Source organism: Centropristis striata, chromosome 2, assembly GCF_030273125.1.
Source record: "Centropristis striata isolate RG_2023a ecotype Rhode Island chromosome 2, C.striata_1.0, whole genome shotgun sequence".
Lineage (NCBI taxonomy): Eukaryota > Metazoa > Chordata > Actinopteri > Perciformes > Serranidae > Centropristis > Centropristis striata.
The window spans coordinates 11,838,153-11,910,241 of NC_081518.1; positions in this window are offsets into that span (position 1 = coordinate 11,838,153).

The following is a 72,089-nucleotide window of genomic DNA, read 5'->3' on the forward strand; positions in this document are numbered from 1 at the left end:
TCCTTGGCTATCCTGTGATGACGAGGTAAGAAAAGTGTTGAAACTGATCACCCCAAGGTATTCATATCGGGTACTGGTAGATCTCCAGAGCAAAAGGTTGTTCGGTAAATTTATCAATATAAACTCTGGTGGAAAAACGGTGAGAGCATAAATTTCGAACTGTAAAATGTTTTTAGCCACCATTGGAAATTCCTCTGAAGCTTTATTTTTAAGTCTTAAATAGCAGAGTGACTGCTTTGCAGTTATGTACTAATGTCCAAAATTAAAAATTGGACTTTAACTGTTTACAGTGCTGCTACAGTAAAGGAAGGATCTGCATTGAGTGTTGAAATATTCTCTCTCTTCAAGACAATCTGATGCCTGATGCATTCAGTTTGCAAAACGTGCCTCAATTTTGACATGTGGAAAACAGCCTTAAAGATGGCAGTTCTATGAATAATGAAGCAAAATGAAATGCTAATTCACTATGAGTGTCAGGAAAACTTATAATTGCCTAAATTGCTTATTTCTTGGAGCACATGACCCACACAGCGTAGACTCTTCTTATTCTGAAGTTTAGACTGTGTCACTGAGTTTGAGTTGCCGTGGGGCACCCTGGAAATATTTTATGATGAACTTTAAGAAAGTCATTCCAACTTCCAAAAGTAAACTGGAATACGTTTCCATTTGTTGTCACTTTTGATTTTTAGATTAATTGGAGACCACTCCATCAAACATTAACTGGTATACTTCATCACTAAATCATGTCCGTGCTTACTTAGTCTGTATAAGCAATATACTGTGATTTCCAGCACACATATTGACATTGTGGTTGACATTTTGAGTATGATTATTTAAAGCATATTTGCCAAAAGTTATGTTTTTTTATTGCCAATGTAAAAAAAAAATACAAGATAGGTTATTAGAGGAAGTGAAAATAGTGAAAAGCTTTTTTTTCCTGCATTTTTTTTATTTCTTTTTATTGACTCTTAGAAAATGTTGCTCCTCATTTCCCAAAGAGTCCTGCGGTATCTTGCAGCAAAACCTCCCCATTACCTTCTGCAAATGGCCAATGCAGAAAAGGGGATTAACTAAGCATACATTTAGGGCTATGGAGAAATGGACATGCCCACAGATTTATTGGCATTTATTATGGTTGTTCTTGTTTTAAGTGTAAAACCCCCTCTAAACTGCATCATTGAATAGGGTGTTGCTCTGCCTCACACAAACCATTAGTGAGAGAATTTATGCATTTAATACATTAGAATAGAAAATGAATTTAAAAAGAAAATGCCATGAGGGAACACATTATCTTTGCTGTCGGCAGTTTTCTGGTTCAACATTTGGCAGCCTCGTCAGTAAATGAAAGAATTATTTCAATTATTGTACAGCATTAAATTATAGTTTGTGGAGAAAGTAGTGACAGGTCTGCAGAGCTATAACACTTCCCCTGCCTCTGGCTTCTCTGTCAGTTTTAATGAAGAAACCTCTCCACACGACATAGAGTGAGAGAGACAGAGGGAGGGGAGGTTTTGTTAACCGATTCTCAAATTTGTTACAATGACTGTGAATCGTTTTATAATATACCTTTTAAAATATATACATATATGCGTACACTGTATAATGTATACATACTACTCAAGGTCAGTGGGAACCGCAGCGGCTTCAATTATCCAAAAATGCAGAGACTATAATTAGAAAAGGGTAAAATATACTCTCAACAGCTAAACATTTATTGAATTGGTTTCCCACTGCTGAACTTACTTACAGCATGTCATCCCATTAATAGCGCCAATGTCTTACTGTGCGGTGGTTTGCCACAGGGTTCGAAGCTCAAACCCGCCTTGCTCTTACAGATATTCCCTCAACAAACATTAGGGAATGTCATGTGTGGAAATATATTGCTATTATACCTGCTAAGAAAAACACCTAGGGGCAGGTGTATCCTCCTTATGCCCGCATTAGCTCCCTGCTAGCTGCCCTGTCCTTCTGCACATAATGCCCTCTATAAATAAAGAATAAAAGACTTGGCCTCGCTAAGCCAACAGTTCCTATATTCCGTTGTAATGCTCTCCCATCCATACAGATATCAAATGCCCGATCCCTGCAGCATTTAACCAAATTAAATACCACCTTCATTAGCAAGCCAACACCTATTGGAGGCATACAAAATACCCCCAGCCCCAAGGACACGCCGCTAAATGGGCTGGCAGAGCTTAAAATAAGTCCACACACCACAAAGACTAGCCTTCATTTGTATGTTCCTAATGTGCCAGCTTCTCTCACTGTACATGGCCCGCTGCTCCGAACACATGGTGAGTAATTGCCAACACTCGACCTCCATACTGCACTTAATCAACATGGTAACACCATGGGGATAAATTCACGAACAATACAGCCAGAATAATTCATATATTGGTCAACAGAAGTAATGTGCAAAGTGGTGCGTACCGTCAAGGTGTCATATGATTCAAAGCCAAGGTTACTGTATGCTATCTGAGAAAAATACCAATGGAGGCATGGTGGAAGAAAAAAGACGCCTTTGACCTAGAGTCTAAGGCTAATGATTTGCTTTGCTTTTATTTTATCTGATGTTGTGGTCAAACAATTTCCGCAACCTTTGTTGTTTTTATTTAAACACTGTCCTTACAAAGACAATGTAGCCTTTTACACTGTGGGTTTTCAGTGGAATTTGTATTAATCCAAAGACTCCATTTGCCATAATCTATTTGCCATTTTAAATATTAGCCTTCCATGATTTTCTCCAGTGACAAAGAATGGACTGTTGGGATCCATGAACCGGATGCATGTTTCCAGGTTCACAACGTCCAGTTCATCATTGTACAGTTGGTCCATTTGTCTCCATTCTCACCTTTGACCTGCAGGCAAATGGTGATAAAAGCACCCTTCATTGCATTCGACAATAAAAGCAATAGGCAGTTCTTGAGTCAAGCAGCACAGTAAACAAACATAAATAAAAGAGAGTGGGAATCAATGAAAGAGGAAGCATAGAAAAGCAGCACACAGACCTAGAAGCCAATACACTAACACTCAGCTATTACCGCCAGTACAACAAAGAAATATAAACAGCTTTGGAGAAAATTGTGAAAAACTCTGCCTATGCACATTTATTTGTTATACTGTATTGTGTTATCTAATGCAGCTATCATTGAGATAAGTGATCACTTCCACAAGCCTGTAATTTTATGACAGCAGCAGAGTATGACACAATATTTTTCTTTGACATCATAAAAGCTTTATGTTTATGTTGATGCAAATAACAATATTATACTGCTTGGCCCTTTGTCATTATTTGTACATAACATCTTTTTTTGGGATAACATATTCAAGGTGGTGTACTTGAATACAAAAAAAAACTATTGTCTGGGCTGTGTTTGCCTCTATTCGGTTATCACAAGATTTTGATTGACATTCAGAGTCTGGGCCAGTGATGTCTGCACATTTACCTCTGACGTGACAAGAAAACCTGGAAGTGGCTTAGCCAGGGTTCTGGTGTGGCAGGTGATGTGATGAAAGGGGGTGGAAACAGAGAGGCGGTCAGCAGGTGGACAGAGACAGCAGTCTCGACCAGATAAACCAAAGCACCTGCATAAAATATAGTTCTCCCTATTGATATGTCTGTCATTGGTGTAAGATAATTACTCAGTTTTCTATATTCAAGGAAGAATACCTTCATACAAGACTTGACATGGGAGAAATCTGTGTTTCTGTGTTTTCTTTGGTTTATAGGTATGGACTGAAAAGAAATACACTGTTGATTCTTAATCTCTATTAATCTGGTACCAAAAATGGTTGTGTTGATTGTCAAGGTTCCTGGTAATACACCTTCATAATTAGGAACCTTAAAGCTACCAAATGCTCAGTTAGCTTGAACATCTCCCCTGAACTCTGCACTGGTGCATCATTCACATTTTCAAGGCATTTGGTTTGTATTAGATGTCTTTACAGTTTCTGACATGGAAAATAAAAACAGTCAGGCTTGACCTTCCTCTTCTATCATCCTCTCTTTCCTCTGCTCCAAGTATCCACCCTATAACAGATTAGCTCTGAGGAAGACCCATTTCCTCCCTGAGGCTGCTAAAATATTAATCAAAACACAGAGGAGTGTGCAGCGGCTCCCAAGATGCATGTCTTCTAATGGTAATACATGGGGAAGGCAGAGAGGGAGGAGTGCTGCCTGTAATAGCCTCACAGAGGGGGAGGAGAGGAGGAGGGCCAGAGGTGACAGGGGCTTTCACAAGGGACAAAGAGAATGAGAGAGAGGGATGGATGGGTAGGAAGAGAGGTGGAGGGAAGACATGAGGTGTGTGGAGAATCGACGAAGAGACTGTGCTGTTACAGAGCGCTTCAGAGAGATCCAGCACAGGGAAGATCAAAGAAGCATCATTGCCTCTCACCACCCATTTTGTGCGCTTACAAGGGTTGAAGATAGCCTTATGTGAAACTTTCAAGTATGAATAATAGATAACAAACAATACAAATAGCCAATTTAGCTTAATATTTTCTTTGCTTATCAGCAGTGCCAAATATGTGTCTGGGTCTGTGTGTGTGTGTGTGCGCGACTGTGTGTGTGTGTGTGTGTGTGTGTGTGTGTGTGTAAGAGAAATAGAAAAGACAGAGATGTTACGGTTTTAACAAGGACTTTTCTACCCTCCTAAAGACAGAACGTATGATGCCAGGTGGTCTGTATGAGCAGTGAAAGGCGTTTCTCTCATGGGCCAAATCTAAGTCTGCCTTTGGCACTGAGCCACTGGCAGTGGGGAAAAAAATGATTGGAGTATCCATGTTGGCGACACGGTAATCATGTAACTAAGCTTTGTTGCGGTGAGGGGAAACTAAAAGGGTTATTTTGGCTAATTATGCATGCTTGCCTACTAGTCTTTCTCTTAGTAGGTGATTCAGGCACATTGGCAGTTGTCCTGCCACATAGGAGAATATGGGATGTGTTGGCTCGCTGAAAACTGTGAAATTAAAGCACACATGTATGAGGCAGGCAGCATCCACAAAAGAAACACTCTGACAGTTTAAAGCTGACAACTGTAGCTAGTCTGTAAAGAACAACAAGCTGATTTTATGGGGAATGCAAAACTGTATATCCTCATGGGTCATCTTCAACTAACCTGCAGACAGCTGTGACTGTGTTCCACTACCTGGTAATTAGGGAGATGTGGAGCCCCCATGGGTTACACACTTACAGCGTGCTGCCACACTCCTCCCTCTTCATCCAACAGGCTCCCGAGAGAGATGGCCGTTTTGTGAAAGGTGACACAAATCAGTGACCTCTGTCTACCTGGCCATGTCGATAATGAGATGCAACTGGAGCTTCATTGTATTCAAATGAGGCTGCGCGTGACAATAATGTTGAAGAGATACAAGTGGAGAAAGACCAACATTAACTTCTCTGAGAATAATAAATACAGAAGTGTAAAAAAGGCAATGAGGAGCTAACTGACTGTGAAGGAGAAACAGAAAGCATGGTAATACCTTTACCCACCCGTGTTCTTTGTGTCTCTGAAAGACGGATGGTTAGGGGTTAAACTGGCCTGTCCCAGTCACGGGCCTTTGTCTATTGTGTTGCTTTGCTTAATGTAAACCGATAAAGCTGGCTAACCTTGTGGGCCCAATCAATGCTTATTTAGAATACCATTGATTAACAGTTCTGATTATTGATTATGTCATCCCACTCAAGATATGCCAATGGCTCTGATAAGAGGTTAGCTTAGAGCAGAACGGCCTGTCCACCAGGCTGCTGGACACACACACACATACACACAATGTGGGCCCTGCTGCGACAATAGATTTGCACGAGTCCTAGCCTTTCTCTTTCTCTGTCAAACACACAGCACACATATTATGTACACACTTATGTATTCACTCATTAACACACACACAGACTGAAGACAGTACTACTCTCTGTTGACACAGGGTAATGTCTGCTCATCTGAGACCTAAACATTGAAATTAACACACCATCTGTTCGTGCAGTGTGCCCAGTGGCCATTTTGAAATTCCATCACTATGAACATATAGCTACATACAGCTTCTCTTAAACTTAATTAGAACTTTGTCTTGTGGGCAACAAAGGAGCTGGGATACCCCTCAGTTTGACCTACTGGCTAAAAGTAACAAATGTGCCCAAAAAAAATTCCATCTAATGAGTTTTAAAAGTTCTAATGCAGAGCTATGGAGAATTCCAATTTTACACTCCTGTTTTGTTTTTCATTTTTGTGTCTCACCATGTACCTCTGAGAGTTGAGAGGCAGGGCTGTGACGCTAACTGCATCACAGTCACACAGCGGTTATGTGACACTACTTGGATGATGAGGTAATCACCTTTATTACCGCAATATATCTGTAGGGTCAATCTCCTGTCATTTCAGTTCGCAAAAAAATTGAAATCAAAGCTTTTAACACACAGGTTGGACAAGTACGGTCTGCTCCCCAAGAATGGAGCTGAGAGCTCCAGCGGCCAAGTCGCACACAAAAGCAGCACAAGGTGGAATCCATTGTAAGCACAGAAGCACAGTGTTAAAACTTAGTGTGGAGATCATAGACTGTGTAAAGTACAGTCTGTAGTGGAGATATGCTATATGCTATATGAGACTACTCAACAACAGATTTTAATTCAACTAAGTAATAGCACAAAGAGGAAAGCAATGACAGAGAAAGACAATGGGGAAATCAAATGTCAGTCCGTAAGTTACAGATTTATATTGTTTTATATCAGCGTTATTGGTTGTTGAAATAGTGGAAAGAATAACTGATCAAGATGGTTTTGGTGATTTTTTGAGTTAATAGGTCAATTAAGCTGGTCTTAGCTTGGTAGAAGAGAGAAACTTGAATTCAGAAGTTATATGGCTGTATTTTTAATGTAACAATATTTACAATATTGATATTTTCTGAGTTTATTTTGTTTATTTATTAGCTTTAAAATGCTAAGAGAGCTTGTCGAACGTAGCAAAGTCACGTAGCAAAGAGGGGTAGCATCATTTTAGGCACTGGGTAGCCGTAGGTATCAAACTATGGTCGCAGTTATAAACTGGTGGAGCATGTGGTTAATGATGTCGATTTAAATTAAACTTAGTTATGTTTTGGTTACAAAATGTACTGTTTAGCTTCTGGAAATGATCATGGTTTGGGTTTAAAAAAAATATGTTACTTACATAAGTTTCATATGGGACACAAACACTTTATAGACTTTACAGACATGTCGTACTGCCTCACCTGATATCTAGGGGTGTAACGATTCATCCATCTATATCAATATATCGATTCCATGATCAATGAACCAATATCATCAGTGCAGAGTGAACATTTAGATACATATCGTTATTCTTATCATTAAAAAGAAAAGACAAATATTAATTTAAATGTTGGGAAGAGCTCAGTAATAGTCTCCAGTCATATTTTAGTTATTTTTTGTGAATTGGTAGCCTGGGTATACCCATACTGCCTTGCACGCTCGATTTCATTTTGAACCTGCAAACAGTCTGGAAACTTTGGCCGTTTCTTAGCCCTGTTTTAGGGATCCAATCACAGAACGGGGAGGGATGGCAAGGCGATGATGCATACTACTCGACGGATGGAAGCTTGTAGTTTTGTAGTTTTCTTACAGATCCAACATGGCTGCAGCAGAGGCGAAACTCTCTTTGGATCTAGCTGTAGACAGTGTTCTAGATAGTTTAGAGCCAAAGTTGATTTTAAAAGAAGAACAACGTTTGACTTTGCACTCCTGTTTCACCACGAAAAAAGATGTTTTAGCCTTGCTTCCGACAGGATTTGGCAAAAGCCTAATCTACCAACTAGCCCCGCTACCGCTCGCTGCTGTAACGCCGCTGATCTCGCAACGAGCTGGGGGACAGTGGAGCCACCCAGAGACCCGCAGCAGCTCGTCTATTGCCCATAAAATCAGTGGATGTGTGTGGCTGAATGACATGAGGGGGAAATAAGGCGTAAAAATAAATAATCTTGCAGAAGGCGAGAACTGGAGGAGCAAAGCAGCAAGCAACACTGTGAGCAGCCAGAGCCAGACCATGCTGCAGAAAAACATTGCAGAAGCAGAATTGAGCATTTTAGTCCCAAAGTAGAGATGGGCTAGTCTGGCTCAATTTCTGTCGCTCTACATACGTCATCTGGTATAACTGATACGATTGGCTAAGAGCTACCTACAGATGATTATGATAGACATTCGTAGCACCCAATAAACTGCTCTGGACGATCGTAAACCATGCCTCCTCTACGGAAAAATGAATAGCTCGTTGCCAGACTAGATCTCATTTGTGATTTGGTCTGGCGTTTGCCAGGCTAGTGAATTGGTATAAATGTGGCTGATAGTGTTAAATGGGAAGATGATATCGTCTCATATCGATCACAGATCACAAATTAAAATCATATCTCAGACTGTGCAATAACAGCAAATATCCTATTGTTGCCCAAAGAATCAACAATATTGTATCGTGATGAAACTTGCTTTGAGTATCTAATATTTCCGCGGATGGGTTTACATTGAAAAGCCTGGCACGTCTCATACAGATGCTAAATCGTGGCTTGTATCTCCACATCAGACATCAAAGGTCATGACAAAGCATCGATATTTGACGACCTGGGAATGAGAACAGTCTAAAATTCAAGTATTGTATTTATGGTTACACAACTTTTCTAGGGTGTGAACTCTCAAGTTAGGTTTGCTCGAGTTTGATAAATGTTGTCTTCTCGCTGCTTCTTTTAAACATAAAATTGTTAATATACAGTACAACTTCTCAGGTGTGACTCTCGTCCCGTATTTGAAAGTGAACTGCTGAGTTTTTAAGCGGTTACACTTACTTAATGTTGTACTCTGACAGTTCAGTCTTAGTGATGGACAAGTGTGTTCACTTTTCTTTGCACTTGACAGCATAGACAGTGTTGCTGTTGTTTTTCTGTTTGATGTACAGTGACAGTATACTTGATCACAATAATTCACCATTATGTGACCTCCATGCAATTAACCTACAGAGGTTGATTACTGTACTAATGAGATCCCCATCATTCACTTTAACCAATAACGGCCTCTTGGATAAATGTTAAAATATGTTTGTCTTTAACAGAATGTGTTTTCATTTTTTGCTAATATTCAACATCATCAGGAATATCCTATAAACAATCTTCCTTCACACTCTCAATGAACAAGGGACATAAAACCAAATATCCTCAACTGTGTGTATATTTTTTTAATTGAATTGGATAAATGGAACATGTTGTGAGTAAAAAAGAAAAAGAAAGAACGAAAGAAGCCATACAGGATATTTTTATCCCTAGGAAATGCTCTCCAGCCTGTGCGGTCATTGTCCGGTGTTGTAAAGCCTGATGATAAAAACGTTTACAGCGGGGCCGTTATTAAAGAGAGAGTGAGTCAATCAAAACTGTCAATAACACAGTATCCATGACATACAATTACCAGAACTACCACTTACACATTGAAGGAAGCCATTTGCTTTTATAGTCAAAGTGGAAAGATTTAAACACATAAACACATTGAAAATGAAATAATAAATAGATATGTCGCTACAGTGTGTAGAACTGTTGCCAGGAACACTTAGACATTTTGGGATATACGCCTACTTGCTTTCTTGCAAAGACTGGAAAAACAGTGAAACAAGTAATCTGGCTCTGCAACAGAATCTGCCTACAAGCACCTCTAAAGCACTACTACTTAACATACTGTACCTAGAGTGTTTAATAGTAAGCGTGTTTATTATTAAGCTGTATTAAGCTGCTGGTAGACTTTGTATCCTTAGTGCAGAGTCAGGTGAGCCGTTTTCCCATTTTGAGTCTGTATGCTAAGCTAAACTAGCTTGCTTCTGATGGTGGCTTTAAATTTAGCATACACATATGAATGAGTGGTGTCAATCTTCTCATCTTAGTTTTGGCAAGTTAGGTTAGCATATTTCCCAAAATTAGTGAATTTTCCCCTTAAAACTTTCTGAAAGATTAGAAAGATTATTTTTTAATTAGCCTGGTGCAGATACTGTTATTAGGGAGTAAAAAACACATTTTTGACACCAGCTACATCTTACCACATGAATTGAAGTTATTGTCCCATGTTGAATGACACTATAAGGTTGACAACATTGAGAGCTGCCACAATATTGTCAGAAGCTCTGCTGGACAAACTATGATATAACACCACTTTTACATTACCAAGTATCATTTACGTGCATTATATTCTATCAAAAACATAAACGCTGATACTGCTTTTTCTGCTGATTTATCTCTGATAGGCTAATATCGGCTGACCGATTTATCAGCCCAGCTCTAGTTCTTGGGTCCAGAAAGATGTGGTCCTGAACACATTTTGTATACAGTCCTGGTGATCTTAACTTGTAAAGAAGCTGCTGCTGCTGGCCCATGCTGATGAAGGAATCAGGACAGTGCTGGGGCAGTGTTTTTGGGAGGTGGGGACGGCCCTGTTGTCTTATTGTTAGGTCAGCAGTGCTAGGCTAGCCCCTGTCAGCCAGCCAGTGTTGAGCTCTGCACTTTGCATAAGGGGGCTCTTCCGTAATGAGCCGCTATGTATGGGTATCATGTGAGATATCTGAGCTAGCGCTTACTGTTCCATGGCCAAGGTCAAAGCCTGCCCACCCCACCACCGACTCCTCTTCGCTATCCATCACCTGAGAACACAGACCGCAGCTAAGCTCACATTCCAACCCCTCTGGACATCCTCACACCAATTTGGAAGGACTGTCTTTTTTACGGTGATCTCCGTTTATTGTATTTGTCAATATTCTTTCAAGGTATTATACAAAGAAACACCCTAAAATTCTTGTTTCAGTACAATTTGAAGATGAAGCTTGATGAAATAAAAATAATGACTTTTTTTTGTTTACGCACTGAGGAAAAAAGGGCCTATGAGTGTCAACAGTGTCCAGTCTAAATATATGCCTTTAAAAAGACTGTTCAGGCTAATTGTTTGCGGTGTAACATAATAGCCTATTTATCTTGTCTTGCCTATGTGCATGTTTGATGTTTGTTCTTTTCCAATGAGCACTTGCTATCAACATGTCAAAAGAGGATACCTTATGTGGCTTCATATGAGTAAGACAGGGGCTTAAGTGTACAGGACCATGGTACAATCTGTCCACACACCACCATACTACCGCTTAAGTCCCCACAATAATCAATAAACTGCCCTCTCCCAGATCACATATCAATTGCTTGCTGAACTCAGGGGTAGAATAAAAAATGTGTGCCTAAAGAATGAATGACCTCTGTGCTGCTGCCGTGTACATGTAAGGCACATCAACATGCTGTAACTGCATCCTCTAATTTCATAACAAGAAAAAAATTGATATTTCTAATGTAATTTATATCTAAATATAATGATACATGTACGAACTTTCATGCATTTCAAGCACAGTGTAATGATAAGCATTTTGTTGGTTTCCCAACATTCTCATATTTTTTCTCTGTTTATGATTATTGATTTTTATTGTTTTGCATATATGTGAACATAAATGAACAGTAAAAAGTAAAGTTTTCTATTTATTAAAGGACGGTGATTGACATGGTCTAAAGAAAACGTTGGTTGTATTTCGTTGTATTTGTAATTCTGATTCCACCTTCGATCCTCCGTATAGTCAAATTATTAACACTTTTGGGTGAACTGTTTGGAGGCAGATTTCATGATGAATCTGAAATCAATTTAGACTCAACTTATTTATGTTGGTCATGACAGGAGCATATTAATTACCCCTCCTCCCCAATCTTCCAACATCCTCCCCCAAAGACAGACAACCCAATGTACTGCCACTTAGTCCTGCACAATAAACTTTATTGACAGCTCTTTTGCCTTATACCTAGCAAGCTGCATGATGAAGAGCAAGTAGAGGGATTTCTTCAGACAGTTTAGGGAAAGAAACACAAGGTAGGAGGGTGAATTTGACTATGACTGGACAATATGATAAGCTAGGGTGAAAAATCTCAGAGTGGGAGCATGGACAAATAAAAAGGAGAAATGAGCAAGAAGAGATGGATTTCCTGCCATTAGTGATCTATGACCAATCGCCTGTCTATCTTTAGATTTGCTGTTAACGGCTATTGGCCAAGATTTAAATCCTCTCTTTTGTGCATTCGCCTAAATCAATAAATTGGCATCCATTTGATTGAATGCACATCCATTGTGTTAAAATGAGGCTGAGTGTGTTTTGTTCTTTTGACCAATGAGTTTGACTTCAGTATTCCAGCTTTTCAGATGTTTTCCAAGCACATCCATTTATGAAAAATATGCTTCTGGTTAATCAGCAAATACTGAATTTGAACAGAACAAACTTAAAATCAACTTTTATCTCTGAGCATTCCAGTTTGATCATGACCGGTGCCCTTTTCCCAACTTTCCATAGAATCTTAAATGATCAATATATATTAAGCAATATGAATGATTATGTACCCAAACTGCAGTGATATAGTGAAGACAGAATGTCCTCTTAAAAGGGCAAACAGAAGAGTCATATAAAATAATTATTTTACAAGAAAGGAGCGAAGAAAAATACATTTTAGTCAGGGAACCTCAAAAACCTTATTAACCTGCTAAATACCACAAAAAGCACCATTAATTCTATGGAAAAAGCAAATTCTGTGTTTGACTAACAATCATTTTGATTCTATATGATGGCCCTTTTGTTTGTTTTGCCAAGGTGTGTGTGTCTATGGGCAAATGATAGAGAGTCATAGTGTACAGTTCAGAGTCCTGCAGATACTTTTTCTGTTTGCTTCAAACACACAGCTCAAGTGTGTGCACATTAGGAGACACACACCATTTATTTAACTATACTGCAAGAATACCTCTCCCACTACAATATCTTTAGAAATTGAGGTAATATTTAACACTAGACTGATTACTTTAACTGACCTGAGATCAAATCCGTACCGTCCTGTGGAATCTGTTTTGACATCCCTCACCTGACACAAGCAGGCACAATTAAAAAGAACAACTTTTCTGAACTGATCCAAGCTTTAGCCGGATATCTGCACTGCCAGTTATTTTTCCCCATTTCAGTTTTTCAGTCAAATTGCAATAAAATAAACTGCATACTTACATCTACAGTAAAAATCTGTGCCAAAAAGAATAAAGTTAATTTTATTTACATATTTTAGCAAAAAATCTCTCTGGGAATATGTGAAAGAAAAAAAAACTATTTCAGTTATTCCCTTTAGAGGTGGATTGGCTGCAGCTTGATGAAATGAATCCTTTTAATTTGCATCTCATATAAAACATAATATGAAGTAATTTCAATTGGTGGAGAAAAACAAAAGATTGAGTGTGTTTAGCCATTGCATTTGCTGACAGAATGTGAAAAAATATGACATTGATACATTGATGCTCAAATTAGGATTAAAAAAAAAAGCCCATCAAATTCAGTCAGCCTAAATGGAGAAAAGAGGGAAGAGTGAAAGAAAAACAACGGCGCCCATGGACACCTACATAAACAAAGGATGTGCTCTCCATGCCTGCAGTTAAACAACAATGCCCTCTATTGGTGTGACACTGCATCTGTTTCCCCAACAAAGGCCATCGCACTAAAAGCAGACTGATGTGTTTTCCAGCACACTCAGCAGAAATATCACATTGAAGTGCAATCACCTCGAACCTCAAAGACTGTCCTTATTAACCTACTAACTACCACAGAATGCTTTATTATTAATTCACAAACGTTATTCAACTATAACAGTCATTGCTGCCATAATCAGGGGGGCTTATTAGGACTTAAAACGTATTAATTAGTACAATAATGAATGAAACCACAGTAGGTAAGTGCAAGTGTAGCCAGCATGCCTCCAGCATTAGAAGTCTGCAGACTCACAGACGGCTTCTCGTGCCCCGTGTGTGTGTGTGTGTGTGTGTGTGAGTGTGTGAGAGAGGGAGAGAGGGAGAGAGAGAGAGAGAATGAGGATAGTTTACAGGATCAGTGAAGGAGTTCTTGACAGGAATGCACATTGAGCTTCTCGTCTCCCTGTTGCTCTCTCTACTGAACCGGAACAGTGGTGTAGACAAACAGGGGCGCCCCGGAGAGGGTGGCGAGCTAAGTGAGTGAGCACAGAGGTTTAATATGACAGCTACACTTCTCGACTGCTGGTTCAGGGTGAAGGAAATGTCCTACGCTGTATGTCTGTGGGAGCATCATGGCAGATAAAACACGTGCCACTTAGAAACACTGAACCGGACTCTAGACAAGTGAAGTAGCCTGGAATTGTGGGTGATTAGCATGGTGTTGCTCACACTCATTAGTAGACAAAAAATTCTCAAGTGCAGTTTTAAACATTGTAAGTGCATGACGAGTGCATTGTAGTATATTTTAAATGGGCGGCCGTATGGGGCTCAAGCAGACATTGGGGGGCAACTATTGCAAAAATATATTTCTTATGTATAAACTTGAAGCACTTCTTTCAGGGAGTTGTTAACTGAACAGTGGACCTTTTTCCTGAGAGTAACAAATAATTGCTATCATTACATATAGTGGTGCATAAGAAATAGGGCATAGTATGATCCTTTATATCGTCAAAACAATTAGAAAATGTCTAACGTACAATCCCCAAAAAGTTGTGATAATGTGAAAAATCAGAATGCAAATCCTTTGTGCCTTAGTTGTTATTGTATAAAGAACAAAACAAGATATCCAATGCTTTAAATGAGGAATTCAGATTTCTGCGTTTATTTACGTTTTACACACCATCCCAACTTTTTTAGAATCTGGTGTATATTATTCTATATCAATTCTAATGCGGTGTTGAAAAAAACCCATTCATGGTCTGATCCTTGTGCATAGGAGCAAAGCTCAAGTGAACTATAGAGGTGTGGTAGTTTCAAATTGAATATTTATTGACTGAATTGCCAGAAAAAAAGCTATAGTGATATATATTGTATCAAAATATGAATGAACTATGAAGGGATAGAAGATTTTGGCCCTATCGCCCAGCTCTAGAAATTAGGAGAAATTACTTAATTTACTTGACCCCCTCTTTCATCAATATTTTTTATTGTTTATTCTAGGACATATCTATTTTTGCCAGAAATGTTTTATGACGTGTTAAGACCACAAAAGAGACACCAACATCTGTTCAGCAGACTGTCCCTCTTAAAGCTTCCAACTCTTTTTGAAATACTATTTTTCATCACTTACAAACTAATAGCAGGAGTAAACTACAATAAATACACATTGAAAACAATATGTAACAGAATTATACAGTATTGTTCCACTTCACTCTGTTCCCTACTGTTTTTCCTTTCGCACATTGTTTGCTGCTTGTGTGGATGAAAAATTGATATATTTTGGTATGCTTACACCATCCTGGCAAACAACCTCTCTCCCACCTCCCAGAAGACCATAAAACACTTGCAGACATGGGGCAGGGGTGGGGGCAACAAGGCAAAGCAAGAATAGATGGAGAGAAATGGTAATAGCAGCACAATGTTAAATTGGATTATAGCAAAGATTTGCAGCTGCTGCTTTCACAAATGGTTTTGGCCAAGTTTAACAAATCTCCCTGAGAATTATTTGCCAATAAGTGAAAGGAAACCTACTCTGTTGACAATGTTCATGAATAATTTTGTTACACTTAATTTTCAAATACTGTGAGGAAAATTATAGGACGTATCTTTCATTGCCAGTTTTAAAGCCTTGAGAGAGGAGCCATGCAATGCAGCCAAAAGACGTTATGATACATACCTGAGCAGAGCTATTAGCTCAAGCCCCATCCCCCTTTTTATTTCAATTAAAGCTCTCTCTTTGATTCAAAGGCATCCAAATCTAAAGTGTCTTTGATCTCCTAACCATAGCACAGACAGGAAAATAGGTCTCTTTAAACGGGTGGAAAAGAAAGTTGTAATTCCAGAACAGGGGACAACTTCTTTCCCTGCTGCGGTTTTAACTGGCACAGGGGTACTTAAAAGACCTCACGCCTGGTTTGGCAGCAGTGCACAAAACAATCCATGATAAGAAAGAAAAAACCCATGCAGGCAGCAAGGGCTTGACAGGCTTTCTTTCATTCTGAATCTCACTTCCCCAAATGTGATTAATCAAGTCTCAAAAAAAAAAAGTCCACCCTGGAATAGTCCTGAATTGCTTAAGAAATCTGTGTAACACAAAGTCGGAGGTTGCCACTTAGGAGTAAGTGCCCTAAACTTGCATTCTTTCTCATGGCCAGCAGGGGGTGACACCACTGGTTGCAAAAAGAAGTCTGATTGTATGGAAGTCTAAAAATAATCCCACTTCTCACTGAATTTATTTTGACCTCAACAAATATTGTCATAATTTCAAGTCTTCTTAAATATAGCATGACACTCATTTTGTAAATTATGGTCCCATTTAGGGTAAATAAAGAAGGGTATGTTTTAGGGCAGAGCCATCTTGTGATTGACAGGTTGCCACCACAGGGCACTCCGTGTCCTTGTCTCAGAACTTCAACCCTCTATCTGTTATTGTTGTAACATTTTGGTGGCCTGCAAACGAAGCTAGTTAGCTAAAGCTTAAAGTTCTCCTCTTCAGCTTCACCCTCTTGTCCAAATATGATCACTTCTGTTTCCAAAAAAATCCAAGATGGTGTTGGCCAAAATGCCAAACTCAAAGCTGCAAACCTGTAGTCCATAAACCAATGGGGACGTCAATGTGATTACATCCATGTCTTCCATCTAGTCTATGGTTATTCCTCTGCAAAAATAAAAATAAAAAGCTGAAGTGAAAGAGTGTTTGCTGAAAAGATGTTATAACCAACCAACAGTTGTTCAAGTCATTCATGATTCCTGAAGCTTAAATCTCATTGCTCAATCTGTGAGCTCTCACCATGCACACTTTGATCCTCTCTGTTGCCCACCAGGGCATGCGAGAACAGCTACATGACAGTCCCAGTGTGAGGGATTGTGGGTATTTTCTCCACTCAGAGTGGAGGATTATGGGCTGGTAACTGCTTTTGTATGAAAGAAAAACATCGGAGTGCACGTCGTTGGAGCCCCAGCGAACAACAGTTGCTCCCCGGAAGCCTGGCTGTTCTTTGATGTGCTGCTGAGTGGTGTGGGGCCACACAAAGTAGAGGAGCACAATCATTCATTTGTTAGAAAGGGACTAGTAGGCCTCAGTACCACAGAAGGGTCACTCAACACTGGCCACAGACACAGACACAGGCAGGAGGGGGAGACAGCACCAAGACCACACATTCACATTCACCCTCATGGGTCCTGTCATGTCTACTTCACTTTTCTTTCTCTCCCCTAACTGCTGTTTATTTAAGTGTCTACCTCTCTCTTTGTTCTCTGCAAAAGGTAATAATTACCACATCAGTTTGATAATTCTGGTGTTTGTCTGTTGTGAGTAATATTAATCAATTTAATCACCGTTCTGTGACTCAACTGGATCTCTAAGCATTTTCATGCCTTTTCTCTCAGCGCTTTATATGATGCAAGCATGCATATTAAAGCAAGGTAGCCAGCTGTGAAAACAGCTTAATTAGTATTAATCACTTCTGATGGAACATGTTTCCACTATTTGCCTCCATTAGGAATGCCTTATTTCTCTTACTCTATGAGCCAGTCTCATGTTCAACTGCTGCCACACTGTGCCAGGTGGGGCTAGTGGGATGATGAACATGCCCCAGAGTTGGATTTCTGTCATTAAAAACCTTCCTAAAAATATTAGTTTGCGCAGACAGATTTCCACATAACAATAAAACACAATAAAATTGCCAGTTTTTCGCAAGTGATGCTCGCTTTCCAGGAAAACAATATGGATGAAATTATAATAGAAAGGCAGTAGAACACAATCCAATAATGTCAATAAGACAGCATGGCCTGACCAAAAAGGACTTCAGGTAAACATTAGGGATTGCATGAAATCCCGTCATATTGCCTCATCTTTCTGCACATCAAAAGTCGTGTCACCACAGCAGAAAACAAGGAGCTTTCAGCTCCAACAAATCAAACTGCCTGTACACCGAGAGGGCCGAGAGGGCTGATGTTTAAAAAAAGAGGAATCAATGGTATTAACAAATCATTGATGTCCAAGACAATTGAAAATTGAAGCTAATTTAAAGCCCGTAAGTTTGATTTACTGCACCTATCTCTACTTTATCTTACCATCCAACCTGACACAGTTGAATCAATGGTAGTACAGCTATTCTTCACATAGTGTTCAATGTAAGATTTATCGAGAGGGCAGGGTCAGTGCTGGGAGAGACAAGGCGAGAAGAGCGTGAAAAAGTCTTCTTCAAACTGGAACACAAGTCAAAGTTTGTGTGAGCAGATTATCTTGGCCTGATCAAAACAAAAACTGTATGCTCTGCAAAAACTGCTGTATGTCACCTGTTTTTTCAGTAAACAAATTTCAACAACTTGCTTAACTTTTCTTCTATTTAATTTATTCACTTTTGCCTTCACAAACTACTAAACCAAAGCAGCATTGACAACATAGCATTTGTTTCATATGGCACACTCATTACCATTCACACACCACACATTGGCTAATTTACATATCATATACTGCTTACATACCGCTGTTAACTTTGGCATGGGTGTCCATTTCCCTGCCTGTTCAGTCATCAGTATGTTCAGACTAAAGTACTGTTGATGTGTGTCTATTTTAGTTGTGATGCATTTCTCATTCAATGAATCTTGCGGCTTCCCGTTTCCCAGTGATGCCACCATTCGATGCGTCTTTGATACTTTGAGGTTGGCAAGGATCCTTAACCATCCTCCATCCCTGGCATGAGGCCATTAGATATTATGTCACATATGCATCAGGGAGGACACAGAAACAGACAAAAGCACAAGTGAGAAAACCTGCAGAGCGAACATAAGTGGGTACAGGTTTCTGTCAACTTTCATCTGTGTGGATATTCCCAGGCTGTAGTTTGTGGTCTGTTTTGGAATATATTATATGGCCAGGTGTTTCTAATAGTTTTTGCTGAATGGGGGGGGGGGGGGGGGGGGGGATACTGGAAATGTTACAAGCAGTTAAGCACAGGTGTAATCAATAACACTAATAACAGCTGTAGTGGAAGGCTTTGATAAAGTTCATCACTCACAACTGTGCATTTTCTGCTTTGAATAAGATACAGCGCTTGTATTGGATTGCATGACACTAAACATGCAGCACTGTTCTTTTCCCTTTATCCCTATATCCAGTCCGTGTTTCGGTTATTTTTTTATTTTGAGTTGCTTGGTCTGAGAAAAAGTATTCAAGAACTAGATGGGCAATTTCAGTTAATGATGCAAATCTGTTTCACATACATTTCAAAGTAGGCTCAGGTTTTGCACATTACTGAAAAATACAGTAAATCAACATTTAAAAGACTATATCTTCAGAGAGAGAAACAATAAAGTAGAAACTGGTGGCAAGGTGCTTACAATGACCGTGATTAATAGTGTTTCCTCTGTAGCTTCACTATTTTGAACCTTACTGGAAATTCTCAGTCTACAGTAAGTGCAGCAGCTAATTCAACTCTCGAATAACAATAAACCCATTTCAAGCCCACTTAGCTGCAAGTCAGGTGTTCTATTAGCTTATTATAATGTTTGTACAACATCTACTGTATGTCTGTTCGCTGTTTTACTTTATGACCTGTGTGTTCAGCTACTCAAAGGCCACCGCATGGAGCCATTTGCAGGTGGGCACGCTGTGAATATGGCACCATAAAAGTCAGTCTGCCATACATGTTTGAGTGCAATTACAAAGGTTATTGTGTACACCTATTGTGTTCCACACTAATAGTATTAGCGCTGGTGTGACAGACAGAATGGAATTCAAAACTCGCTCTATCCATCACACAAGCTGTTGGTCAAAATGTACATACAGATCTAGACACATTTATTTTGCACAGTGAACAAAAAGAGGTTATTTGGATGTATTTTACAGTATATTGTAGTTATTTTGATCTTTTGCTTTAACAAAAAGACGCAAACTCTTCACCACTAAAGTACATTAGAGTTTCAAAGCATTCATTAAAGGCTTTGAACATCCATTCAATATGTTTGTTTAGGACACACAGACCAAAAAATAAAAAAATAAATGCAACCAAAATTGGTCCTCCACAGGATATCTCCACTGTTCTATTGCAGTATGTTTACATCAAATTCAGTCAGTGCAGATACTGAGGTGGAGAGACGAGGCAGTTAGAACCAGAGAGGGAAACGGGAATCACACACACTCAGACATTAGTCCAATTATTGGATAATAAGCAGCAACAACCGCTTAAAAGAAACACAACAGACAGAACGCAAAAGAATGATACTTCACCGGCCATCCTGTCCAAGTTGCATTGATGAGGTGTGATGTGAGCCGCCTGCCTGCTGTTGTATCCTCCTCCACAGGAAATCCAATAGGAACACTCAGTGTCACTAATGCCGTCCACCAAACCAAGAGAAAACACTGATCAATGCTCAGCAATCAGCCGATTGATCACACATGATATCACTAGGCAAATCAAGATAGATAACGTACTTCTCCTCTTTTCTCAGTGTGCTGCAGAGCCAACAGGTGCTTTCTCACATTCCTAATCATTATATAAAGACACACTTTTTTACACAAAACTCATCAAGAAGCCAAGAGAGGCAAAATATAATTTCTAATTCAATCATCACGTGTAAACCCTGCAGTTTTTGTAAGGCCTTATTGTTTGTATTATATCTGATCAGCTGCCAAACGAGAACAAGTGGTCAGTTGCTATTTATAAGCTGCTAAGGATAGCTCCAAAGAATGCTTTATGTAAAATGGCTGAATATAAATGGCCGAAGCCAAGATAATTTAGAAAATTAATTTCATGATAATTCTATTTTCTTTTCCTCCTATCTCTTTCATTCCGTGCCGGTTCTCACAGTCCTGCCTTGCGGCTAGTAAGTATATGCACCATGAACACATTTAATTTTCCCTGTTAGTCCACAGCGCGGCCAGAGGTGAGCTTTAATAAGGATCAATGGCACTTTATCTGGGACAGGACCCACTCCCGTGCATGCAAATCGCAACACCAGCAATGGATTCAATTAAAAAGAGAACCTCCAACCACCGCCACTGGAAATTCAATTAAAGGATTTATGCAAAGGTTCACTGGCTTTTTTGTGTTGCTGTTTCTGTTTATGTAATGAGCTTTTCATATCAAGAATCAATACGTAATCTGGAGTGGGGCCATGGGGAGGGTGGTGGGCTGCTTTCTCATATGCATTTTGGATATAATTCAAGAGCAGGCATTTCTATAGAGCAGTTAGCAGGCTATCTGACCACATTACTCCACCCACTGGGCATGGACTGGAGTTTGCTCACACTGTGGTGTTCCCTGGGAAGGTATACCATGTCTTGTGCTATAGCCATGTATTAAGTTTACGCTATGCATTGACTGGGACTCACTTGGAAGCACAGTGATCCTCGGTAAAAACCACTTACAGGATTCCCCCTGCCAACCAGCAGAGGCTAAAAGGCAGGGGCCCCTGCAGCAGCCCCAGTGTGCACCCTGAGGTGTGTGTTTTAGCCTAATGAAATGGGATCTCAATAGACAATAATCCTTGTAACAAGATTGAACGGGGACACCCATGTCAATATTAGCAAATGGGATTGCTGGCTTTTCATGTTTGTGCGCACACACACACACGCATGCTGTCTGTATGCTCTCATACCTGTGTGCTCATCAGTGTAAAAGTGCTCTCTGGTTGCTTATCCACCGAGGTTTTAAGTGGGACACAAAAATAAGAGTGTTCTGGCTGGACCTCGAGGCTGTGGGTGGGGACCCATAACATTTTCCCACACCTACACGATTAGAGGATTTAAGCCCCCCTGAAGTTCTTCAGAAGTTTTTGATTAATCTGCCACAGATGCGCCAAGAGGGGTTGTTCCAAGATAGAGGTATAAAAAAGGGGTGCTGTGTTGACAGAAAAGGTGTGCATAAAATAAAAGCTGTACAATAAATATCTGGCCAGTTAATGAAGAGGGGCAACGACATCAGCTACACCACTACTTGGCATCACCATAATATCTGCCACAGTGGCAGTCTTACAATTCACAGGCAATTCGAGGCACTTTCGTGTTCAGTAACATTACTTAAAAGCTTTCCATCACTCCCATACTTTTAAGGTTATGGCACCAATGTGTGTAGTTGACAGAAAAAGGAGGAGAATGCGGACTGTTGAATCATGTGAAATAGAAACACCAGTCCAATATAATAGCAACATAGCAATACAACACAACGGACTCAATTTTTAAAGTATTTGGGGGTTTTTTTTTATTAATAGCTTGTGTTGCCTCCGTTTTATGGTACAATTTCAGAATGTATTACTTAAAGGTGTTTCTAACTGCTTGCAGATATATTAGAAATATTTAGCAACAAAATAAAAATACATACAACACCACCAAAAAAAGAATAGCTTCAGAAATAACCACAGAGCTCCATCACCTCTCTGAAACAATTCAAAATTATTGGTTTTACAAAAACACTGCTGCATTGAATTTCAATACATTGTAGTGTGTGTGTATGGGTTTCTAGTCATTCGGTGCACTGGGTTTACACAGACATTTTTGTACTATGGCAAACCACGTTTTATTAAAATATAATTCAGCTCATACTTCTTGGATCTCTTCAATAAAAAGCAATGACAAACTTTATCCAGACAACAGACCATGGAGGGACAACGTTGAGTGCTCTATCCTACATCCTATCAGCACTCTCGGTGAAGGAGAGGGATGAGATGTGGAGCAAAAGAAGACTAAAATTACCATCTGTATGAAAAGTGAAACTAGACAGTCTATTCACATCCTGGCATGGCTATAAATAGGGTAACACACACAGCTAATGTGGTGGATTAGTAGCAGGAAGCAGACAGGCAGTCATCACAGCCCTTGTCCTCCTTAGCCCACCAGGCCCTGGATCCCAGCAGACGTCACCCTATATACCAAATCAGTATCAGCCTGGGGCCTCGTCCATTCACAAAAGCAGCCCCGTACAACTCTCAGCCCCATCGTGTCATTCACAAAAAAGGGAAAGGGTCTTGTTTCAGTAGTTGATATTCTGTCAGGATGTTACTTCCCCTTTCCTCTTCATTGCACCATATAAAGTAAGTGTGTAACACTATCCACACCTAAGGGCCCTTTCTTCATATTTATATAGAGCTTGATGGTAAGAGATCAGAGCTAAAGTGCCCATTTTTTCTCAGATTGAATCACATAATGCTCACCAAAGCTCTGTCTAATACAATGAGCGCTGATTGATGGGTACCCCTCTCCAGTTCTTGGTTTTGCTCCAAACTCATTTGCTCCAGAAAACAAACACATGACAACACTCAAGACACATAACACAAGCAACATGAATACTCCTGAGGAAGAATGATATATTCAATAGAAATGACACTCTTGCTCCATTCTGTGTTGCAAGAAAAATTGTAATTATTTATTTATGTGTTTATATTACTTCAGTTTATAGTTGTCTTTTTCATCATCTGTTTATGGGATGCAGCTAGTGCAGTAAACAGTGACGCATCTGCATAAAAACAGTAATTGCTGTTTTGTTTCACTGAAACAGTGAATACAGCAGCTTGCTGCTTCATCCTGCTAACAGCGGACTGCCAGTAGACACTCCCTCACCTTTCCCTCTCTCCTAATCACCAATTAGGACTCCATTAGTCTGGCCTGGCAGCTCATTTGCTCTGGAGGCGGCTGAGGGGGCCTGGTGTATGGGACCTCTGCCCACTGGGTTCCGCCCCAGCGACCACAGCACCACACGGCTGTCACGGTAGCACTGCCACCATGTCTCCCTGTTCCACAAGTGAAAGTCCCTTTCCTCCTCCCTTACCACTTCCTGCCTAACAATACTGTGCAGGGGAAATCCTCTTCCACACTGGCAGGCTGCGTGAAGAGACTCTCCCTCTGAGGATGGAGGGGAGCAGGAGATGTGAGAGGGAGGCGAAGTGAGGAGCAGCTAGAGGACAGTCAACACAAGTCTGCGGAGCCACTTGTTAGGCACTTCATTAAATGTCTGTCCCCATGGTGAACGGGTGAAGAGGGACCCTTATTAACTGAGTAGGGAGACATCCTTCAAGAGCTGGGAGATGGCTTACAGCCCCAGTGCCAGCTGCCTGAGAAGGCTTGTGGGAAGCAGGGGGAAACGCAGGACAGCCAGAGGTAGAGGGATGGTGGGGAGCTGGGGAAGGAGTTTGATGAGAAAGGGAGCAGGGACCGAGTCGCATTCAAAGCACTAAACAGCCCCTTAGCAACATTGTGAAATTACCCCACTGGCACCCAAGAAGAGGCCCAAAGCTCTCAGGAACTTGTTAAAGCCGTCGGCTCCCTCTCTCCCTCCCCACCGCTCTCTTGGCTAATGTCACACCAGTGGGCTTTGGTCAAAAGTTTAGCACGTGCATATGTAAAAAGGTAGGTGAGCGCCAAAGGCAGCAGACAGGGAATGAGGTAAGGATTGTGCAAGATGCCACCGAAAAATGTGTGAATGTATTGCATGTGCAAAACTACATGTGTCTACATTGCTGGGAAGGTCTGGGATATTTTTTGTATGGCAAGCTTGATGCATGTAGTAAAAACATTCCACTTACTTTTCCACCAGTCAAACAGAGGCCTTTTAGAGACAGTTTGAATCAATGGTTGCTGCATTTCCGCTGCCTTTTACTTCTGCTCCCCATCTATCAAGCTTGCTGAAGCATCAGATAATATGACCAACTTGCTGTCCTGGTGGAGGTGCACAAGGAACATGACCAGTATAAAATAAACCAACAATAAAATCCTGCTGCTTTTTCATAAGGTGTGTTATGTGTTATATATTAAGCTTGACTTGCCTGGCTACCATGGCTTTCTTGAATGCATTAAGGATATAGAATCACTGTAAGCAATTCCGTCAAGTGAGTGCAAAGCAAATCAAATATAGCTAATGTATATTTTGGCTTTCTTTAGTTTCGTTTTGTTGTCCCATTTCCAATATGCTGGCATCTGCAGTCTCTGTAATCTCCATGGATCCCAGGAGCATGTACAAGCAATTAAAACAATAGCATCTTTACGCCCCTGCAACCAATAAACAAGCTAATGTCACTGCTCTATAAAGACACTTGGCGTCTGGGGCAATACCCCAGCTGGATTAGAACACAGCTCTGTGCTTTTAATACCCCACCATAAAGAAGGTTTAAAGAAATGCATGCACATTATTAAAGAGACTCCAAGGAAATAATATCAAATACATAACCAAGACAACACACTGAAGTTAGGGTGTAAATTCAGAGAGCATCCCATTTAAATTGAAGTTTATTTATCAACACTCATTCTGTATTGTTGCCGTCTTGGGACAGTTCTTAAAGTTAGTTCTTTATGAAGGAATCTTAAATGTAGTTATTTCTACCTCTTAATTAACCATTGCACACTTTCAAATAAATGAAACTTCAGTCTACTGTCTACTCGATATTATGCCGTCTCGGTGTAAAACGGACTGGGGTGATATAACAGCCGATGGTCAATATATATGTACAACATCCAAGGGCTCAGCTTTGCCATCAATTTCAGCCTGAGACCTGGAATCTAACCAGAAATGGCTGTTGAACTTTTGCGGTGCTGACTGGGCATTGGCAAGGGAATCTCCAGCGCTAACCTCCAGAGAGGAACAAGAGAGCAATGGGATCCCACACAGCCACAGGTGCCATCTGGGTCTGAACCTGAGAACTTCCCTCTGCTCGACCGCACCACAAGCCCAAGGGCAAGGAAGTCCTTTCCATGAGTCAGTACATTCTTCCTGCAGAATTCTGACAATGAGTAGAGAAAAGCATTGGAGGACATGTGTATAGGGTGTATATTATGGAAGGAGACAGAGAGAGAGAGAGAGAGAGAGAGGGAGAAATGGAGAGAATACTGGTGTCGGTGAGAGGATGGAGACATGAAGTGTGTGGGACCACATCTCAGATTCCTAATATGCTGCTTTCATTGGCCTTGCCCCAAAGGTTTAACAGCACTGTCCTGGGAGCAGTCCAGTTCAGTGCCTTCAGTTTCCTCTTACTCTGGCAGAAACCATGAATTCATCCTCGCCCCTTTCTCTCTCTCTCTCTTTTTCAGATTACATTTTATTCTGTGTTTTACGAAAGGTCTGATGGGACCTTCCTTTACCCCAGGTAAATAAGCCACGCAGCTGGGCAAACAGAACCCCAACCTAGCACCGGGGTCAGTATAAAATTGGGTAAGAGGAGAATGAAAGAGACTTAGAAAGAGAGAGTTTTGGAGAAATGAAAATAGTATATGTGAAATGTACACACACTTACACACACACACACACACACAATGTTCCAGGTTTGGCTCTGGGCAAGGAGACAAGCTCCACAGCCTCCAAGGCCAGGTTATGCAACCTTCTGCTTAAGTGATGGAAGAACTGGCCAAACTGAGCTCAAAAGGACCCTCAGGGAATGAACAGAATGTGACAGAGGAATTCAGTCAAGACAGACAAGGGGCAAATCTTGAAGAGTGAACTAAACTAAAATATTCTGTTTGAACCCTCATCAATGGCTCAGCCAAACCAGCTTATGTTCTTCCCACGCTGGTGTAGCCCATCATCATGTCCCAAAGGACTTGCTGGCTTTAAATATATAGTATTTATGTTTACATTGTATTCTAATATGAAGAATTGGAAGACTAGGTCTTGAACCAAAATAGTCGGCAACAGTCCTCCTTTCAAGTGGGTCATTGAGAGCAAAAACCTCGGATCTCCACAGTGGGTGAGCTCATGAACAGTAAGAAGGTTAGTAGTTAAGGTGGGAATCACCAGAGGCCCCATGATAAGATTTTATCCTGAGCCACAATACAATATTATTGCGAATTTAAGCATTTTACGATATGGTGAGTATTGCAATACGATATATTGCAATTTAACTGTTTAACTGCATTTTGTGTCCACAATATTAAATTTAATCAATAATTGCTTGTCAAATAAGAGAAAATTCTCAGTCTATTCATCTCACTTCAGTCTTTTTATTTCTCCTAGATGAGTCAAACCCACAGACTGACCAACAAAGTATTGATTCAAATTGAATTTAACGGATATCAAACATGTATGGACAACATTTTTCCCAAATGTTAAATGTTCTCGTAAAATAATGTGGCGAGGGAGTCACATACCTGGGTTCCAGTGTCTTTAGCATGTAGCTAAAACCCTCGTTTTCCACAACGTTTAATGGAATGAATGGATTGTTTTATTTTCTTCACGCATTCTGTATTGGGAGGCAGCCATGTGTGTAAAAAGGAGACTTGTGGGAACCCAGAGAGAAACTTAAATCATAATTTCGACAACATCCGACACCTTTAGATTCCTTATATCTTCTAGTTTCATATGGTACCAGTATTTCCAGTATATTCCTAAAAGTGAGCCTGTTACGGCCTCCGAAAAGAAACAACAAGAATACTGACGGGCTGTCGGAACACTTTTTATCGATACTTGGCGGCAATGAATCGATATATTGCCACGCAAAATATTGCGATACTATACTGTATCAATTTTTCCCCACACCTGTAGTTAGTAGCAACTAAATTCACTAGAAAATGTATCTGCTTTGATATTCTCGACATAAGGTAGAATAGGGGTCTTGCCTGCCACCTATGAAAACAAGGACATGCTAAATATCACCATGGTGTTCACCATAAACTAGTGGACCACCAGGACAAAAAGTGTTTTAAGAAAGAGCCGTCCCAAGCCAGGCACTAATGCACTCAGTGTTTTTGTTCCATGAACAACAAATAAGGAGCTCCAAGTAGTCCAATCTGTTTTCTGGATTTTCCATCAATGCAGCAAGATATTTGGTATTGGCTAAGCTTTTTCATTTCATACATCTGTCTATTTCCATTGTGCTGCAAATGTCAGGGCAAGGAGGGGAAGAAAAAGTTTTCATGGACAGCATGTGTGAATAGATACATGGTTTTAAGTACACAGATGTGCAAGAAATGGTCAGGTTTAGAGAGCCCAAGGTTTCCTAGAGATAGAGAATAAGGTAACAGAAAGAGCCAAATGACAGGTGGAGTGATGGGGAATCATGAAAGGGAGCACTGGGGATGGCTCACTTTTTTTCCTTTTTGCTCAAAGACCTCAGCAACAGGGAAAGGGCAAGTCCTCACAGTCAGTGTTGCCAGGGAAAATATTTTTGTACCAAATGACGGATGTAGTACAGAGCGCCCTGCTGTATTTTTACGAGTTAACTCTTGTTTTCCATTTCCATGTTGCATGGCCTCTTTTCAAGGGTTATCTTAAAACACAGTTGAAGTGCTAGATAAAGGACTATGACTATGATAAAGAGATTTTTCAAATTCTGAATATGATGGATGGACTTCAGTACAAAGCCAAAGTTAAATAGCTGCAAAATCAACATTCACTCACTAACACAGTTCTTGCATTATTGGGTTTTGTTTGGTTTGTTTGTGGGGAGAGCTATTTTTGGTCATAACATCCACTTAGCATACCTGGTTCAAACTACGAAAATGGGATATAATCATATGGATTGAAAACACACAATCTGTGCACAAAAACTGATAAATACAATAGTGTCTTAATTGCATTTCAAGAAAAAGATCATTTGATGTGGTCTTCAAGTAGATTTTTAATAATGTTGGATGTCCATTATATGTGGATATCATGGTCTCATTTGTCATCTTTTCAACAGAAATGGGACCACTCAATGCTTTTTCTGGCTTCAAGGCAAGTAAGGAGGGTTTGTTTATCTTTACTCTGGCCTAACACAACACAGTGTCCGGTTGCTGGCTGCTCTGTGCTCAGCTGAGTTTACCATGATCGAAAAGGACATGATGACTGATCCCATAATTTAAAAAATAAAAACTTTTCTTTGGCCCTCCCATTGTGAAAGGTGGGGTTTCTTGTACTCTAGAGTACTGCTCTTAACCACAGACTGTATAAATGTGAAAGAACCACAAAATGTGGGTGCCATCGCCATCTTGGCAGTGCCATATGGGGGAGCTGAAGGATGCTGAAACACGCCTGTTGCTCAAAGGGATCATGTCCTTATCCATGCATAACTTTAAGCCTGATTTTTTTCCCCCAGTTTTGCAGTTTTGACTTTTCACATATCGACCCTTGATTTGGATTCATTACCAAACTGAATTGATTCTTCCTTGGCTCGTGCTACACCTTCCCACCAAGTTTTTAAGAAAAATCTGGCCAGTAGTTTTTGTGGAATTCTGCTGAGAGACAAACAAACAAACAAACAAGCCAAACTAGAAACATAACCTTCTTGGCGGAGGTAACTAGACGACAGACTTGTATAAGTAAAAAACATAAAACTAAGAACTTGCTGTGTATATGCAACAGATGGATCTGTTTAGTAGCTCTAGGCCTGTTCATCTGTTCACAGTATCGCTTCTGCGTGTGAGCATGAAAAAGTATAAAACGGAGATAAATGCAAGCCTTGCAGGCACACGAGAGTGGAGAGGAACCAGTGCCAGAGAGATGAAGTGAGACTTAGCGTTGGCAGAGCATCGGGATGTTTTCACAGCACATTATGTTTGAGTACACATCAAACATGCCACGCGCCGCTCTTTGATTGTCTCTGGTGAAGCTGCTTTCTGACAGGTGTTAGGCAAGGTCCCTGGGTAGAAAGGCGAGCATGCTGTAAATACACACTCATAATGACACATCACGCACTTGGCAAATAGAGAGATGACAGGGACCTTCCTGATGATGTTTATGTTGAGGTAAAGTTTATGAAGGCAACACAATTGATATGCCAGTTATACTGTAATCGGATAATTGTGGAAATATAACGGTGTCAAGCTTTTTAACAAGTACACTTGTTAGATGTATAATTCTCCCGAGTTACAGCTTGCAAAATGTTTGAATGAAACTAACCCCAGCTACTTTCTAACAGCATTGAAAAAAAGGTTGGCTGTATATTGGATAAGTAACGCTTCCCACTATTGGCCAGCCTCACTGCCTCACTACACCAACAATAAAAGCCAAAACCTGTTTAACATCGATTTGATGAGAGCAGGTTTACACTAAACAGACGCCATACTGAAAGAACAGACCAGACCACATATATTGAGTATTTTCTAAGTGTCTGTTATAACTGTACGTACAATACATCTCGTCTCTTTCTGCGTCCGTTTCCATTCCCTCATCATCCCAGACCGCAGTGAGGTACATATTAGATAATCTTCTAATTAACAGTAAAACCACAGTCTAGTGGTCACATGTGTAATTTCTCCATAGGACACATTCTCCACCTCCAGTGTTCTGTGTGTGGAAGCTATGGGCTTTAATCGCATTGCCCCTTACGCTAGAATAACTGTGAGTACTTTCTTGGCAAAGGCGTCCACAGCTCAAGGGTTACTGCATGGTCGATCCTCCAGCGAGGTCCTTTCCATTCTGATTCAATCAATCTTTATTCCATCCACTGCCAAAATCAATTGCACTCCGCCTGGGATGCCTGGTTAAAATGTGGGGAGGCACAGAGTCAGGCAGGGTGCTCCATGCTACAGCTATATCTCAACACTGTGAAAGGGTTCCCTTACATAGTAGACAGTGTACTGTCTCCGATCAGACAATTTTTTTATATTCAATGTTTTAGTTCAGCAGTATGAATAAGGACACTGGAAATGTGCTTGCTGGTTTTCACAAAATTTTAAACAATGATATATGATACATATCAATCAGGCTCCACATTTTTCACCCTATACGCAAACTTCCTGCAAAATACTGACAGTTGTTTTTTTGTCAATTTTTTGTGCCATCAAAATGAATGCACAGATGTTTAAGAATTTCAAAATTAAATAAAAGTGTAGTGTTACACTGGTCAGCACTTCACTTCAATACCAGAAGCCACATTGTCACTTTCAGACAGTCAGATTTTATCTACAGGTTGAATTATTAAGAATGCAGTAGGGCTGGGCGATATATCGATATAAAAAATATATCAATATATTTTTTAATGTGATAGGGAATTAGACCATATCGCATGTATCGATATAGTTCTATTTTTTCCCTCTCTTTCTATATAAATGCTGCCCTTACTAGGGTTTGTCATATTTAGTTCTTTCTATTTTCTCACATAAATATACATTTCAGAAAAAGATTTGCCTATTTTTATTTAAGATATTTTTTATTTAAATGTGCACTTCATGAAGCTTTGATTTGAAAAAAAGTTTGTAAATGTTCACTTAAACAAAAAGTGTCAATAAAACTACTTGTGACATGTCATATTTGTCTTTGACTGAACATTTGCTCTTAATTTGTTATTAAAAATATTGGGATATATATCGTATATCGATATTCAGCCCAAATATATCAGGATATGACTTTTGGTCCATATCGCCCAGCCCTAGAATGCAGCTTTGCAGTCACTCCAAGTTCTGTGCTCATTAGTGATGCATGGGTCTGTGGCAACTACCCGGCAGTTATGAGAGCCAATCCGCACTGTCAAACAAACGATAATATGTGTTAATCAACCACCCAAACCCAACCAGACCTGCAAAAAGTAGGAGGACAGATTAGATTTTACTCTCGTCTTTTTTGTCAACAATAGCGCTAAGTTGATGGTGACACACTATCATCATTGTCTCGTCTTTGTCGTGGAAAAAAGGTCGTTGACAAACATATTTCATCATAGTTTTTGTTAATGAAATTAACACTGTTTGGGCTAATCCTTCAACCCCCAACACAGTAAACAGAGGCAGTCAAGTCTCTTGTGCTACTGCTTTCTGATAATACATTTCACGAAACTGATGAATGCTTTTCCAACTATTACTTCATTGATGGAATTCGTCTCCTTCCTACATGCTTGCTACAATATGTGTGACCGATTTTTCATCACACACCATCACATCTTCATCCAGGCCATCACATAGTATATACATCATACAAATATACATCACAAAAAAAAAACCATTAAAAGCACAGACAGTCACAGACAAAGGTCGAACTGCCCCTTATTTGGATACAAAGAGTAAATTAACCGATTGGTGAAGTCATCCATCAATAAAGAGTGGTCTTTAAATATCTACTGGTCATCCATCATCCACCTCTCCTCCCCCCCCCCCATCACTCAAGTTATTGTTGAGCAACAGCCCACACAAACATCAATTAAATGTTGACAAAATGATTGTTAATAAATTCATTTTGTTTGAGGGATACCTCAGATCTTCTCATTTTGATATGCAAAGCAGTGCTTCAACTAAATACATTTTCTAGAAATTAAAGCCTTGAAGTTGCAAAGTGACATGATCTGATACAGTCTCTGTATTTTCATTAGTTTGTATCTTGTTCTCTTGTCAGGCCTATTTCCTCCAGCAACTCTCTCTCCCAACCATGTAGTTTCCTTGTAGTAACCTTGTAGTTTCCACCCCTGCCTGGTGTGGACACACTGGCCTCTTCATCCCAGTCTACGACCGCCGGCAGGCACCTGGCAGCTGAAAAAATACGAGGCCTACTTAATGAGTTCTTTAAGAGAGTTGGAAGTGGCTGGTGTTCATGCTTCAATGCCCTGGGTTATGAGATAACCATGCAACAGCAGGGCCTCTGCCACAGGCTGCAGATCCGAGCCTGGACCAGGGCTGAAACTACAGGCCAAAGTCTGTAATGACTCCTACCAGCTGCTCTGACGACTGCAACCTAAGTAATCATCGGTTGGTTTAGTTAATCTTGTAAATTCATACTTTTTCACACATAAGATCAGGTGGTGAAAATTAGATGAAAACAATGGACAACAAAACAATAAATAAATTAAATAATAAAACCTTGACTTTTACATATTTTTTCTGTAGTATAGCATGTGTATTTTTGCTTATTTATCAAATTCTTTGGTGCATAATCAGCAGCTCCCTTGCGCTCTCTCCTCATTTTAAGCATAAATGCAACCTATTGTGAGCTGTCAATGCCTCATTTTCTGTGATAAGCACTAAACAGCGTTGTCTCACAGGAGCCAACAAAAACTTCTGGATATGTGGGCACAAAAATCATTTTCCAACTACGAACGATATCCTGAGTATGAACCTCAAATATTATTCATAACTCGTTTCTTGTCCATTTATTTTTCTTGCTTTTCTTGCATATCTACAACATCTTTCTCTATCTCGTACAGTTGATGATGAAGTGATGGAAAGATGGAGAAGTCTCTTTGAGGCGAGGTAATGACTGCCCCTGATTTAGTTGCTTTGCAGCAACCATCCCATATGGGAAAGGAGGGCAGATAGAAGAGGCTATTGGCCCATATCCAACACAAACACTGCCTTGAATCCTTAGCACAGAGCTGTGTGCCAAAACTCTGGTTCTCTGTGAAGGCAGAAAAAAGGGGGATAGGAAGGGAGGAGGAGAGGAGACTTGATTAGGAAACATTAATGGGACTATCCTGTCACATTGCATGGGTGTCTGGGCCAGGGTCCAAAGCATTACTGACACTGCACTAAAGTAACAAGGAGAAGGTGAGGATCATACAGCTGCTGCACTAAGAGACTTCCCAAAACTCAATTCTTCACTTACACTCTGTGTGAATAATACAATTAGGCTCATGCAATTAGTCTTTAAAATAAACTGCAGGTGAGACAGCACTTTACTGTACAACACAGACGTTACCAGTAAAATGGGCTTTGTACTGTAACCAGAGAGGCTGCATGTATTCTTGCCAGCGTGCTGGTTTTCTATCTGAAGGCCTTTGCCAGAGAGTAGATTTTGTTAAATATCACACAGCATCTTCTGTAGACAATATTACATTCACAGAAACTGACTTAGTGTGGAGAGAAAAACAAACAGGAATGTGAAATATAATCATGGTGCCACACGCTCAAACAATTACACAACTATGTAAAGTGTGGGCATCTAGATGGCTAATTTGGCCTCTTTGATTTTCCCTTTCCTGAGTCTAAATGCAGAATGGCGAGCTCCAGTGAACAGATGAAATGCATGAGGGGACAGCGCGGCCCAGTGCAGGTTCACTGACAGCTGGGAATGATGAAGGCTAAGGTGTGGCCCCACAGCACGGAGCCCTGAAGACACACCATGTTTAAAAAAATCAAAAAGTTAAGAAAGACCGTGTTTCTCTGTTCCACAGATGTTCTGCGGGAATTAAAGAAACACACATCACACATTTTACTGTAACTAGCAGAAATTCATAAAAAGAGCCATTTTTATTCTTATTTCCCTTTGAACAATAGCAATACTACTTGGTGTTATGACTGTATTGAGTTGCAGATTGTTTTTGGCTGGGAATGTCAGTTCACTCTTAAAGCAAACTGTGAGATACAAGATAAACAAAGTTAAATGAAACAGGGTGAAAAGCATGTAACTCAGACCATGGTAATTGCTCATTTGTAACCAAAAGCCTGGCTCCCCTGGTGGGTGCAGTGGAGAGAGTGATGGGGTGTGCGAGCCGGGCCCCAGTGTGATTGGGTGCTCTGAGCCAGTACACCCGCACATGGATTCCGTGTATGCTTTGTTTGACTTGAAGAGTGACCTTGAGTGAGACAGCGCTCCTCTTTCGTTCCTGCTCTCCTCCCTAAACCATCTTTTCCCTCCCTCTGTCTAGGGAGTGAAAGCTTTGCCAAGCCACCGTCAACACAAGAGCTTCAGAGGAATTACAAGCTGCCCCAACCAGGGCTGTTTCAATGAATAAGGCTAGTGTCCTCACTCCTACTGCTTCTTTATACCTTCATCCCTCTGTCATCCTGCTCCAGCACTGTGCTCAACATCTTGGAGCAGGTAAGTGTGGAGAACAGCATAGCAATGCCTCGGTCTGATGGGATACGCTCCTTTTGGTTAAATAAAAACTAATTCCACTCACTGACATGGATGATTCTTCCTGACATGAACATGATACAGTTAATAGCCACATGTTCTTCACAGATCTCACATAGCTCTTTAATGATAAACTATCTGAACCCGAAAACTAGGGATGGGTACCTTTCACATTTGAACCGATACGGTACCGATACCCGGTACCAGGGAATCGGTACCGGTACTCAACGGTACCAATTTTCGGTACTTTTGCGTTTGTTTATGGGGTAATAAATGTTAATTTGTTCAATAATAAAATCTATTTTTTTCAATTCAACATATTTATTTCTCAAAATATAAACTTTAAAAAAATATATCAAAACAATATAAAATCCAGGATGAGCAGTGCTTTATTGTTGAGCGAACGTGCATTTTGTAACATGAAGGTTGCAGTGTTATCAAAGAATGCAGAGGAGCGCTCTCAGGTGGCAAGTGCACGGAGGAGAAAAAAAAAAAAAGGTTGCAAGTGCACGTGTGATTTGTTGTGATGACGTCGTAGCTGTGCGGCGCAGCACCAGTCAGACAGTGTTGTGGCCATAGCATGCTTGGAATAAAGAAAGTTGAGTCGGGCTGCTCTGTGCACATATCGAGGATGACGCAGGAGTCCGAGGGATTTCATTTCAGCGAGGCAGTTTGGAGTAAATTGACAGGTAATATTCCTGAGTTGAAGAGCGGAGTATTAGCGGAGGACCGGAGATGTAGCTGGAAGCTAGCTGTTTGCTGGTAATGACCGGTCTACAGAAGAATGGAGAGAGCAAACGGAGTAAGGCCAAGCCCGGGTAGAGACATTGGAGAGATAGCAGCTGGCGGCTAGCAGGCCTCGAGCCGGGCTGTTCGTCTCTGCGCCGGGTTGGAAGAGGGCAGCAGCTAGTGGCTAGTGGCCGCGGTGAGCAGACAGGACCGGACGAGGAGGTAAATAAAAAAATAAAAAATAGTGCGATCGTCAGCACGCTTGTTAATCAAAGACGTTAAATGAAAACAGGTTGAAATCAATGATCAGTTTAAAGTTAACGCTGTTAAGGTACTGAAACATGGTACCGTTTGATTTTACATGAATCGGTAATCGGTAGTACTGACGGAATTCGGTCGGTACCTATAAAAGTACAGAATTCGGTACCCATCCCTACCGAAAACCTGCTGGCAGGTTTGAAAAGCATGTTTCAGACAGAAACTGTAAAAACAGACATTATTGTTGACAGTGTTTTCAACTTTCCGTCTTTCCTTAAAATAATTCTGTTTGACGAAAGTGTCAAAAGTGGTGTTTAAAGTAACCAATTTGTAGCTTAAATGGTGATTTTTAAGCAGTTGCACTGCCATGATTTCTGACAATATAGATGTGTTATACTGCACAAAATACACTTAAGTTCGCCCTTCTTCTACTACTCCATGAATGTGCTGTTTTATAGAGTTGCATGACTTTCATATTGCAGTTAATAACAAGGCCACAGTGAGTAAAATGTGACAGGAGCAAAAAAAGGCCTTGAAAACTCTTGGGGTTCACAGAGTTAAATCTGTCAGGGAGTGGTTGCATCTGGCCAGAGATTCTCCTGTTACCCCTCTCCAGACCACAGGCAAAATAAAGTCCCTGTCAGAAATTTGGGAGGCACACAGCAAAAAATGCGGGTGAAGAGGAGGAAAGGATTAAAGCTCCAACCGCACCCCCCGTAAAAAAAAAATGTTTCAAGTGGATTTACCTTGGCGCGTACTGTCAGAATCATGTGAAAAACACAAAGTTGTGCACGTTTAATAAAAGATCCTTGATTTTCTAGCTAGGAATCCTGAAAAATGTTACTTCTGAGTCCTTCCTCAATTGGGTAAATCCTTATTCCAATCCAGCCATTCCCTAATTAGAGACAATCATTGAATAAAGGGCACTCGGAGACCAAAGAAAGTGACTTGGAAGTGAGAAAGAGCTACAGTCCACAGTCCTACAGTAACACTGAATCCAATAATGAAGAGCACAGATAACTAATTCATGGAACAACCACAGACATAGGAAAATATGGCACCATGATGACAAAATAATCACAGGATGACAAAATAATAATAGGAAAGAGGAATCATCCTGAACAGGACTTAAAGCCCCCTAGATTTACCCCATCATATCTTTTAACATGTACAAACTGCCATAAGCAGAAGGAGCAATTTCCACTCCTTTGGAGCACTGTCTGCGTTTACATGAGGATTAAGGTTTGGCTGTCGAGTCAGAATCCAACATGAAGCCTTCTATAACAAACTGAAGTAATTAACAGCTCACTTCTAAGGCTAACCTCTTTCATTTAGTGTCCTACGGAGCTGCCTCTTCCCAGGAGTGAAGACCTTAACAAATGGCTTTAATAGGCAGACCTTCATAATGTAAACCCATAGTCTTGTGGGACAGCTCACGGCTTTGACCACAGAGCAAATATGAGTAATTTGTATACACGTCTGCTGGGAGCCATAACAACCGCACTGGGAGGAATTACTTTATGTAATTACTTGAGAAAATATCTTGGTAAGACACATGCAAGGCTATGTCATGGTATGAAAGAGAAAAACAGAGGAGACAGAGAGAGAAAGGGAGAGAGAGAGAGAGAGAGAGACAGAGAGAGAGAGAGATTATGTGATCTATCCCTATGGTGGTTAGGGCGCTCAGTGGAGAGGCTATGAGGCAATCACAAAGGCTCTTCAAATGCACCCAGCAAATTTACTCACATGGAAAATTAAGCAGAGACGGCATTCTGTCCCCCTAAAGACTTTAAGATATATGGCTGCTTTTGTAATTATCATGGGTCAGGTCCTAAATTGAGATATGTTCATATACCAGCGATTTCAGTGTAAATCTTCCTGTGTGTGATGATTCTTTCAACAGCACGTGTGCATGTGTGTCTGGATTTTCATTCTACATACAACACTATGTGCGTGTGCATGCATGCATGCGTGTGTGTGTGTGTGTGTGTGTGTGTGTGTGTGTTTGTGTGTGTGTGTGTGTGCATGCAGTGGGTGATATATGAGTTGCGGTAGGATTGAGAGAGCCCTGTCGACAGCTGCTGGCTGCCATTCACACCTGAGAGGACCCATGTCCTGATGAGAATTAATGTACTCTGACATCCTTTGGGACTCTGGCAGCCCCCAGAGGGCCTAATGAAGAAATACAACCTTGCCAAGAGAGAGGGGGCATATCAAAAGGCTCCCTCAGGCCCCAGGAGAGGGCATATAGAGAGGGCACGGATAGACAGAGGAGACACAGAACAAGGATATTTGGGAGTGAGAGCAGAAAGACTGAATTTTTTCTTGGGCTTGTACACTTCTTTACATTTGTTTTTCTCCCTCAGATGAAGTGTGAGCTTCAGATGCTCATCATTATGCTGTTCGACCTAGCTGTGTTAATTAAACATGCAGAAAGTGTCACTAACATATGCTGGAAAATTCTCACCTGCTCATTAAAAACCTAATAATCAATCATATTTTTTTTAGAACTCTTGAGAATGAACCAATTGCCTGCAGGTTACATTTTCTGACCTCCCAGCGAGCCGCTATAGAGAAGCGTTTTAAAGGTCTGCAAGGTTAGAGGACCAACCTCTTTGGGTCATGTGTGTCCTTGGAAAGGTCACGTATGGACCATCTTTAAAGGACCTGCATTTGGGATTGAAATATTGGTCATTATGCGAAATCTATTTGGGTCCCAAGTGATGTATCATCCAAGTAGCAATTAAAATGCTTCCCTTTAAATTCAGGGTGACTTGTACATCTCTGAAGGGACAGATGGTAAAGCATAATGGTATATTTGTCCAGACAAGCCTGCCCAGCTCTCCGTAGACCACAAAGTCAGGGCAGGAGGTAAAAACAAGTATTCCAGTCCTTTAACCTCAGCCCTTATTCTCCCTAAATCCCTCATTTGCTCATCACTTTTCTTCCCCCACATCCTTCCCTCAGTCCGTCTCCCTGAAACAAAAAAGCAGCACATTAGATTTCCAGTGCTCCACTACTCTTGGCAAACAGGGTGACTTTCACGAGCGAGGCAGAGTTTCTAATCTCAGAGGAGACTGTGAAATTCTGAAATAAAGACTCAATATGAAAGTCCAAAAACTAGGAGGAGAAAAGAAAGAAAAGGCAGGCGGATGGATGTAGTCATAAGGGCAAACAAGGTGGTGGTTGTTGACTGTAAATGAGACCCGAGGCTTTTTGCTCCTGTACGGGGGTGCTTGGGGGGAGCCTGGGGCCAGTAGAGCTGAGGTTCTCCCAGAGGTCCAGTAGAGGACCGAGGCAGAGAACAGAGTACACTGGGACACCAGCCAGGAGGACCAGCAGCCTCTGGATCCCTTCATGATGTTGACTAGCCAGCCACAAACCACCAGGAAATGGCGGTAAGAGCTGACCCAGACAGAATTCCAGGCGTGTGACCATGTGACGTAAGTGCAACCAACATCTATCATTAGCACATCCACAAGATCTGCCCGCATGTCCTTGTGTCCGTAGGAGAATGCCCTGTGATGAAGCCAGTTGGGGCTGTCACACTGACCAGAGGCCTGTCTTTTTGCTATTGCTCAGCGGCTAATTTGAAGTTCATTTCGACTGCTTTTTTAACAGCTGCTCAGTAGTCGCACAGCAACACTCGTTGCCAGGATATCCCTGTCTGAATTCGGCTCTGCCACTAATCCCTGAAAATTACAGTGTAACTGCATCCATGGAAAGTCACGGTGGCCACTCAGGCCATCCTGTTCACTCACAATGAAAAGCCTTGAAATACAAGCATTTTCACTGAACCTATGGAGAAACATATTTCTGAGTTCAGATTTAATTCTCTGCTCCCTAGCTACAGCTTGGTGTCCTTTTATAAAGTAAGGTTTGCCACTCAGCTAAGTCTTCAACTTTTTCCTGATTCATTTTTAAAACAAACCGTTGTCAATCATCACCTTCAAAAGTTCACCAGTAAGTTGCAAGTTCACCAATGAACGACTGATAAAAACATTCATCTGTTTGTTTTTTTCATGTTTTCTACTCTTTATCCTTTTTGCACATCAAGTACCATTTGTCAAAAGCTAAAAAAAAAAATCTGCCAAAAGTGACGTAGAAGGGACAGGAGGTGCCTTCTTCTTAGGGTCCAATGTTTGGATAGAAATTGCACTTTCATCCTCCATTAAAAATTCCCACCCACTTCTGTCAAAACAATCCCTTCAAAGTCTCCTGTCAAACATGTATGCAGATGAGAAACACTCTTACCCAGTCATCCTGTGGGCAAACATTACTTCCAGCTGAGCAAACATGCCCAGACAGAACAAGCTATACATGACAGAAGGCTCTAGTTTCTTACTCCACTTGGTCAAACACTATATGGCTTAAATACATACTGTACTGTGTTCCCCGCCCATGTTGCAGCCTCCAGCCTTATACAAGTACACTTTATGTTTGTATATTACAATATAATATATTTTTACAACATAAAAACACTGCAGAAAAGGCAAGTGGTAGCCAGGTAGACTAGTGAAAAACGTGTTGAGTGTTCATATGGAACACTGGGGTTGTTCTGTACTGTATACAGTTTTAAGATGGTACTTAATCACGGTCTGATTAACGTTTAGGTTTCTTATCTATTGTTTCTGTTTTCAGGTTTTCCTTTGTTTTTTGTTTTCTGCCCATGAATAAAGGTAGCGGGAGCTAATTGCGACTTATTATGATTTATGCACTGTTCTCTGCATGGATTTGGAAGCTGGGAAAGTTAATAAAGGATTCTTTTTCAACTCAGTCCTCCCCTCTCTCTCTCATTAAAAAAAGGAGAGACAACAAACCTTAATCAAGGTTTGGTTGTAATTGGCTTAAGTGTGGTTTTATGGAATAGTCAATGATCCTCTAGACACCGGTTTGATGTGATCATTTTGCAGCTGCAGGTCAGGCGAACTCTGACCCGACATCCCTACGTGACAATAGTGAGAGCAGACCCTTGGCCTCTCCGAGTATCAACCCTCTCATATTGGTCACAATGGTCATATACAATGCCCACTGTGACCAATAAGGCTCTTTTATTTATTAAAATGCATAATTTTAATGAGTTTGTGTGTGCATGTGTGTTAGTGTGCTCATGTGTGTGTGAGAGAGAGAGAGCCAGAGCCAAAGATTGTGTGAGACAGGCAGCATTTTTAGATAAAACAAATTAAAAACATTGAGAACTGTAGGACAACCAAAGCACAGTTACGAACCTGGGATTTTTAGTGAACACTGTCAAGTTTCATAACTGAGATGTAAAAATAGACCTTACATAAGTTATTTTAACTTATAAGTTACCTCTAACTAACTGACTTATGGTTTCACACAGGAAACAAACAGCAAGCTCCTGGGTTTGTTTGACCCATCCATCCAAACTGACCTGGTCTGTGCATAAAGGCAAAGCAGCCAATGCAGCAATCTAGAGTAACTCTAAACAAGCTTGGCATCTTATATTTTCCTCCTATGGGACTTCATACAGACTGCTTCACTGGGAAAGAGGGACAAACTGAAGCAAGTTCCAACTCTGCAGATGCCCAGGAATCATTGTACTATTTATATACTGCAGAATGATCCTAACTGTGCACCATTTTAGGTTGATGGCATGCAAGGAATGAACACACTGTGCAGAAAATTGAGCAAAGTGTAAGTTTTTGTTTTTAATTTATATCATTTAACGGGGAAAAACAGTATAATATCAGTAGTATCATTACCCCTGAAGAGGTTAACAATCCAGTTATGGTTTGGATTCTGTAAAAAGGAGGAAAACCAAGCCTAACTATGAAGCCGTTTTGGGACTCTGAATAAGAATCTGTGGAGTGGTGCTTGCAATCGTGAGAGTGGGTCTAGGAGAGTTATGGCTTTAGCTAGCCTGTAGTTTATGTGCACTCTGGGTAAAATGCAGAGCACTTTGAGAACATTTATCATAAAACACAGGGAAGGGACCGGGATGTAAAATGGCTGCTCTGCTCACCCTCAGTATCTGCGATCTGATATAAACTCTCCAGATAAATAATGCATGACTCCACTGTTGAAAAAAATGTCAGAGTGCCTCTTATTTCTTGCCCTGACAATTATAATGCTTTGTAAGGTTTTTGTTTTCCTCTTTTTTCATTTGGGAAAACTCTACTTCTCTTTTATTGTACTTAGAGCCAGACAATGTGGTTTTGCTTGTCTTACAGACAACTTTACTCTACCTGAGAACCTCATCATGAGGTAACATATACACGTGTGTATAAGGAAATGTAAGGACAGGCACTGTGGAGATGGAATGATAGTAATCAAATAAAGATCAAATAGAGGGAGAGATAAGTGTTTATAACATGCCAAAGTTTATTTCATATTTCATATTTCATGTTTTATCGAAGGCTTTTGATACAGTAGACCATAACATCTTGGCAAACAAACTTTTTAACATTGGTCTTTCTGAACATGCTGTTGGTTGGTTCTCCAATTATTTATTGTCGAGAACACAATCTGTCCAGTTTTCTGGCTCTTCCTCTGCCTTCCTCCCTGTGTAAAAAGGTGTGCCCCAGGGCTCGATCCTGGGTCTTCTTTTGTTCTCGCTGTACATTAATAATGTTTGTGATCATGTATCAAACTTGTCTCTTTTTATGCTGCTTTCTTGGCCAGGTCTCTCTTGGAAAAGAGATTTTTTTAAATTTCAACGAGACTTTTACATGGTCAAATAAAGGATATATCTATATATGTGCAGGTACTGTCATGCCTCCATAAATGAGTGTCTACTTATCACTGTTAAAGTTCCTGTACCTTTTTCCCTTATGAGGGAAGACATCATACAATTAATTCAGGAAATCCCATCATGCTGATTGAATTAAAGATGCAATTAATTTTCAATCTCCCGATTTTCTCCAATTGACTAATTCAATTATTATTCAAGTATTCAAATTGTGACCAAAAATCAAAGATGTAAAAAAATATAACAGATATATTACAAATCAAATTGACCAGTGAATCAACAATTTTTCTCCAAAACTATCCATCCATCCATTCTCGTACGCTTATGAGGGGCCGGGTCGTGGGGGCAGCAGGCTAAGCAGGGCATTCCAGGCGCCCCTCTCCCCAGCCACAACGTCCAGCACCTCCTGGGGGACTCCGAGGCGTTCGCAGGCCAGGCGATTCTCCCAAAGCCATAAATAAAACCTACATCGACTCTCTGAAAAAGGACACAGGCAGTGGGAACTCCATGCACATTGGCAGCATTTAGCAGGTGACAAATGGAGTTTCCCAGGCTGAACCAGCCCAGAAGGCTCACTCAGATGGGTTGATGAATGTAGAAGTGAGCCCCGACAGGCAGGTTTATTTTTATTACGTCTGTCACCGTACCTTTGCAATGTCTCCGCAGCAAACACACATACGCATAATATGCTACACCAGGAGGAGGAAGCAGTGTTGAATCACAGCGAAGAGATGCTGTTACAGCTTCTGGTCGTTACACTGCTGATAAAGATGCTTTCAGAAGATGTTTCGTAACGTGCCTTGCATCTTAAAATGTTGCAGAATCTTGAGTAAAGGAGTCAAATCAGTGACTAAAGCCCATTTCCTTTCTATATTTTTCTCAAAGAGATTGAGGGATGTGACGGCAGGAAGAATAGCAAAAAGAAAAATGTAAGGCTAATGTACAAACAGGTTTATAAAATAAAACGAATCACAGTACCGGAAGACCGCTGTCAAAGTGAAACTAAGTGTCTTTTGTGTGCCCAGCTACTGACTGAATACCAAAACAAGACTGTGAAGGGCACAAGGAGTACAAGCAGTAGCAAAAGAACATCCACCATCATTTCATTGCCTCTCTCTCCCACTCAGAGAAACGCATGATGGCAGGGAAAAACACTGTTTCTTTATTTGGCTGCACACAGAGTACTTTATCTATTTGACAGAGGATGTGAAATCACAGAAAAAGAGAAAAGGGGAGGGGGAAATATCCTTTTTAAGAAAATGATTCATGTGCTCGAAGCCGTGCAACTCATGAGTCAACAATGTACCGTGGGTGTCTTTGGGGGTGTGTTCAGCGAAGGTGTGTATCAATAGGTAATAAATCTTGGAGCATTCCCAGGATGAGGACAGCCTCACAGGTGTCTCACTCTTAACACAGCCGCTTCAGCAGTACACACAGGTCATGGAAACACTGTGACTCAGTGTAAACCACAAGTCAGCCTGGAACATGCCAGGCAACTGTGGTGAAATCAATGTTAAAAAAAAATACCAAAAATTAGGGCATTATATAACTTAAAGAACTTGATTGCAGGATTGATTTTTGTACCGGACGCAATATTTGAAATTTCCTGAATTTGGAAGATCTTGATGGTGGCCATTGGATTAAATACACTTTTTTAATATGCATTTGTTCTCTGCACTGCAGTTGTTGCATCTAAAAAGTATCTTTAATAGGTTTCTATTGTGCAGGAGTATCAATTCATCATATTATCCAGAAAATATACAATATCATCTGAACTGGAAGGTTTTGAAGTGGGTTCTTATAGAGATAGTATTTTAGAAAATCACATTCATCCTCTTGGTCATCTTACTTATTTCTCGAGTCTACAAGGGGTTTATCATGCACGTAAAATTGTGAGAATGGAAAGAAGAAACATAGACGTATATATAAGTATCAATGGTATTGACTGAGTTTTTGGACACACACTTGCTTTCACCTTGTCCCATGTCAAGCCTCACCATAGAACTCAATCAAATTAAGCAGCCAAGCTGAGACCCACTCTTTTCCACTCAAAGGAGCAAGGAGAGACACTATGACCTGCTTAATGGTGATAAAATGGTCTTTAATGGGACTGGCGTGAGACAGATTTAATGTAGTGACTTAATGCTGAGGTCTCTCCCCTCTCCTCAGGACTCCAGGGAAAGCCACCATTATGTGATCAAAACCCTCTGCCACCTGATGGGCTGGCTGGAGACCCTGTATAATCAAGGTCAGCATGGGCCTCTGGATAACACAGTGTGGTTTAGGGATGCAGCTAAACATAATACTGTTAGGCTTATAAGGTCTCAGAAAAGTATCAAAAACGCAACATGTTCCAATCAGATGTAACCAGAGTCCAAAACGCTTTTTTTTTAATTCCAAAATAGTATTTTGCTGAGATAAAAAAAAATACAGACATACCTTACAATGACACAAATCAGACAAAAACAAGCACATTTTCACATCTGAGTGGCTTTAATGAGCAGGTATTTGTTATTTTTCTTAAGGTTCCCTGCACTTTTGCTTATTGTTACTTCATTTGGATGTTTGACCTTCACAGTGCAGACATTTAGGGAAGCCAATCATGGTCCACTATGCAACTTAAACAAGTGTGATGTGGAAACTTCTGGTGCACAAGCACTGAAAACAGACTTTCAGTGAGAAGGAGAGATCTTGTGTTCAGCAGTTAGACTTTTCAAATACAAAATATTTGCATTTTGACATCATTATATATATTTTTTTCTTCTAAGGTTATTGAGTATTATTGTGAAAAAAACATATTCGACAAATTATTATTAAAGCAGAACATTTTGTCTGGACACATGTCTGGAAGGGACCTTTAATAAATGATTAAAACATAATTGGTTGTCAAAAAATATATTTCTTGATTGACTAATCAATTAATTAGCCTAGTCTGATTTAATTGGCTATACACAGCCATTTACACTACCAAGTCCACCTGTTCAATCAGTTTTTACTCTGCAAATGACGAGTATTAGCTGGAAGGAGAACTTTTACTATAAAAGCACAATCATTTCGTGCTGCAACCTGAGGCCAGAAGTCTGAAAATACACCTGCAAAATACTGAGACGCTTTCTTCTATCTCACCCACAATAACATCCAGAGTTGATTCAGCGAGCCATTTCTTCAGGATAAAATGATTACAAATTTGAAATTTCTCTAAGTGTGACATCTCTACACTCATCTTTCTGTTGTATCATTTCTGTTTCGTTCAGCCAGAGGAGGTTTTAGTCTCCAGTTCATCTGGAGTTCAAATGGAGCATCAGGGATTGTTCACCCTGCCGGTGTCTGTGAGGTGTCTTGTAAGGAGCAGCCAGGGAGGAATCCTTTCAATTAGAGTGATTTATGAGAGACCTTATTGAGCTTATTACGCATGGGCTAAGACAGGGAGTTTTCTGCTCTGTATAGAGGGTCATTTACGTGTTGATTACATGAAGAAGAATTGGAAGCTTCATAAATATTCCTTAAAGTATCAAATCTCATCCTGACTCTCATCAATCTACAATAACTTGCACTCCATTAGTCTTAATGAACTTCATCTACCCGACGATTTCCTCCCCATTTCTCATTGTATGCCACCAACAACAAAACTGAGGAAAAATAGTCCTCAAAAACAGTCGTCCCAGGTTTTTTTGTTTCATAAAAAGGTGGGAAATTATTAAACTCTCGTTGCTTTCATTAAGATTTGCAAATAATGCATATTTTTGCAGTTTCACAGACTACCTGCCTTCTCCAAGGATTGTCTAATGTTGGCACTAATAATGTTATCTTACAATGTATCTGTGCTGCAAAGTGAGCTTCTAAACCTCAAACAATTATGTAGGCCTCATTATGCAATTCAGCAAAGACATTTAACTGTAATGCTCCAACTTTGTAAAGATAAAAAAAATATACCTCCAGCGCAGTTAAAAAGGTATAAACACATGTTATTTTTCCCCTGTCTTGCACAAAATGGGACTGGGGAAAAGTTTAATGACAATTGTGTAATTTCAAAAGTCAGCAGAAAGGTATTATTATCATAAGGAGCACCACCATGATGGTTTCACTAAAAATCAGCAGAGGCCTCCGTTGGCCTGAAGCCTGAGAGTCTTTTGGCAACAATATGTGTGGCTGTGCCAATACTGAATGCTGTTTGATGATTGCATAAGATAATTATACTTTCTTTGCACATTTGGTAAGTAATCACACTAATGATTTGAAAAATGTGTTCAATTTTCTAATATGTGAAAGGTTTCAATAAGATAGTAACAGCAATTAACAAAAAACATTCAATACCAATGGTTTCTGACAAGCCATTCAGCCATTTTTTCAATACAAGAGCAGGCCTTTATAACAAGCTTGCTTCCTAGTATGATTATTATGGGGTCCACTGTGGGATAGGATTGAATAGTTGATTAAGACAAGGGGGTTTGTGCTTGTGAGGGCACAAAAGAGGAAACAATACTGCAATCCCTGGAGCTGTGTGGGAGCCCCTTAGTCCATGCTGATGAGAAACACCAAGGGTTAAATCTCCTCTATATTTAGCAGAACTTATTAAGTAGGAATGCAATATCATTAGAGATACAATAAATCCAATCTGATAGCTTGCATTGAGGTTGTCATTTAGAGATATAGAATCTATGCTCTTGTTCTTTCACAATAGAAACATTGGTTCATTTCCTGTCTACACGGATGAGCTGCCCAATTTTACGCCAGCCTTTGAAGGTAATTTTACATTGCCTAGGCCTCTCTGATTTCAACTTTGTATGCATTATTTACAGAGTAGGGGGGGGGCAGGGCAGGTCTATCGAAATACTTCTTGCCCCAGGTAATTATCCAGAAGTCTTAGTCCAGCCCCGTTGATGAAATATGCTCATGTTTATGCACATGAAGGGGATTACACATTCAAACAGTCGGACCACTATTTCACTTCCTCACTGTGTAATTATAAACGGATTAGACTGCATTCTAAATGCAACGACACCCCTTATTTTGAACCATATCCTTTTCCAAATAATATTGCCTGTATGAATACAAGTGCTCGTCTTATCTCTGGTTATTTCATTTGGCAGAAAAAACATAACAACAACACAAAAAAACAAGGGGTTTTGGAGTGTAGAAACAGAAAAAGCCCAAAATGGTGAGACAATTTCTACTTGAAATCCATGGTGCTTCACAGTATTAAAGTCATAATGGGCTGCAGGCAATGAGAGGAAAGACACGGTGAATTAATTAGCTTGGCAAATAGAGAGGCACCCTATATTGACCCCTCAGTGGTTTTCTCCCTCCGCCCCTCTGCCAGCCACACAAATCAGCAGTGTCACTAATTAAGAAATACCAGTTTAGATTGTGTCCTTTGTATTTTGCATTATACAAAGAAACCCCTGAATTAAAAGTAGAAACTCACTAAGTGACTGAATGTGAGCACAGTCTAATTATTTATTTTTTTAAAAACACTTTTTTTGACCGTTTTCAGATTGACGTCATCCTTTCGACTTTTGTATTTTGTGGCCTGTGTTGGAGCAGATTGTGTTTTTTACTGCAAGCATTTTTTTCATGAAAGAGTAGCATACATAACGTATATTATTATTTTATACACACATGCACACACACAGACACAGACACATACACACATCTATAATCACATCACCAGTGGAGCAGAGGGTGATAATAAAAGCTGGTAATCCATTTGGTGCTTACACATCCATATAGAGTTCAAAGGTGACGCTATAGCTGGAGCTGGAACAGTCTCTGACTGGAAATAGATTGATACATTTACTGACAAATGCAGAGTGTGCCTATATGGTCATTGAATTTTTTTTCTACTTGCTGTAATATTTAGCTTTAGGTAAGATACGTAAGATACCCAAAAACTGATGTTTATAGCTTGCAATGTTTTCATAATAAAAAAAAATGCAAGGTATTAAACACATCATCTCATGCATTTTTCAATACACTAATAAACATGTTTTTTTCTCCTTAAAATATCACATGTCCATGCCTCTACTGTATCTGTTAATGTATAAATGAGTGTGATATAGGAATATATACAGTCTTTAAATACTACACTTATTATATAAAATGTATAATACATTAACATATCCAAACATCATGTGGCAAGTTTGACTAATTGCACGTCTTTACCGTACCTTGACTCCCATTCCCCCTCCACACATTACCTAATTGCATAAATGTTTAGTTAAATGACACTCAACAGAAGTTCCTCTCAACTTTTAGTGCATGTACAGCGCTACCAGAAGTTTAGTTGCTGTTGTGCATTAAGCCAAACCATCAGTTCTACGGTTCTTTTTCCTTTAATCAGGGAGAAGTCCCGCTGCACAATGCTGTAATGCTTGCAGACGGGCAATATTACAGCTAAGGGAGCCCTCTGGCACATTAGAGAGGTGGAGGTTGAGAGAGCAGGCCCTAGTCATTCCTACAATAAGGAAGAGTCACACCAGAGACAGAAACAATAACTGCACTTCCTCTACAATGGTGCCCCCATGCACCCAAATGCAGAAAAATGACAGGAGGTGACGATCCCCGCTGCATTACTTTTGAGTTACGGAGGTGATTTGCAATTCAAAGAGTCTAAGGAGTGCTGACCACAACACTAACGCCTCCACGGGCCCGCTGAGGCAAATAAGACCTGGGGCAATTTGCAACCCCTTTTGCTAGGAAACACACTTTTAGGCCAAGTCATGTAAAATAAAAATATGATAAATACCAAAACTAATGAGGCCAAATTTTGTTTTCTGAACTAAAAATAGAGGCAGGTGTTAGGAGTTAACTTCATGTCAAGGCTACCATTTCTTGGAGCAACTACGATAGAGTTGGCCTTGACAATGTTGCAAAGTAGCTTCGAGGCTCCACTTGTAAATTAATGCTTTGCATATCTGCTTAACTGGTAAAATCACCAGTTAAGTCTCACTTATTAAAGTTATACACAATGTTTGGATTTGCATTTGTTTGAAGCAGGTAGAATTCAAAATGTGAACTTGTGATTAAGCATTTCTTTATGAGAATAAAATCTGGTATTTGAAAAGTATTTCAATTAGGACTGCCACAACCTGAAACATTCTTACCTGAACTATTAATCATAGTGTGTGACTTCTGTGCTGCCATATGGAAGAGCAGCATGTGAAGAGCAGCAAACTTGCTGATCCTCTGTAACTGGGCCCAATTAATCCTGCTGGCTGCATCATCCACATCAGGTCTGAAGTGTGGTGTGTTCCAGCCAGAGAGAAATACGAGTACTGTATTTCTCCAAGCAGCCTGTCCAGTCAGAAACAGGAGAACTCAAAGCACCTGTGATTAATGACGGAGAGTTAAACTACTATAGATGATTTAGGATGACTTGGGAAAAGGAGGGGCGAGGGGTTTAGCCTGAGCTTTAGCACCATAGTTAGGATGTATCATGAAATTGACATAAACTTCCATTGATAAGGGGAATAACATGGGAAATAAGTTTATAACATTGAAACTCCATTCTTAAGATAATTCCATGTAAATCCATGTAACAAATGAGCAGTTTTCACCAGCATTCAGCATGACTCACCACTAAAAAATGTAATTGGCTGTATTTAAGAATTATATTAGGAAAAATGCACCAATTATAAAGTGCATTATTTATGCTTATTTACCTATTTCATTTAGCCTATGAAAAGGAAGGCTGGTTCCCAAAATGTAATCACTTCTGATCAGATCTATGCAACCAGACTTTGATTATTGAATATATTTATTGATAATCAAGTGTATTTTAACTACAATAAGTTTGTTTTTTTTAATAAATGCATTGATACCTGTACAACCAATTAATTGAAAGGCTGATTGACCTCTGCAATGTGAGAAGGCAAAAGCCACTTTCTCAGGCAAAAGAATCAATCAGTACTACAAGGAGAATCTATGGCTACTAATCAGTTACTGCTTGTCTCAAGGTGAACAGCCCTATTTTTGTGAATCAAGATCCGACAACAGGAGTTGCAGTTGGTCGACAACATCAGTGATTTTGTGTTACAAAGAGAGAGACAAGAGGTTTTAGCACGGGGCTGTTGTAACAGGGCTGGATTTAAATAACAATAATAATAATAATAATAATAATACCAAGTATTGTTGCAGAAGGTAGCATATGGTGCACAAGACTAGAGTTGTATTATTTCCCCCACACTGACCCATTGCTTATTTTAAGTCACATTTAAGCAAGCAAAGTTACAGCAGGTACACCAGTGGAGCTAAAGTGTTAATGCACTGGGGTCACCTCATATTTCTGAAGGCATGTACTTTGATTTTAACTTTAAGAGATATACAAAATTTAAACATAACTACATAACATACATAACTAAAATGTGAAGTGATGATTTGATCATGATGTCTTATTTTGTCTTTTTTTCTACCTTATTGTTGTTGTAAAACATTTAAATAGTTAAATACAAGCTTCTTTGTTTTACAGCCTTTAGCCTATGTAGATAAAGATGGAAGCACCAACAGAGGGTTGTGCTGTGGGAGAACTTGCACTATTGTGACTATGAGACACTTGTAAGCTATAAGCTGACATCAGCCAAAGATAAGTCACTTTAAGCGATCCCCTGGAAGACCAGTATGCACGTTTACATGCATAATAAGGACCTCTTCCAATACAAATCAGTGTCCTTGTCCAACAGGTGAAGAAAAATAAAGGGCACAAATCTACACCACCCAACTATCCTGTCAAGGACAGACACTGTATGTCAGTGTTCCATTCTTTCAGTTAAATTCATGTTTGTGGAGATATAAAATCATTGTACTTGTCAGCAAAATGTCAGAGGGCCATTTGGCCGTTTATGACAGATGACAATTACTGTATTTACACAGTGCCTGGTGCAGATCCTGTTGAGCTGACTTTGGCAGGTGCTCTCACTTGTTTTATTTTCAGTAATTGACTTGATATATTCAGTTAGTCCGAGCTGTGTTTATACGTACACAATGCATCCACTGTCAATTCCGCAAGTATTGTGATGTTTCAAGGTCGCATTTGGGCCACAAAAGTTTACACCAAACAGGAACAAAATGTTCTTGCACCCAATGAAAAGATTAGAGTTGCAGTGGCATAAAACAGACTGCAGTGTATATCCAGAGCTCTGTGATAACAAACTCAGACAAACTCAAACGCTTTATGATATTTGTGACATCACCACAGTCATTTTTTAAATGTAAATATCAATCCGAACAAATTCCTGCAGTAGCAATTGGAACAACGTTTTAGTGTAGGTTATAAAACAGTCATCAAAATACCTATTTTGCTTTATTTAGTTTCAAAGTATATGTGTGAGTGTGAATGTTTGTGGTGGAAAGAGTGAATGCATTTATATTTTTCGAGCACATAAATGAGTAAACAGAGTGAATGCACAGAAAAGAAAAATAAATGTGTTTTTAAGGGTGAAAAAGGCTACTTGAAAGTCCCTGGCAGCTTAAAACAAGCAAGTGAACCACATAACTGGAGATAATTATCACGACATGTATAGCATTCAGCAACTCAGCATCTCATTATAGTCCAGCACATATTTTGTTTAAAGTCACTTTGATTGTGTTTGACTTGAGCAATAACCGAGCCTGTTGGACCAGAGTCTATCTGTGTTTGCCTATAACTCAAATCCACACAGCACATGCTCAATGCAGCATCTGGCTTTCACATTACATTTGAGGCAGAGTTTTGAGGAGCCTCTGAAATGTGTTGGAATTAAATTAAAACGTGCGCTCTGCCTGGGCAAACTGGACATTTTCCAAGAGTGCATTTCACACACCATAAACACTACAGAAATCTTTAAACATATAACCTAAAAGGGCACTGCTGAGTCTTTTGGATTCGTCGGGTAGCATGCATTTAAAAATCTCCCAAAAATAACAAGCTGTTTTGCATTTGAAAGAAAGAAGGAGGCACTAAATTCCTCTGAATTTATGGTTCTTGAAATCAAAAGTCCTTTTTTTCACATCTTAATATTTCACAGAATAGCTGGAGTTGTGAGGGGGGAAACAGTGTAGGTGCATGGGAATGTATTACTGTAAATTATGACTGCAGAGATTAAAATCAACCCATATATATTACCATGAAATTAATTGATATGCACGTGTAAAATTACTTACTACTCATTCCCTTCCTTACTTTCTATGACAATCATCATAATCTTCCATTTCTATTAACAACACACCTTATGTAATGTAGCACACATTTTATTACAAATTTGCAGCTTGTTTGTGCTTTACAATTTAATAAAAATGAATTGAAGTATGGGGGAGAAAGAAAACAAGATCAGCATCACAGCTTCCACAATATTACTGTAGGTGTTCAAAGTGAATGCATTCATAGAAGAAGTAAACAAGAAACCGCTTTGAACCACAAAGGGAAGGTATTTCTCAAGCAGCGTTCCCGATACAGGAGCCAGACTGCTTAGAAATCCTTTTAGCCCACCCCTAATGCAATATTTTACTAGTTATCAAATTGAGGTTCACATATGGTGTGGCCTCTGCACAATCCTGAAAACAAACTGTTACTAAGCCCCAAAATCTATGTCAAATAACCACCATCTGTACCAGAGCTGACTTACAGTAAAACCAATGTCTCGTTAGCAGCTTAAGCAAAACTACTGCACGATATGGAAACAGATATGATTATATAACATAATACAATAACAAATCTGGTTAAAGCCAACAGGAGGGACAGAGACCCCATTCAGAATCTCACCACCTCTCCTTATTATTCCTCTCCAAATCTAATCCTGTCAGACAATAAACTACATAAATGCGTCTAATAGGATTATGGCCAGTGAAAATATGTTGGCGAGAAGAGGGTTAGAGATGTGGGGGAGAGAGAGGGAAGGGGAGAGTGAGAGAGATAAGTGGGGTACCTTTACCACTTTCAAACACTCAAAAAAAAAAGCAGGAATAGAGGGGTCAAGACTTCTGTAGGACTACAGGGTTCCCAAACTGTGGATCAGAGCTAATTCCTCCTGGCCCTTGGCTAGGTGCTGGGTTTTACCTTCAAGCTGCGGTGAGTATATTTAGTGGGTCCCTGGAACATTCCTCAAGCCTCAGGAGAAGCCAAACAATAAGATGTCTGGTGACCTAATGACCTTTGTCCTCCATTTTCCAATACCTGGGTCCATAATATATAACAATTAACATGTTTGGGTCTCCTCCTGCATGACCTGTTTTCCAAAAGTTTTTTGTTTTTTTTTAAAATTGTCTTTGATTAGTTTAACTGCCAAGTTGTGCTTCAACTGTTGATTATGTTGCCATTCCCCATTAGCACCAGTCTAGCTGGTTTTACCATGCTTGCCTTGGCCTTAAAACTGCTTCTCCCCACAAGGTTATAGGGCTCAGCGGAGGGATCTAGATCTGCTGACATCCACAAATAAAGGGCAGCAGTCATATTTACACAAACTGGCACAGAGAAGGAATGAACCCTGAAGAAGAGAGTGAGTGAATAAAAATGATAGAGAGGAAAACCATCATTTTGTCGGTCACTTCGCATTAGAAAAGAAATGATTCCCATAAATGCACATGAACACACATCCACACAGGCCTTCCCTCTAATGGACTACTGGTCTGTGGTTAACAGTCCTGTACCTCCTCAGGACCACCTACCCAGCAGGAAAATCAGGTCATGCACCTGGAAATGGTCAGAGCCACAAACACTAACAAACTGTATGTGATTAAGGCTGGCCATTACTCAGGTCCTTGGCCTACACCAGAGCCAGACAGAGGTGGAGATAGGGAGCACTGTGAACTGGGAGAGGAGGGGTGGACTGCACACATCAGAAGGCTGGAATTATTAATACAAGCAAAGAGCCAAATTCAACATACTGCAAACACACAGACACTTAGGGTACTTACATAAACACAGGTGTTGGAAAACACACTCAGACTGACACAGAAAATATTTGGCATACAGTGGTATGCAGTTATCTGTATCCCCTCTGACCGGCAGGTGAAAGGTAACGACAGGTAACCCCATGCTTTTTTCCCCATCAAGATATAATGCTGCATGAGACCTCCATTACAGGAAATATACTTTTATTATGGCTGCATTTTCCATTATGGACCTAATTCTCTGGCACTGCCAACTCTGTTGGTCAAAGAGTGATTGTGATACAAACCAATACTGCACATTTGTGATCTCGCCTTTCTGTTTTGTTTTTTTTTTACATTTAAAAAGGCCATTAAAACAATTTCAGAAGAAGAAGAATTTCGAATTGAAAGTTGGTTCGACCAAATAAGGAACTTTAAATGCCTCCCTGTGCTTGACTTTTTTTTTTTTACACTTTTTTACATTTATGACATTTACATAAATACATAAATGAATACCTGATTTATAAAAATAGGTTATTTAACAATAGCAATTATAATTAGCTGAAATCATTAGCATTAGCCCTAGATATTTTAGAGTTGAAAAATTAATCTTCCAAAGAAAGATGACAGTAAATACATGTTGAATTCCCTTGACATAATAGATAAAATAAAATAATAAAATGTGTTAAACTGGAATTGAAAAAATAAAGGTGCACATATAAGCACAAATAGCACAAATAGAAAAACATGTACTAACTAGAAAATATATTTTAACTAATGCTGCAATTACGATATAATCCACGATATTGGAGGGAATTAAATATATTGAAATTATTGTGGTTTTTTCAAGGACCTTCATCAAACTTTTTTTTTTCTTCAGTAGACATCTAAGGTCTGTATAAAACTATATGTATTCCTGACATCTTGCAGCATCACAATACTTAATTCAGAATGGTATGTTGACACATATCTTGCCTTAAAAATACATTCTATTTGGATATTGCAGTAGTCCATATTGCAATATCATTTCATGCTTGAGCAAAGGGCCTCCTTCTGGACTGGCTTTTGACCCCAAAATGGGAGAGAAATCTTAGATAGAAATCTTACATATGTGAAACAGCTGCTTGACTTATAGTTATTTACGCAGGATAAGGTTGACTCTATACAGAAATGATCAGAGGTAAAAGATCAGATTAGGGAGACATAAGACGTCATAGTAATTCCTGTCTGTTGCACAAAGAATCATATCAAGATCCTGTGCAGTGTTTTTAGTGTGGGTTATGGTCTGCAGGACATTATTAAGCTAGAAGACGTATCAGGGTCTGGACTGAGAAGGAAGGACTGCCTTTCAGTTTTTGGACAGCAGACAAACATCCTCCCAGTTGTTTGTACTGTAAATCACATTATGCTCCACAACGCCCTCCAACAAACCTGCCGTCTACCAACACCTCCTACTGTGACACATTAATTATAACTTCCTGTATACAGCCTATCCCAAGCCATGAATACGTAATGCCCCAAAATGAGTCATATTCACATAGCAGACGCCCAGCAGTGAATAAATACAACCTATCCATCACACACTGCCCAGTGAAGAATTATTGAAAGCCCACAGAGGCAGACAGGAGGCAGTGCCTAGCCAACGGAAAGAGTGGAAATTATTATACTTTATCTTTAAAAAAGTGAAATTCAACAGCCATCACAACGTCCCAATTATGTCCTCCCTGCCAAACAAAACCTGGGAACTGACAGACTCAATGAAAATACATGTCAGAATCAGAGCGGGCAACAAGCAGGTGCTCTTTTAAATTCTGACTTCATATCATTTTAGTCCAAACAAGGTTTAACATGGGGTGTAACTTGATTTTTCTCACTCCTGAAAGCCATCTCTGTCTTTCCTTAGGATGGTGAAAAATGCAGCTGCAACTGGCAGGTCATTCGTCTCTGTTGTCCCAGTGGGTGGTGTTGGCTACAGGTTGACTAATGGTCCTGTTGAAATGCTTCAGATGTCTGAGTAATGACAAGATATGAAAGCTAAGCTGACTACAAAGTCAACTTGTCTGAAATAAGCTGACTTGTTTCAGCGATGAGAGTTTTAAAATAAGGAAACGTCCAAACAATGCAGTGACTAAGCTTAGATCTTGGCAGCTTTTTAGTGGTCCACTGATAATGAGAAAAATGTCCTAAACATTGGGCAGGGGTCGGTCCCAACAGCGGGCACATTTTGGAATGTAAAATACCTGAAAATGTTCAGTTCCAACGCTAACAAATCTTTGATCAAACCTATTACAGCTTGTTGGTTTTTTGGGGTGTCAGAACAATCACTATCAATCAAACTTAAAACGTATAAGCTTGCAACTTACAGAACACTTGACTTATATATATATTGATGGTCACTGGTGCTTTATATAGATTTATACAAATCTAATATACTTCTGTAAAAGCCTTCTGAGCCATTAGCATACATGTGTACACATACTTGGCAAATAAAAGTGAATGTTATTCTGATGATGGCCTAATGGAAATGTTTTCCACTGTGTCAGTGATCAAATCAAACAGCCAATCAAAAGTCATGGTCAGTTAAAGTGACCAATCAAAGAGCAGAAACATCAGCTACTTTCAGTTCCATCCTGGCCGCCCAAGTCTCAAAAGTCAACTTGAAAGCGAGCAGTTGGGAGTGTATGGAGGGTCGGGCTCGTCACATTCTAGTGCTCTTCATTGTGCACATAATAAAAATGCTTTCCATCCCAGATACTGTCCTATGACCATGTTCTGTGCAATTGTATCATGTGCACGCACCTGCTTTTTATGTGCATGGGTTTTGGGACAGTTAAAAATGCCATATAATGTTGACTAATTTAGTATCTACCACTGAAAACTGTTCATGATGGAAAAAAATTCATTTTAGAGTTTTAGTTCAGGTTACAGTTTTGATAAGGGAGCTCAAGGATTCAGATTTGATAAACAGATTTGATACTGGGTTTGGTTCAACAATCATACCACAAACCTAGTTAAAAGTAGCTGCTTCTCCCAAGTCTTTTTATTCCAATGGTGGAAAAACATAACATCACTGGTCCTTCCATCAGTTTCCTGTCAAAATGCCTCAAGTGAAAACTCACAAAAGAAAAGCAGAACTTGAAGGAGGTCAGAAAGAAAGAAAGTAAGCAGAAGTCAATTCAGGATCTATCCTGAGTCTATCCTGAGTACTAACCCATCCCTCCTTCCCTACTCTCAACTGCTCCCCCCAGCTCTGCCTCCCTTCTGTTATTGCTCCTTCTGCTCCTCATGTCTGTTAAGTCAGCATGACATTTTATGATGCCTGGATATTAAAAAGCAGTTTCTATTATGTGTGAGAGGGAAGTGGAAACAGCCATGCTCATGCTAGGTAATTAGGGGAAGCAGGCAAGGGGATATTTATGAATGCAGGGGAAAGCTAGGGGGAGACCAGGGGAATTGGTGTGTAATGTCCTGCTGTCAGTAACAGTTTTCTCTTTAACTCTATACAGAACACTGTTAAAGGTGGAAATCACTTTGGATCTCATTTATGATCCATGATTCATCTGAATCATTTGGTTCATTTGTCCTTTGTGATGCATCCGACTAAACAATACCAGCTGCAGCTATGATGAAAGTAGCACTGAGAAGTTTTAGCAAATATGCCCTCAGCAGGTCAGATATGATTACACTTGATCGGACACAGATTGGTAACACAGTTAAGCAGATTGCTTAAGGTTGTCTAAGAGACCTTTACTTCACTAAAAACACTTTCTTATACAGAAGAGATTATAATATGCCATTGTACTAAACCTATTTGAATTCCTGCAGTTTTTTAATCTGAGTATTATTTCAACTATTGTGCAATATTGGTCAGGGTTTTGTTAAATTAAGTCTTGCACCTCAATTGTGTTATATTTTGCTTGTTATATTGCTGCTGATTGATGTTAGTCATATTAATATTTTTATGCTGGTAATATTACTTATTCTACTTGTCTATTTGATTCTTGGTACCTGATCTTAAATCCCTTTTTATGTCTTTTATAGTTTTTCATCTCCCCTTTCTTTTTTATTTTATGCTTCTGTTTATAGCACTTTGTAATGATGCTTTAATAACTGCTATATAAATCTTATTATAACCAGAACCCATTGACATTTGGCAAAGAACAAATATTTAAACATTAAAATAAATTGACATTTACTTGTAATATCCTCTCTATTCAAAATCTCCTTTTGATATTTTTAACAGAGATTGCATGGCGCCAGTAGCAACATTTTTCACAGATCGCCTCAGCAGATATACTATAAACCCACTCAGTGTTCTTCCCTCCTGATGTGGTCAGCATATCCGTTTCTGATACTCGCTGGAGAACTTTGATCAGCTTACTGACCGCAAACCGTGAAAAGTCATTTCATAGAAACCAAAGTTATAATAATAAGTTCACTTAAACTGGCTAGAAAGCAAATGAACTCTGTTTAACAGCTGCACGGGGAAAGATTTCCTTTGAATAGAGAGTCTACGGGAAATAATTGTTGATCAGTGTTTAGTTTTTTTAGTTTTGCTCAGTGGCCCATATACGGATCAGACGCAGGCACACACACACACACACACACACACACACACACACAGTGTGAACTGCATCCGTTACCTTGTACGATCAGGGTTGTGGCTTTTGGCCCTGTGCAGCTGTACTGTATCTCGCTTTCTCTGTTTAAAAACATTAAACAATATTTCCAGCCAGCCCTCTAGGCCCCCAGCTCAATAACAATTTGAGGCTGTGAGAGAAGTGAGTGGAGGTGGTTCAGACACCTCGGGGCCTTTGGGGCTGCTCTGGGCTCTCCCTGGAACCACAAACCAGTACAGGTCACACACAAGTTTGTTGCTTTTCGTTTTCTCCACAGCTCAGGGACAAAATGAAGCCTTAACCTTGTAATCTACCCAACGTGTCCCCCGGTAGCACTTCTGGATTTAGAGCTGGGAAATTACACTTCAGGCCTGAGAGGTGAGGGGGGAGAGATGTGATTTTGAGCCTGGCCGATGAAAGATGGCAGTTTAGATCACAGAGCCACAAGACCGGGGTAAATATTGACTATACATCCAAATATGATATTCATTATAGCGTCAATAATTAAAGCGAGCAGCTACACATTGAAGATTTTAACATCTTTGTTTGTGTCTATATGATTTTGTCTTTGGTGGTTTGGGTTTGAGAGGTAGGGAGGGATATAATGTGACAGCAGTCTCTCTGCCACCTGTCACAGTGTGGCTTTAGGGGAAGCGTTCTGTCCTGCCTTCTCCCCAGAGTCTGCTCAGGCCATCCAGCCCACTCTGTCTGCTGCACAATCACTCCTCTGTTCGTGACTCAGGGTGGGTCCTGCTCCTTCCACCCGCATTACTGTGAAAACAACCCAATCTCAAACACACTCTCACTCTGGCATACCCATGTGTAAATACACACACACACACACTCCTGGACCCACTTCTAAACCCACTGCCCACCACGGTGCAGCAGGGCCTTTGGGAAACCTAACTCCATTCCTGCCACTTATCATTATACTGCTGCCTGTCTGCTTCATTGAAAACACATGTATGAGTGTGCTCTCGTGTGTTTAATGCATACATGCATGTAAATGTGAGTATGCTAGGGTATTCCTACTGTAACTTTGGGTGTAACTGTGCATACAGACTTGAAACCCTGACAACGTTGGCAGGATCTTCTATTCATGCTATTTCACGCCCTCACTCCCAGCCTTGATCCTTGCCCGCCACTCCAGCATATTGACATGAGACCGTATTAATGGAGTCACAATTTCAATCCTGAATCAAAAATAGTTCAACATGAATTTCAATCAATCAAAAGCAGGATCAATTTTACATGACACTATATAGCATCTTTTTAAAGAAGAATTTGAAAATGGAAATGACAGTTTCTAGCGCATAAAACCAACAGTGTGTTGATCTTTACAATTCAAGAATCAATAGTCAATGGCAATGGCATAGCAGTCAGTGCAAAAACAAAAATTGAAAGGAATCCTGACCTTAAAATTAAATGGAACTGATGAGTTGGAGAATTTCACTTTTATTTCACAATGGCAAACCAGGTCAGACCTTGTAACTTTTCTGATTTAATATGCACGGATTTTGTTTTGACCTGGAATGAAACAGACCTTTTTTATGTTTATTTTAATTGTGGAACGATTTTTCACCACTCTGCAAATGTACACAGAGAGACATTTTTTCAAACATAAAACTAAATAAAAAATAAAACTTTAACATTATTATACATTATACAAACAACGTATTAAACTGTCAGCCAATTCTATAAATGATAACAGAGAAAATAAAGAATAAATAGGAATAATATAAATAGCTAAATGAACATCATTACTGTTCAGTTTTAGTCAATTGCTGACTATAAAAAAAAAATTAATTGTTTGCACAATCTCTAAATGATGCCAAGCAACATTTATTGCATGATATATTGTATAAAAGAAGTTTTCATAAGGGCACATAGACAGCATATACACTGATACTGACATGCCAATATCGGCCGATAATATCTGTCAATAGATATATCTGTCAGGCTCTATTGTATAGTCTTCATAGCAAAAGTTTAAAAAAAAATGTTTTAAACCATACCACTGTGACACTGAACCAGTTGCCGAATGTCATGTAAGTATGTGGCTATTCCCGTAAATTTTCGGTAATGTCTAAATGAAACCGTGAGAGACATCACTGAAAAGTCACCTATGCCTGAATTACCTACACTTAAACAGACAGATGAAGACAGCAATGTTGCATATTCCATGACTGAAGGAGGCTATAGAGCCTGAGAGCTTGTCTACAGAATACAAAAGAACTTCCCTGCATCACTGTCCTCTCAGGTAGTCACATGATTCATAGTCCTACTTGCCAAAAACGTAACACCTCAGCCACGATATATGGCATCAGGGACAAATCACCTTGTGCGGAAAAATTCCCCTCGTACTCCCATTGTATGTGATGACACAGGGGGATCCTCCTAATGTATAATGATGAAAATGTTCTGCCGCTGTGACAAGGCAGTCGTTGCTCCGGTGTAAGAGGCCCATGAGCCAACATATGGTTCGGTGTATTACAGACGACACTGACGTATTGCGAGTCGAGTTAGAGTGGGGCTCACATCAAGAGGAGGCTCGTTCAAACCACTTATATAGATCATCAGAGACAGAGAGCTCTCCCTCAGCCTTACACGCTCCTGAAGTGGGCCCATTCAGTCAGCAATGAAAATAGAGAGAAAGCGTACTATGTCTTTGGAGTGCATTTATGTGTGTGGTATGAAACTCAGACAGACATAGGAGTATAAAGGGTGGGCCGACACTTCTTACTCAGACCACACACATGCACACAAAAATAATCATGCACACATACATGTATAAATACACACACACACACACACGTATGCTCACTTAGACACAGTTAAACACCCAAACAACACAAGATGACAACCACAGGCCAAGAAACACAGGCCTGCACTGTTGCTGTATCCCCTTCCAGCGACAGAGAGAGCAAACGAGCCTCAACATTTTCCACGGCTGGGTGCGCTAGTTAAACGCTCTCAGAAGTGATGTCTCTTTGATGAGCTGTGGTAAGTGATATAATAATCACGCTGGCGCACGTTTGCCACAACACTTGCCCATATTGCCCCGCTAGCTCAATGCCCTGAGGGGAGACTCGGCCAAATAAACAGATCCCGTTTCTAAAAGGCAGAGACTGGTAATGAGGAGTCAAGCCCTGGCAGATCAACCCCCCTCCCCACCACCACCACCACCACTCTCCTGCTAAAGTGTTCGTCCTGTTAACATTCCTCACTCACAACAGCAGTATAGCTGCCGCTGGAGTCAGGGTGGGAGTATATACTGCCACCGACCAAGGCCATCCATCTCTGATGAGAGCATTTTAGACGGACAGATGGAGAGACAGACAGACAGAGGGGTGGACACAGATTGGATAAGCTCTCACTGGCAAACACACACAATACCCCAATTGATCATTTCTGCCACCAATGCATCAGATGCCCCATAACTTACTATGAGACGACAACCACAAAAGGCAGTGATACACTGGCTTAATTTTGAGACAATAAAGTAGATGGGCAATTTTGTAAAAGAAGAAAAAAATACTCCAACCTGTATTTTTTCATTATAGTTTTGTTCCTTACAGGCCATTTTATCGACCCCAATTTTGTCCCAACTGACACCACCCATACCTGCTGCAAGCAATATCTACTCTTAAAGTCTTCAAAACAGAGAGATCTCTTTTTACTCTCAGAGTACATAAGACATGTTCCCATAGCACGCCTTACACGTATACATGAAAACAAAAATATGGTTGGTATTGTATTTCTGGATTTCTCAGCTGCTTTTGATGTAATTGATCATCACTTACTACTAACAAAACTGTCGTGCTATGGCTTTGAGCAAACTGCACTTAATTGGTTTTATAGCTATCTATCAAACAGGACACAAACAGTATTTTTTAATGGCAGCTACTCAGAAACCAAAACCATGACATGTGGAGTACCTCAAGGGAGCTGCCTTGGTCCTTTATTATTCAGTATTTTCACAAATGATTTACCGTATGTATTAGAGAAAGCTAACACAATTATGTATGCGGATGACGCAACCATTTATACATCAGCATCTACTAACAATGACTTAGAAATTATTATAGATAAGGAACTAGAAGGTGTGGCTGAATGGGTTAAAGTAAACAAGCTTTTCCTGAACATATCTAAAACTAACTGCATGATTGTAGGCTCAAATTATAATATTGATAGAAACCCTGTATTAAATATTAAAATTAATGATATCTCTATAGACCAGGTACATGAGACCAAATTGCTGGGAATGACAGTTGATAACAAATTATCATGGAAAAAACACATTAATAATATGATTGCAAAGATGGGCAGAGCGATATCAATTCTAAGAAGACATGCAACTTTTATAAATCCAAAAATCTTGAAAACAGCAATACAATCGATAATATTATCACATCTCGACTATTGCCCAGCAGTTTGGTCGAATGCCACTGGAGACATGTTAAATAAACTACAATGTATACAGAATAGAGCTGCCCGCACAATACTAAAGTGTGACTACAGGACAAATATTATCTCTATGCACAAGGAACTTAATTGGTTATTGGTCAAAGACAGACTATTGTACTCACTGCTAATTGTTATTAGAAATATATCTGTCCTAAAAGCACCTTTTATTTTGTTTAAAAACCTTGCTTTTAGTGCAGAGAGTCATAAATATATCACCAGACATGCAGCTGTAGGAAACTTTACATTACCTAAAGCAAGATCTAATGCCATCAAGCGCACGTTTCTGTATAGAGGTATGAAAGAATGGAATTCACTGCCTAAAAATATCAAACTCACCACTAACATAAAGCAATTCAAAATATTAATAAAACAGTATTTATCAAAATAAGAAAACATGGTATATTTATATATATGTAGTATATTTCTATAGATATATGATATGTGTTATTATATGTAGAAATGTGTGTAATATGGATTAATATGTGAATAATTGTAATAATTTGTTTTGTTTTATTTTTTATTTTTTTTATGTTTTGTGTTTTTAACTGTATATTTGATACTGTTGGACCCCAGGAAGAATAGCTGTGGCTTTGCTGCAGCTAATGGGGATCTTAATAATAAACTAATAAACTAAACTAAACTACTGCATTGGTGGTCATGAGAAAACTACAGGGCATAACATGGAATGAAGAAAAACAAAGACACACACGAACAGTAACTCACTTCTGAAGAAGCTCTCAGCTTTTGACAAGGAGACTGGAAGCACTTTGAAAACTACGCTCATTTCATTAAAGGATTTCACCATTAGCCTGAAGATTATTTTGGGAAAGAAGCTCAGAAAAACACTTAAGTCACGGAGGCTGCACTGATGTGTAGGTTGAAGAAAATCCTGGTCGACTGAAATTATACCTACTCTTCAACCAATCGATTAGTAAGTGGGGGGAAAAAATCTGTGTGTGTGATCCACATATTTACACTATGACAAAACGCCATCAGCGTGATGGAGCACTGAGCATCTATTCTGTGTTGATGACTGCAGGTTTGTTTCTTTTCTGGTTGCAGAGAATTAAAAATATTAAACATTAGCCACTTTTGCCACAAAGACTGGTGGTGCCTCAGTCCTCTCTCCCTGCCTGCTTGCCTTTATCCAGAGCAATGTTGGCACAAATACTTAACCACAAATACTTAACCCCGCCACCCGGCCCCGGATAAGCGGATGAGAATGGATGGATGGACTTAACCTTGTGCCAAAATTACACTTCAGTTGATATTTTGTATAGTGGTAACCAGCTGAGCTGCTTCTCAGCTGAAAAAAAAGATATAAATGTGAGATCCCTTTGGCCTAACACACATGTTGAATGCATTCCCTACCGCATAAAACATGTTGAATGCTGCCTTGTTTACACCCACGTTTGCTAGCTTACAGGCCTCTTTTTCATCTCTGCTTTTGTAGCCACATTGCTATATTTCTTGCCAATGTCGCGGCCACTAACTGACTAACTTAAACAGTTGAATAGAGTTTTAGTATAAGCAGGAATGTGTACCTGCATGCATATGCATTGACCTATAGAACTACTACTATCTGTACTGTGGTGTGGCTATGTGACTGATTGCCCCCTTCTATAAATTAGTCCAGACTGAAACCCCATAAATGGCAACAAATGCTGGGAAAGAGAATTATAAATAAATTACACTAAATGCTTCTATAAGCCCCATTCATACTGAACAGATGGAAACATACCATCATCATAGCTCTGTATTCTCTTCATTGTCTCTGCTCATACACCACAGGAGTTGATGGAACTTCGTGCTTGTTCAGAGACTTCGAGGTTAAAGTGTGTGCATATGAAGCTCCAAACAAATAAATGTGATTTGGCCCATCCGTTTCAATATTGACACATCCACAGAATCCTCCAGCCCTTAGATTTCTCTTCTTTCTCGCCATCCTTATTTCCTGCCTGGTAATAAGCACCTGAATACATAAAAGATGTTGCTCAAGTCCTTCCTGTTTATATTAATGTTTTATTTAGTGTTTTGTATTATCATAATCAAAGTTCCAATAAAAATAACAAAGTAGAATAAAATATACATATCAAGTGACAGCCTAGTTCCGTAACCTGTCCCGCGCGGAATCTTGATGTTATGTTAACAAACAAATTAGCATTTAAATGAGTCCTGCATTTTATCCTTCAAGGTTATGTTGTTATGGATATTAAATTAGAGTGTGTGGCTTTGCTTGTGTGTGCACTTGTGTTTGCGTGAGTCTGATAGAGTGTGTGTATGCGTGTGTGTATGTCTGTGTGTGGTCCATAAGCTGCCAACCGACAAGTCCCCCAGAGAGGTGTTAGAGCAGGTTTGTTTAGGGTTGATTTGGGAGAGAGTGGGGTGGAAATGTGCACGTTCCAGTGTGTGTGGGTTTCGGTCTGCACATGCTTGAGGGGAAACAGTCCAGACTTTCTCTAACTTCAGACATTTAATATCCATTTCTTCTGACGGACAACGTCGTCATACTTAGAAATATTAGACACATTAGCTTAGAAGAACTTTCCATCCGTTTGCAAGGACAAAGTCTCCAGAAAACACACAGGTAGAGGGCTTTGTCCCTGTGCTGGCCTGCTTTGGATTGTTATCATGTTGGCTGGGCTCCTAGAGCACACAACGATGAAAGTGTGTGGACTGTTATTGCAGAGGTGCTACACAGTGACTGTTTAAACAGCAAACAGTGCTTAGATACACACTGCACCCGCCAGATGGCTCAACTGCCAGTTTATAAAGTAAATTCCAAAATAGAGACGTTAAACTTGGTCTACTATGCTATCGCCATTGGGGAAGAATCAAGGATTTCCAAACTTGATGCCACAAGATGGTCTACAACTGAACTTTATGAGTCTTTATTTGTGGTTTGACAGCTCCTTGTCTAAAATCCAGAATACGGTTCATCTGAGTAGAAAGCATCCTGGACAATCAGTTACATGCTACTAAACCAGGTAATCTGTCCACATACATTATTTCTACAGGAAGACATGGAACAATGTGTTAGGAAGCAGAGACATTTGGCTGCAGATGATATTGTGGTGAGTCCACACTTAATCTCTAAGGCAAACTAATCTCCCCTTTAATATAGTTGATTCACGAACCTGCTCAAAAACATGTTGTTTTTAATCTACCCCTCGCCGGCTCAGCAGCCATAATAAAATGTGGATTAACTTGTAAGCTGGGTGATATGTGGAAGGTTTTTTTTTCTTCTTATGGCAGAGCGTCTCCTTCAGTCTGCAACAGTAAATATGTATGCTAATATAGTAGCTCATAAAGTCTTTAAAAACACCTCCCTGTGATATTACAAGGCAGAAAAGCTCACATATTGAAGCACACACACACACTCACACACACACACACACACACACACACACACAAACACACATTCCATATGCTCATACATGCAAACACACAGTGATGACTTTGCCTGAGGCAGTTTGCATCTATAAGCATCAAGTATACAAAGTCTATTCCTGTTTTTGAATTAACTAATTCAGTCTCTTTTTTGGTAATGTTCATCGAAAATTAATACGGAATTGCTGCAGGTTTAAAAATAAGAAAATACTTACAACCTCCTAAATGTGACACTTGTTGAGAGGCTGTGAGAATAATATTTCCCCACTTTCATTGTTTCTGTATTGATAGTACCCTCAGCCCATAATTATACAGCTTTACTAGAATATTGTTTTTGTTTTGTTATTGTTGTTTTTTGTAGAAAGAATACACAAGTTGATTTTCCAGTCTGAAAGGAATTGGGCTGCTTTTTAACAAGAGAAAGCTTACTAATTATAGATTCCATAACTTTTCAGTCAAATTGAGAATTCAAAAGAAACAGTAATTTGAAGACATAAAACAAATTCTGAAGTGCATCAAACGGGAATACAGAAGAGAAAGAGCTGGTAAATAACAGCAAGGACAAAGACAGTAACCAAAGAGAAAATGTATTCAGAGTAGCAAACTTTATTCAACATTATTTTACCTTTTTTTTTTTTTTTAAGATTCTTAAAATCTTAAGATATACTCTGTCATCTTCAAGGTTTCAAGGGAAGATACAATATTAAAAGAGTAGTAAATAATTAGGCACTGTACACAACAGTATAGGAGCAAACACAGGTTGATGTTTTTGTTTATACAATTTGAAATATCTTTCAAGTCCTTGGTCCACCCACACCCTTTAATCCATAGGTGGGGTTCAGTTATTTGATATAGCATGCACAGAGCTGATGATCAAGGCCATGTGGGCATGGTTACAGTTGGGCCCACTCTGCCTATTAATCCGTCTGAAACAAGAGCTACACTTCAGATCACCACTGGGACATTCCAAGACACACTGATCCATCACAGGGAATGTCAACCTGGAAGCACTCAGACCCCCAAGCAAACCATTTCCTGAAGCCCTACCTCCACCAATGGCCCGGGCCAGACATTTATTTATTTAGCATTGCTATCCTGTGTCGTTCGGGCCATTGCAAAAACTAATTTGGAAATTTATGGAGCCTGGTTTCAAACGTAGAGTCTATAGTGGAGTCTCTGATATGTTCTTGTGGGTTTGTGACAGGAAATAAAGATTTACAAACGGAGTGGAATTTGCTTTAAGACATGCCAGTTGAAGGTGGGGTGTTGTTATTCCAAAGTCAGAAAATTCCACCTCCACCCCAGAAACACATATCCTGTAAGTCCACTTCCACAGCACATATCAGAGCAGGGGGCTCTGCCTCGAAGGGTTTATATCCTTCTATCTGAAAACATCTTTGGACAGGTGGAAAAACACCAATGCCAAACACAAAAATACTTCAAACAAAAACAACAGAAGCACAGAATGAGAGCACATCATCTAATGTATTTTAACTTTAACATTGATCATGGCTTCATTTCCTTGCAGCTGAAATGTCATGAACTTCCTTTTCAATGTTAAAAAGACCAGGTTGTTAACAGTCAGTGGTCTCTCTGATAAAGGAAGCTGATCTTTTGTCTTCCGTAGATGATGTATGTTATTTGCCTCCTTTTGTTTGAAGAGTGCTGTGGAACAATCATAGAGGGAGGAACAGGTCTGAGGATGAATCACCACTTATTTTACACTACAGAAAACTGTAGTTTATCGGCTGGTCAGCAGCTGCTCAGACCTTTCTTTCATTACGGAAATGCACAGGACCTTTGTCAATGTATTGGGTGGCGAGGAAAAAGGCAAACTAAAGGGACTTTAGCTCTCTCTCCCTCCCCGTTTTATCTCTCACACCCCCTTTCTGTTTCCCTTCTCTCCCTCTCTCCCTCTCTCCCTCTCTACACACACACACAAAGTACAAGGGACTTGAAAGACCTGTTTCAGGTGTTTGAACTCATCATTACCAACTCCAGCCTGGGGATCTGCTCAACCTGACAGCCTTGTTGATAGATTGTAATTGTATGGTCGCAATTGATTGACTGCACCTCACTCAATGTAATATGCATTTGTTGGAGGTTACAGGTAAAGGGAAAGGCAATAATGACTTCCCTTCTTGTCCTTTGGCAAATGACCCTGTACAAACTCTGACGGACACTTTACCATATTGAAGGGGGAAAGGATACTTTTGCATTTCACTGTGGATATTCTGCTTACCAGGCAGAAGAAGGTTCTGGTTTCCCTTTTAATCAAATTTCAATTATTCCAATGGAGGAGAGGAAACACTCGTTTTGTGGCGGTCTCTCTCTGTGTTCTTTAAAACCAGTATTTTCCTCCAGCAGCTCCAGGTAATTAATCATCCATACATGTTTTAAAACATCAGCGACTCTCCTCGCTCTGTTCTCTCAGTCAGTACTTTGCCTCTGTTGTCCCAATGTGTGAGTGATTACCACCAAACTAAATATATTACATATTCCAAAGTGTGGAAAATACACATATGGCATGGTCTTTGAAACAGTGTTTTATTTGAAGCATAAGCGGAAAAGAAAAAAGGAGGCTGAATGGAGTGTGACTTCCAATGTACAGGTGCAGCTAACGAAGTTGTAGAAAAGGAAAGGGGAAATGTACAGTAGCAGGTCAACATTTCTCACTTTTTTAACAAGCCAAGAGTGAAAGAAAAAATACTTTCTTGCCAAAGCTGTGTGTATTACCCATCAAATTGCTGGCTGGGAAATGTCTTGGCTGTATTCAACCAATGGCTTTTTGTTGTATGGTATTTCTTGGTGGTAGTGGTACTTATTCACTTATTCTCACTAACTTCAAAACATATCTTAAATCATCATTGTTTTGCACAGCCTTGGCCCTCTAACAGCCTCCACACACCCAATTGTCCATCCACTTTGGGACAGGACGCTGAAATGTTCATGTCTTTGTTGGGCCAATTAGGGTTGAACCAGCAATCTCTCAGTTGCATAAAGTCCATTGTACCCTAACAAAGGCTAATATCTTGGGCTGGAACTATATGGTTTTTTCCCTGATTCGATACTATCATGATACTTAGGTCACAATTCAATATGTATTGCAATTTCTAAAATTACTGCGATTCCACAAGAATTACGATTCAATATATCCAAACACAATACACATTGTCAATCAGTCTTTTTGACTTACTTCAGAAGGATCATACATATACTACGATAAGCAAGTAATAGATATACTGAAATAAAATGTTACAATTTCATTTTGCAGATTGTTTTATCTGAAGTGATGTACATCTGAGAGGTTATACAACACAAGCAAGGATCTGGTCAGAAGTTAACAACGTGCCATGAGTCCAAGTGTGAGTCTGATAGGTGTAGCTCCCAACAGGCAGTGCACAGAGGCAATGAAAAGAGTGCATAGTTTGCATAGATTATTTTTTATCTCTAATCATCCATGTGCAGTGTGAAGGTGTTAGAAAAAAAACCTGGGTACATGCATCCCATACATTGATTTATTCGTTGCGGCTGCCATAATATCAAGTAGACCACCGTATTGATTTTCTATTATTATTTTTTTAAATAGATATAATCTTATTTCATTGTAGTGAGTGATTCTCTCACTCCCCCTTGCCCCACTCTCAAACCACTCTCTATGATGATCAGAGCCAATATGACACAAATATTAGCAAAATACTGGACCCTGCGTTCCCCCAGCCTCACTCCCTGTCGCTGAGACTACTTTGCAAGGGGGAGAGAATGAGAGGGAGCGCCAGCGTTAGGGACTATAGCAAATCAAATTCAGCCAGCCCATACAGCAGGCTGTTGGGCAGCATCAATGCTGGGTTTAACCTATGTAATGGTAGCATGCAAGGCTATGCTCTTTTTCTCAGCACAACAAAACAGACTATTAACTTTAGTCAAGGATGGCCTTCTCTCTATGCTGATGGCACTACCCTTCTAACTCTACTGCTCCCTTTCCAGACCTCATGATGTTGTCCTGAAATAAAGCCCTAATTCACTCCTTTACCAATAGCTGCTGCTCCGCAGCGTCACCACTGAGACCCCCTTAGTAGTAGTGGTGGGAATGTCAAATATGTTGCTGATTCTTAGTACAAAGTTTAACTGATAAAGTGAATGTTTTATGGTTGGAGTTGAACCAATACAAGCTCTCTATTAGGGATCAAGCATGACGGGTTTCCTCTTTTCTTTTAAAAAGCGCTCACTTATTTCTACCCACAGAAGAGATATGACGATTGACCATTTACCTTCTACTCTACTCTACCTTATACACTTTATAAAATGCTGAATCCATCCCTGAATCCATGAGTTGGCAGCAGTCAGAGGTGGCAGGTGATGTGATAGTTATATAAGCAGATGTGCATGTTGCAATAGGAAGATATCCATCCAAAGGCAATCCATTTTTTAAACATTTATGATGTTTTGTGCACCGAACTCCAAATCATTAAATCAAGAAAATAATCAGCAGATTAACCATTACCTATTGTTCATTTATTTATATACATTTTGCAAAAGGGCTGCAAGTAAAAATCACTACAGTTGCACGTCACCAACAGTAAGGTCAGAGTTTTGAAAGGGCCATCAGCCTGTTATCACACATACACTGACAGTTGCATACAGACTATAAACTTTCACCTTTCGTTGGCTTTGCATGAAGGTGGTCACACAGGACAGTAAAAGTCGTGGGATGAGAGGTTGACACCAGAGGTTACATTAAACCTCTTGAGGGCTCACCAAGCTATGTTCTTTTCATAGGATAGAAACAGCTTCCCCAGCATATTGTATAACATGCACGCACAGGTGCAGACACATGGCTCCCTCTCACACAAGTTCCTGTGTCTAACAATACCACCATAATTCTTCTGTTTCATCGAGCAGCTTGTGGAGCAGAGTGGATCTAAATCAAGCTTCTAAAAGCTGCATATGAGTCTGAGATGTTTCCTGGGTTATCTGACAAAGACAGAGGACATAATGAGAGACAGATCGGTTTCACCTCCATCTACTTCTCCTCTTCCTCCTCCCCTTGCTAAGTCTTCCCATCTCGCTGCTCTGCCGCCTTAGATACAGGACCTATACCCACGCCTATCTTAGTGCACAACCGGATCATACCAGGCCAATCTGCCTCTAGAAATAGAGGAGGGCCGGAAAAAGTATCTCGTTTGCTGACGTCACCTTATCGAGAGCAGGGGACACAGGGGAGAGGTAGCAAGTAGATTACCGGTCTCTAAAAATAAAAATTGAAATATGGCTTCTGTTCTGCAACTTCCCTTATTCCATCTCTTTCTCTGTATGTTTTTTGTTTACTGATTTTCTCCATAGTGGAATACAGCATACCCACA